The sequence below is a fragment of the Fopius arisanus genome, unplaced genomic scaffold (genome assembly GCF_000806365.1).
Source record: "Fopius arisanus strain USDA-PBARC FA_bdor unplaced genomic scaffold, ASM80636v1 scaffold00155, whole genome shotgun sequence".
In the NCBI taxonomy this organism is placed as follows: Eukaryota; Metazoa; Arthropoda; class Insecta; order Hymenoptera; family Braconidae; genus Fopius; species Fopius arisanus.
Window position 1 is genome coordinate 7,969 of NW_011887894.1, and position 61,148 is coordinate 69,116.

The 61,148-nt window shown below is 38.1% G+C and overlaps 2 long non-coding RNA genes across 2 annotated transcripts; one reads left to right on the plus strand and one right to left on the minus strand.

Annotated features, from left to right (window-relative positions):
* The first annotated feature begins 18,379 nt into the window (after positions 1-18,379).
* On the plus strand, positions 18,380-21,184 carry LOC105272279 (uncharacterized). The gene is made up of 5 exons (XR_892734.1): positions 18,380-18,527; positions 18,624-19,636; positions 19,719-20,517; positions 20,923-20,983; positions 21,050-21,184. It is a non-coding gene; the product is annotated as an uncharacterized lncRNA (long non-coding RNA).
* Positions 21,185-24,770: 3,586 nt separating this feature from the next.
* On the minus strand, positions 24,771-33,621 carry LOC105272278 (uncharacterized). Its single transcript, XR_892733.1, has 3 exons — positions 33,442-33,621; positions 32,666-32,954; positions 24,771-25,295 (listed from the first exon to the last, which is right to left on the minus strand). It is a non-coding gene; the product is annotated as an uncharacterized lncRNA (long non-coding RNA).
* Positions 33,622-61,148: the final 27,527 nt, after the last annotated feature.

Below are 61,148 nucleotides of genomic sequence, written 5' to 3' on the forward strand. Positions count from 1 at the left end.
AGGGGGATGGGGGGGGGATGGAGGCGCCTATCTAGCGTCTCCCCACACAGTAGAGAGATTAACGTAACTCGCGAAGTTGTTCAATGGGAATAATGCGTGGGGTTAATCCGTGGAGCCGACCGGAAGAGTTTGGTTCTGGGTGACGGAGCTTTGAACTTTTCATCCCACCGTTCTTCCATAGTTCGTCTGTTACTTCAGCCAACTCCACTGGTGCCATTTAGGTTCGCAACAGTCATGGCAATTACGGGCGTCTTTTTGCCGTTGCCGCTCTTTCACTTACACCCGGCGTTATACCAGTCGAGAATTTTGTATACGAATTGCATTCAGACGTCATAATTGCTGCGGTCTGCATCAGCGAAACAAATGGATGCACCGAGAGGATTTTCAAACTGAAAAGGAAATACGGGTTTTGGATATTGAATTAATGAGTGCGTCGGGAATGCGCCAGGGAAAATTGGTTTTAATGGAGAATTACTTTGAATCGAGTTATTGAATCACGGAAATATGGAGTTGTACATTTTCGGGTGACAGCTTTGAGTTCCCCGGGTTAAAAAAAAATTGTAATCGGAATATTTTTTCGAAATTTTTAAAACATTTGGGGAACTTTTCCGATAATTTTTCTTTTGAAACAAAAAAAAATCGGGAAACGAAACAATTTTATTTTTGGGAAATGCTTTGAAAAATTTTTCGAAAATTTTTGCCAATATAATTTTTTCTTTTAATTATAATGTTTTTTTGTGTTTTCGATTTTTCAATATTCTCAAAAAATACGTCATCTAAATTATAAAAAAAAGTTGCCTATTTAAATTTTAGAAAAAATTTTCAAAACCTTTCTCAAAAATAAAATTATTTTGATTCCCGTTTTTTTTTTTTCGTAAAAAAAATTTTTTGAAAAGTTTTCCCGAAATTTTTCGAAAATTTGGCAAACATATTCCGATTATTTTTTTTTACTCGGGTCTCAATGTGAATGAAGTCTACCTTTCGGTTTATTATACAATTATTTTATTATATTTTTATATTTCCATCTGATAATAATTTGAGATCTTGGGGCTGAAGTGGTAGATTTTTTTCTGAGAATTTTTTGAACGATTTTGTAGCCCGAAGAAATGTCAATTGTCGTTTAATTGACCCTTTGCTTCTCTCGGCCTTGACGAATGGTCTGTAATCGGTCAGACCCATCGAAAATTGGCCTCCACCCCCTGTAACTAGAGTTTGGAATGGCCTTGTTACGATTGTACCGCACGTTGGCTCGATGCGATTCAAATTAGATGTGCACACAGGGGCCTGTTTGATAGCGTCATGAACCATACACCGAAATGAGATACACCTTGCCGGCGAATACCTCAACTCTCATCTCCACAATCTGTGATTACTTGATTACGCAATTACCGATCGCCAGAATCGGTCCGAATTTCGCTGAGATTTGATCGATTAATTGCGCACGTAAGATGTACCCCAAACAATGACAGTCAAATCGATGATCATTTTGATAATCGGTCACGGAATTCAAACTGCAGATACGATTTAACGAGCTCTAAATCCAATACCATCAACTTGACCGATTAATACGTGGTCCCAAGTCTTGGATGTCTCGAAATAATAAAAAGGTCATGAAAAAAAAATTGCTCACCTGTAAGACAATAAGACAGTATATTTCTCAATTCAACTGAACAAAAAGGATCACGAAACACTCCATTATCAGTGGATCGACTCCCTACATTTTGGAAAATGTGGAAAATCGAGGTGAAATTGTATCAGTATGTGAACACGTTACGAAAGAGCCAGGTGTGGTAACATACGGTGGGCTGTATCGGAAACCTATCGCATCCGTATCACGATCCGTGAAGTCATGGAGACAGAAATGATTTTCCAATAAGCATATTTTCGTGAATATTCCGTACCAAGAATGAACAAAAACGGAAAGATCCTTCGACAAGACTGTTTCATTTAACTTGTGTTCCACTCGACTTCGGGGGAGGAATTCCGTCATAAATATCTCCGTGTAAATAGTTGACAGAGAATTGATAGTTATAACTTTGGAGCGTGGCCCAGTTGAGGGTCCAGCGAGGAAGACCCTCTTTACTCAAAACTTGAAAAAAAAAAAAACGAAAAGAAAAAAAAAACGGTAAGAGAGCCTTGGAACGGGGCTAAGTTAAATATTTATTGGAATTTAAAAGTTTTCCCCTGTCTCGGTGTATTTAAGAGTTTGTTCAAGTAATAAGGGGATGGAGTGAGAGGTGATTGCATAGTACTTATGCACCTTGGAAATATTATAAAAATTTCTCCCATGCATTATGCATTTTACCGGGATTCTCCAGTCCACGGGTTTGATTCCTCTTTGTAAATAAACATGAATAATTGGGAAAACTTGGAGTTTAACTGGTCAAATGTGTTTGGGTTAATTAAAACGACAGAGTCGAGGGGAAAATTTTAATTACTTCGTAGCTGGGGTATTAGGAAGTGTCAGTCGTGAACCAGGACACCTCGATGAAACGTCATGGGAGCTGGACAGTTCGGAAACTGAGACTAACTCCAAGTCGCTAATAGACGTCCAATTTTCAGTGGGAAAGTGGAGCCCTTGACGCGTGGATTAGATGCCAGCTAGTCTGGACAATTTTCAAGTTGTAAAAGTTTTCGATGCCATGGGACACGGTGGTTTATAAAACCTGTGAAAAGGGGTGAAGTTCCTGGTCACGAAGGAGTTGCATCTTGGCAGGGGTTTTCTTCCTGTGTTATTCGCCAAAGATTTTCGAAAAGAGATATTCATCCCCCGTCTCCATTTGGGGGATGACTATCGTTTGTTTCTGCGATTTGTTTCAATTGTCCGGGCACCGACATAAATCGATGAATTCGAGAATTTTAGGTACTCTGTGCATGGCGTGTTATCCATTGACAATTATTTCACTGAATCAACATTTGTGCGTTGCGAACAGGGCGTTGAAAATAACAGACATGCTTTTGCAATAGCTCTAATGAACTTCCGTTTGCTTTTCTGTGTCACGTTTCCCGTCATTGCCAGTGAATAACGACATCAAAGGGGGTCAAGCAGCTCTGCTTATTCTCGTTGAGTGAAAACCACCGGTTGTTAACGATTGCAATCGATGAGTACTACTCGTGACGCAGGTGGTTTTCATCGATGTTAAATAAAACTTTTGGCTGCAAGACGAGAATCACCCAAAGTTAGAAGACACCAATTAAATAGAAGTACGACTGATGGAAATCAGAGTAAAGTTTAAACATTACGATTCGTTTACTACGGTATTTTAAACTCAATCCTCAAATCAATTGCTGGAGTTGATCCTCGTGCAGCGAAATGGATCCGTTTTGTTTCGAGTTGAGGATTGAGGGAAAAAAAATGAGAAGATTGCGGCCTTCAGAGCGGAATTCGTGTCGTGCTCCAGTTTTCACGTTGACTTGATACTTTTAAATGTCGTTTGCAACCGGATTTTATGTGCCTACCTATTCCAAGTGGCTGCTTCCGGAAATTCAGTTTCATTCCTTCGGAATTCTCGAGAATTATTTGGAGTGTCATTCAGGCTCTGACGGTTTTTGCTGGATATTTTCAGAGGTCATGAAACAGGACTCAAGATTATGTAGAAACGAGAAGGATAGGCTCATACAGCACCTCCGTGACTTACTGCAATTAATGGTTTATTTTTGATTGTGAAAGTTTTTTTAATTGAGGGAATTCCGAGGATTTTCAGCTGAACTGGAATATTGTCTGATTTCTGAGGCGCTCATTTGATGATTTCAATTATCATTGATTGTCGAATCCTTCGAGGGGCTTTTATTGAAATAAATTCATCATTTTTTACGACTCGTACCGAACAATGAAGGGTTAATTGACTCCCTCACCGATCCTTGACATTCTGGCGATATCCCAGTGAAAACTTGGCTGGTAATAATTAACCGATAGTGTACACACTGTCAATTGATCTCGATCATTCTGTGTACTCTCGGAAGACTGGCAATTAAAGTTTCGCTTCAACTGTAATTCCGGACAACGCCTGCACTGGTGCACGGTGCATTGGCCCCGAGGGAAATAAGCGTCGATGCTGCACATCTGCAGCACCAGAAATTCCCCCTTTTCGTCTCTTTCACTCTTTCTCACATATTCCTCAGCCTCTCTCGATTGCCACCTTCTGATCCAGTTTTCCCTGCTTCTCGCACAAACACTCCATTTTTTTTTTTCACCTTCTCCCCTTCGTTCCTCTTTCACATCTTTTTTATTTATTTTTCATTCCTTTTTAGCGCCTGCTAAACGTCGGATACACCAAGACCTCGGTTCAATGGCTCATGTCTCTCCTGAGATACTTTCAAGGTCTTGCAGATGCCTGATATATTTTTCACGCACACGTGTCTGGTGTTGCAGACTCCAGAATATCCATTTTTTTAAAAATGAATTTAGCCACGTTTTTTTTTTTTTGATAAATCAATATTTTTCGGGGGGGGGGGGGGGGGAATTAACAACACACATCTGAAAGAAATGAATTTAATTAAATGGAAGTATTGAAAATAAATCGTAATTAATTGCTCAGGGGGTTAACAAAAAAATAAATAATCCATATTTCCAATGTATGTTTTGATTCAGTGGAATTATTCCACTTCTAATCAATAATCACGTAATTCCATTTTCCAAGCTATACACTGCGATGTGATAAATCAATTAATAATTTTACCAGACCAATGGATTTCTCCCGAAAATTGCATTACCCCATTATCCATTACGCGATGAAACATTAATGAAGTAAAATCGCAGTATTGGCACCGTGATAATGTGGTAGATCAATAGATTGAGACTACGTAACGAGATAAATATTTTCACCTCTATTCCATCATCGATTTTTCATTTACATATCTCAGCCAAGTATTTGTACATTTATGTAATGAACATCAGTGGTGATAGCTGTAATATGCACCGATGAATCGTTAGTTTACGGTTCGATGATACGAAAGGTGTCGTCTTTCGCGTCAACGGGTTCTCCAGTTATCATTCGCTAAAGGGATTTCACTGATTATTATAGTCCAATCGGAAATGCGCGTTTGATCCACATGTACCGAGTTGATTGAACTTATTTTCCGTTTCAATAATTTAATAAAAAAAACCGCTTTCTAACCGCTTTCGATTGATTTCGCGTGATTGTAGGATTAGGTGAAAAATCTCAAAGTCGAGGAGAACTCGTAAATTTAAAAAGTCACTTTATCTACCCAAATAATTTTTTCTGCATTTTCATGATATAATAAACATTGCATTCGACAGTAAATTTCCTCTTAGCTTTTCCGTTTCGGATAAAATGATGTCTAAACATGAAAAACTGAATGCCATTAAATTTTCAGTCCATCTGAAAGCTCTCACGAGAAGTAAAATCAAACGAGAAAATCCTTTCGTGGCAAAATCCTTTCGATTGAATTCCAAATATGAAGAAAATGAAATAGAAAAAGTTGAGAACGAATGAGTCATAATGCAAGAGATTTGCAGATGAATTTTTCTAGCCGTAAAATGCGGACGCTTTGAATCCCGATGGATTCTTCAAACGCGGAGGACCAGTAATGAGGCATTCCACTACATATCGATTCCGTGAAGACGTTTTTTGGTGTCCGGAAGTGAAAAGCTAAAGAGAGGGAGAGAGGAAGAGAGGGAAAAGGTTGATTTCGCGAGGATACCAATTACGTTTTGACGATATCCTCCACTTCTCGTTCGCTCTCGTGGAGTCATCAAATGGGGAAAAAAAAAAAAATACCGAGTACTGGAGACTCAAGTGCTTCTTTCGTGTACGATACGCCTGAGAGGAGGCAATTATCGTGCTATCACTGGCGAAAGGAGATAAAATCGAGTGAGATTCTCGTCTTCCCTCATTCATTTCTCCTCATGCATTTTCGATTACACTATCTCCGATTTTTCCCTGATATTTCCCCCCACTCGTTTTAACGATCAATTGTTTGTTCTTTGAATGTCCTGGTGTTTTAGGACGTCCCAATGGGCTGTTGTCACACGTCAACCGTAAACTCCTTCTCAATATCATCTTATTTTTTACGTTTCTGTCCCTCTTTATTTGAATTCTCATTTTTATCGCGTTATTTGCACCCCAAGCTTTCCTCCGAAGGGAATAAAATTCTCGTTTCGCAGAATACTTCGAGATTATCCACCATTCCTGCTTAATGGACGCATTCAACACACTATATTCCCTCTTTTAGCTTTCCTGTTTCGGATAAAATTGCTAATAGAATCTCCTCAGCATTGTGCTCTCTGGTGATAAAGATTATAAGCCTCGGAACAATTTGTCGATTCCAGTTACAACTGTGGATTATTGCGCTGTTAAATAATGTGGAGTGAATTTTTTGGTTAGCATCTGGCTATTTTCGGGTGAATGACGGATTCACTCGAGTTTTACAGCATTTTTTTTTACTCAGTTACACTTTTTTAAAATTTTCGCGAATTTTCGTTCCTGTGAAATAGAGAATGGTGGAATTCTGGTGAATATATTTTTGAACTCCTTCATTTTTTAATATTTAATCAGTCAATACAAAATTGTACTTGATGTTTAAAAATACGGAAATTTTATTGACGATTGTTATTTGAATTTGAAATTAATTAGTTTGTCTGGTCGTACCATCGATTCGTCTACTTGCCCTCCAATTTGGCGGCAGACGATTCAAGTGTACGAGCAATCGAAATAAAATGAATTCAAGAATCACTCGCGACACGGATATCTTGTGATTTATGACAACATACGTTTCAGTTTTATCGAGAAGCTAGTCTCGAATCATTACTCCTCTTTATTGTCTGTACGGGTCTGCACCAATCGATGAGACCTAAATATTGTACAGCTGGATAAGATTGGATTATTGTATTTTTAGATTGAGTTGACACAGTTTGAGGTTAAACTCTGAGATTAACTCTAGAGATGTAGATTCTCCGTTTTTTAAATGAAACGAAACATTCGGAAATCACGAATTTTTCAACAATAAAACAACACGAAGATAAATGATTAGTAACAATTACGGAATAATTCACACATTTTTATTCTATTCTTACACTCCCGGGTAAAAAAAAAATTGTAATCGGAATATTTTTTCCAAATTATTAAAAAATTTCTGGAAAACTTTTCAGAATTTTTTTGTGAAACAGAAAAAAAATCGGAAGACAAAACAGTTTTATTTTTGGAAAGCTTTTGAAAAATTTTTCAAAAATTTAAATAGGAAATTTTTTTTTCAAAACATCTCCCAAAAATACAATTGCTTTATTTCCCGATTTTTCTTGTTTCAAAAAAACAATTCTCAAAGTTTTCCAGAAATTTTTTGAAAATTTGAAAAAAATATTCCGATTACAATTTTTTTTACCCGAGCTATTATGACCAGAAATATTCAAAAGTTTTAACATTAAATTCCATTAAATAAAATGAAATCTGATGAAAATAGAATAAAAAATTTCCATGACTCCCTGAAGAGATGAATTCTCCATTTTTGTCTGATGATTTCTCCGAGGTTTTTCGCTCTCAACAGCTGAGAGTAAAATTTTTTATCATTCCCCCGATGTTTGAATTTCAATCTCACGGCTGGAAAGACTGCAGAATAATATCGGGCATTTTCCACTGAGTTGTTCAATTTATAAAAATTCAATAAAACAACGACGAGACAACGTATTTCTATTATCTTCAATTACAATGCACTCGTTTCCCATGTTTTGCATTTTTTCCATCCTATTTTATTTGATTTTTCAACACGAGAACAGTGGTTATTCATGCGGCGTATGTTATACGTGCATTCCCAAAACTTTCCACGTCAATTGACGATGTGAAAGAGCACTCAATCCCCGGGTGGCTGCCTCCAAACCACCATCCACGCGTATACGCACAATCCCACCACGGAAACGTATTTTCACCAGGTGCTAGTCACCAAACAACATATATTTATTGTATTCGCTGTCGATTCGCAAAGTATCTGGCTATTTTTTCAACCCAACCCCGCGGTTCATAGTTGCTCAACAGATTACCGATTTTCATTGAATATTTTCCGCGGAACATATTAAATTTTTTCCACTCGTTCATTAAAAAACGTACCTCTGGACTTCCGGAAGAAGATCTATTTCCGGTTTGATAAAAAAAAATCAGCGATTTTTTTTTCACGTCGCAACAATCGACGACAAATTTTATTATAACGCACGTGGTCGGTAATTCCTCGGATTTTCAGCAATTTAAATAGCAAAGATCCCACAATCAGTCGAGAATTCCAGGTTTCTTTCTGACAACCTCCATAATTACAAGAACGGTATTCAAGTGCTCGGAGTGAGAATGCGAATGCTGTGCGACAAATGAGACGGTGTGTACAGTCCTGGTAAATAACTCGGCTTGATTGTTTTCCTCGTTGACTCTCGGAAAATACTTATTAACAAACTTACACACTTCATTTTGCCCGCGAACGTAAAACAGGAAGGATTTTTTTTTTTATGTCGTCTCGCACGAGGAAATGGTGAATGAAATTCTGTCTCTCCCTCTTGGAACTGCCGGCGGAACTCTAATACGTTGAAACTTGAAAGGAAAAAGGATATCCCGCTTGAGTGTAAAAAGGAGGTATCTCATAAATGCAAAGAGATCAAGAAAAAAGAAAAAATTCAGAGGGAATAAGTCTCTTTGATATGCAGAGTACTACGTTTGATCGGGTCAATGGCGTTACGAGTGACGTTTTTCTTAACGGATCGATTTACCCCGGGGGGAATAACCCTTTCGGAATAACTGAGGGTGAATTTTCTAGTGTTTTCCAGGGGTTTGTATTGTCGATTTAATTGAGGCCAGACTGCTTTCACTTATCTCCACTTATCTTCATTTTCATATACTATTATATTTTAATTACAATAAACATTTCGCGTGCATCCAGTTTTCCGTGTGGATTTAACATTCTCATTTTATGAGAGGTAGAAAAATAAATAAGTAATGCAGCAGATCGAGGGATCATTTAATTCTGGAGTTTAATGTCATAAGGTGAATTTGCTCATCACCCTGCGGCGTGTATTGCACGTAGTGGAGGCATTTCATATGCATCAAGGTGACACCTAGGGAATACTGAGAGAAGAATGCCCTGTCAGGGAGGTTATGGGCCGTAAAAGAGGCATGCGAAGGTGGTGGTGCAGGATGTGGTGCCTCCAGGGTGTTGTAAAATAATAGACGCCAGCCATAAACAAGGAATAATTGATGAAAATGACCATGTGTGGGTGCGATGTAAGCCGTTGCTCAGGTACAATGCAAATGCACATGTCCGATATGATGACGATGGCTTCTGTTGTGCAATGGCTGGGGGGGGTCTGTCCGGTTGTGATTTTCTGGGGCCCCTGGTTACTTGTTGCTCTTTACCCTCGGTGGTACACCGCGGAGTCGGGATACCCTTGCCTCACTCATTTCGGCAATGTACCAAGTACACTGGCTCACCCGTTTATGACCTCCTTTATGTCATATGGAAATTTTAAGGCTACCACCATTGTTCCTGGGAATAATCTTATCTAGTATGAATCTCGAGTCCACGTGTCAAAATCTGAATGTACATTATCTTCAATATGACGAATTTTATGTCTTTGAAGACCTATTTTATGATTTATCATATCGCGTAAATTATCCGATAACATATCGTGAGTTACGATTATAGCAGGGTAAAAAAATGTAATCGGAATATTTTTTACAAATTTTTAAAAAATTTCTGGAAAATTTTTCAGATGATTTTTTTTATGAAACAAAAAAAATCGGGGAACGAAAGAATTTTATTTTTGGGAAAGGTGTTGAAAAATTTTTCACGACATTTCCCAAAAATACAATTATTCTGTTTCCCGATTTTTTTTTGTTTCAAAAAAAATTTTCTGAAAAATTTTCCAGAAATGCGATTACAATTTTTTTTTACCCGGGTATAAATGGCGATTATGTGCACGGGAATAATTTCATATCGTCAGTTATGATACTCTTTGTTGGAAATTATTTCCAGGTAATTGTCGGCTGATAACTTCCACTTTAACTTTGAAAAATTGATTAAAGAGAGAGAATGCGAAAGGCATTCTGCTGGAATTTGAGATGAAAGAGAATAAAAAAATATCTAAGATTGAGCCCTGACGCAGGAGACGAAAATTATGAACAGTGTAACGACGTAAATTTCTACTTGAACAATCTGTCGGGATTCCTAGACTGGAGGCGCAATTGCCTCCGATGCCGGGAATTCTGAGACCTTTTCAAAAGCAAGACGCACAAGTGATGTTGAAAGCGTCTCGCCAAGTGTCTCAAGTTCATTAAACTGAATTTTCAATTACCGAGAACTGTAGGTGCGTAAAATCTTCCAAAGAGAGAGGAAGAGAGACTGCGGGAGACATGAAAACACTCGAGTACATATCGCCATGGAAAATTTAGAATTTACCGAGAGATACATTTCGCGGGAGTGGATAAAATTTCAAAATTACAATTTCAGTTGACAGGCATTAGATGCAGTAAACCGGGGAAGTACCTTTAATTATCAAAAGCCGCAAGTTAATGTTCTTCAAGAGGAAGACAGGGTGGTGGGCGGTAAGAGGAGATGAGGGGGAATGAGGAGGGGAAAGAAAACTCTGAATGGAAGTGGAGCCTCCTTGGATTACAATGCAAAAGTTTTGAGTTCTCTCTGGTTTTCTGAAAAGTCGTTACGGTGTCCAATGGACGGTTCGTGTCGTAAAGAGTCCCCCGTCTCTTGGAAATGGTTCACTTTTTTTTTTTCTTATCTCTCTTCGTTTCAAGGGAAAAATCGAGTCTCAATTCAGACACTGTCTCACTCGCACTTGGGAGAAGTTCAGCTGCTGTCACTGTTCAATCCAATGGGATTTGGATTCATACAGCTTGGGGAGAACTTGGTCCCTGGGAATTGTGATTAAACGTCCCCGAGTGGAATTAATTCCTACAAGTGAACGAGTTGGACGACAGAATCGAAGAGTACCCGTCACTAATTAACGAGTCGGCCCATGAGAATTTTCAGTCGGAGTGAGATGTTGGTGGTTCTTTTTTCATCGGTTTATTAATCCGGGTGGGATCAATGAAAATTATGGAGAATTGTGTTTTTCATTTCGAACCATGAGAATTATAATTAACGGTGGAAATTCAGATTTTTAATTATCAAGCTCGACAAATTAATTTCGTCGAGGAATAAAGAAAAAACTGTCGGATAAGTGGTACTTTAATCAAATGAAATGTTTGTTTGAAAATTTCCAATTATTACTTTACAAAGATTTTATTTTTTTTATTGATTCAAGTACCTGATTAATATTTTTTTTTTTAATAATAGAACGATTATCGGTTAATATTTTTTTTTTTAATAATAGAACGATTATCGGTTTACCCATATTATAACGTATACATTTCAAGTTGTGAAGTGTTTTTTAATTAATTTCAAGTCTCAAATGAATTAACGTTGAAAAATTTGGAAAAGAACTCGATATTCAGTGAGAATCATAAAAAATTTAGCATAACCTGTCGCACGCATCGGATTTCTCTGAATTTTTTTGCGCTTCAAGTGGAGCTTTAAATAAATTCATCCATTCAATTCAAACAACCATTACTCGGTACGAAGAAATGATTGTTGAGAGTGTTGCATCGAATTGCAATGAATTTCCGGAGTTTTCTCTTACAACATTTCCCGCATTGAATTCCACCCCCAGGAGATAATGGAAGACGGATGACCCCCAGTTTTTGGTCATTAGCGATGACATTTTGTTACAACAACAGAGAAGATGGGTACCACAATGTCCATTACTGTCCACGTCCTCCGTAATTCTCATTGATAACCCCAACGACAGACCGACACACTCGCACAGGAATTCTACATCTTCCTCTCCCTCTTTTTTTTTTTTTTTGAGAAATGGCATTTTCTCGTGCCCGCCAGTCGTAAAATGCTTGTTCATTCGTTTCATTCCTCCGGCTCGTACTATCTCGATTCGTCCTCATTCCACATCGAGCTTTTCGTTTGGCCATCGGCCCTCCTCCTCATCTTATCGCTGTCTCGAGGAGGCCGTACCTCTTCTATTCTCAAGACCCCTCCGAGGCAAATACTTTTTCTTGACAAAAACCGATTATATGGTGACACGTAGACTCGTGGATTATTGTCTTATTCGATTATGGACCACACGGAGGGGAATAGTCAGTTGATATTACGAAATTCTCTTATTCCGGGATTATCTCCGCAATCGGCAATTTTTTTCCATAATTTTCTGACAGGAATCAAAAGAAAAAGTCAAACTAATAGAGCGGATTAACTCAGAATATCAACTAATTGTAAAACATAAATTAAATATTAATTGCAAGATTAAAAAATTTTCATGGAACGTATCGAATTCCTTGAGATGTTTTAATCATTAAAAAAAATTATTTTTCCAGGACAAATCGTAAAATTTCCTCAATGATTAATCCAATTACACTTCACCGGGACTTTTCATTGGATTTTTCTTCTCCCGCAAATTTCGTTGCGATCCCAAATTTTAACGCTCTCCTGGTAATTTTTATAGGATTTTTCTCGTTGGGCAATTTTTCAAATAATCAATCGACGCTCTCTGTTACAATTTCAAATGTTCAGGCGCTCACAAAGTGGCTCTTTATCTACGAGAGAAAAAAACCGAAGAGAGTTCAATCGACGTGGCACTCTCCAATCGAAGGTACGACTAAGGCTCTCGTTCAGAGATTATCGAATTACCCGGATTCCTTGGGGCCACGACTTGGTCCCGACAGAGTCATTTGCTTTGAATAGTCGGAATCCCCCGGATAACCGATTTTCCTATTCGCAAATCGTATTCCCTACGTGTGTGCAACGGCGAGAAATCGAAAAAAGAACAATGGGCCGATCCACTGGGGCTTTTATCGGTTGTATTCCACGTTAGTGGAACTGGATAGAGTGCCATTGTCGATTGGCGTGCAAATTTAACGAGCCGATTTTCCATGGAGCATAAGGATGTATACGTTGGGTATCGAGTGCAGCCAATTCGAGCGTCTCGTCACCCATCTTATTTCTGGGTGATGGAAAAGCTCATTGTTTTCCATTGCATATCGACGAGAAAAATACTGTCGTCAAAACGAATTTATGGGTTCATAAAAACGCTATTGTCGTGTCAGTCCAAATGAAATATTTTCCCTCGATAAATGCCTCAAAATACCGGAGTGATTATGTTCGCACCGATGTTGATCCAGGTCATGGGTTTATCCGGTGGATAACAGCCCCACAACTGCGGTAAAAAAAAAAAAAAAAACCCACTAAAACCCGGTTGCCAATGCAGCGGTAAATTCAATTAACCAGTCCGTGTCGGCTACCGTCGTATGAATTTTAAAATGTCCAGCTGAATATCAACTTTGGCCTGGGGCAACAACATGCCTCGAAAGGAGAAAAATGAAATGGAAAACCAGGGGGGTGGCAGGGGTGGAAGGGGTGGAAGGAGTGGAAGGAGTGGAAGGAGTGGAAGGAGTGGAAGGAGTGGAAGGAGTGGAAGAAGTAGAGGACTACGGGAGATCTGGAATTGAAATAAAAAAAAAAGGAAAGGTGAAAATGTGACAACGAAATATCGAATAAACGATGAATGCATAAATACGAGATTTTAACGATGGGTTAGGCTCTTAGTCCCGATGGAATATCGAGTCCCGAGTGAAGGTGGAAATAATGCAAATTAACAGGTAGCCAAGGAAATGAAAATGTCACTGTATATTTAACGTACATAAATCCGTGCACATAGACGTAAACCAACGTCATTTTCTGCCACTCTCTCTCTCACTATCCCTCTGCCTTCATCTCTCATATAGTTTTGTCCGGTACAGCTATAAATGCACATATATACGTGGAACAGTAGCTTCAGTGCATTCTCTGGTGGAGTAACGTATGCAAATTCTCTCCACGGATATATTCAGAACGACCACTGGTTGGCCACATGCGGGACGAGTAAAGTGGGATGGAGAAAGGGCTGGAGGGATGAGGGCTGGACGTTATAAAATTTAAATGAGCCGCGAATTACCGACGCGTTTCGCACCCGGCTCTATCTGTCCGTAAATCGACAACGGTGAAACGTATTCCCGAGCTCCAGAGACCTCAAAATCATTCAACTCCGACAGCCCTATTTTCCTCTTGATTTTTTCCCTTTTTTTTTCTTTTATTTCTTTCCAAGGGCTCGCTGCACCCACATCCCCGCATTTTCGAGGCATAATTTATTCAAATTTCACCTCTGCGTTTTCATTAATTATGGAGTTCTGTCCAGAAAGTTGGCGGTGAATTCCACGGGCAGAATGGAAACGGTGGGATTATTCTGGGGGATTTTTTATCGTTATTTTCAAAAGTACTTTTGAAATTTTACCGTGAAATGCGTTTTTTTATATTGGAATGATAATTGGAGGGAATTACTCGGGCGTTTACCTGTGGTTGGCGATCATTTTTCTGATGTCGTGGGTAATTTTATTAATGCTGTTTAATTTAACAATTTGGGGAATTATAATTAAGGAGGATGCACTCGCGCATGTTGCTTTCGGTGGAGATAATTTGAAAGTTGAATAATATTTGGGTAGATGAAATTTTTGTAAGTTTACTCTGTGGCATTTGATGGACGTTGGAATCCTCAATGTGAATTCTTTCCCAACTCGCGGGATATTCATTTCAATTAAAACCAATTAAGAGATTAAATTCAGATTTACTTTGAATGAACTCGATTGTTGTCTCTTCGGAGTTACAGCGGGAATTGAATTACATCGAGTGATTTAATTCGCCCACTCCGAGTTGGATTTAAGTCGTTGATATCAAAGGGATGGGAGGAAAAAAGAGAAGCTGGACGGAGTAAGTGGATCTCTTTCGAAAGGTTAGTGAAGTTGCGGACTGCTTTCGTCCGACTGTAACACTCGATCTACCAATCGTTAACCTTTCAACGTGAAATCCTCTTTTACTCGAGAACTGATCCCCTCAATCTGTCTTGACGACACCGGAAGTTGCTTCAAGTTGATCCACGCAAAATGAGTTCAACCGACAAATTGCACGGTTAGAAATTTTTTTTCTATTCCAACCGCAACGTCGCTTGAATGTTCAATTACAGGAGTTTCAATTCATTTTTTCAAGAAAATTTTCACAGCAGTCACTAGAATTTTCCATTGGAAAAAAATGTGGGCAATGGATGAATTTCGGTTCATTCCAAATAGCTCATCCACCCCTCGAATAGCAGAAGAGATTCAAGCAATTCAATTAATTGTAAATAATTGGGGAATAGCTGGAATTGTCGATTTACGTAAATGGTTCATTGACGGCAAAGGGCCTGATAATATTGCTTGGAAAGGTAGTACGATTCACTGATTGCGGAGAATATTCCAATGTTCCTCAAATGAGTTATGCATTATGCGTATCTCTATCTCTCTCTGGTGGGTGGTGGGTTGGAGTTGATGGGTGAGGGGTTGAACGAGGGGTTAGCGGAGGTAAAACGGATTGTACAAAGTGGACGTTGAAATTGGAATCGTGGTATAATCCGGAACTTGGTGCACCAGGGGGTGGCCGCGGGGAACTTTTTCCATTACGTCAGACGAAACTGATTAGATTCTCTGAATGGACAACTCCGAGGCTTCTGTGAAATCCTTGGGGAATAACTATAATATTATACGTTACCTGGGATAACTTCAGTCGTGATACTCAGCCACTGCTTCCCTGTTGCTCCTGTTTTCCCTGAGACGCTTTTGGCGAGTTGTTACTCTGAATGAAATGGTAATCTTGAAGAGTTCTTTGAAGAATTTCGAGGACAAACACTGCGGGATATTTTATTACGTTTATCAAACGAAACGAGAGAGTTATCCGCAACAGATCGATTTTCATCAGCGATAAGTCGATAACCGCTGAGTGAAATATCTCTCATTTTAGTTTATTTTGTAGATATTTTTAACAGCTTTCAAATGAGACGTGATTTGGAGAAATTGAATCGTCCAGTCTCGGGATATTCAGGCAGAAATAATACCGGGCTTATGGAGCTCTTGTAATAGGTTAATGGATAAGTTTCTTTTGCTCGTTCGGGCATTAAAAATTCAACGTAAATATATACCAAAATCTCCCTCTATTTATCCGTCAAAGACTATTTGCATTTGAAACGTGGGATTGCTCTGCCGGAAGGAGTAGGTTCCTCCTCAAGATGGGAGGGGTCTGGGAGTGGGACTGCTGGAAAAACAAACCCTTCGATGCGAATGGTTTAAAGTGATATCTTTTCGGAACTCCTTCCCCTGGATAAAGATGCTCTTCACCTTATATTAATAATATTATACAGATAAAAAAAAATTAGAATAAATTCCCCGCACACTAAATTTCTACGGACAATTATTATTCCTCAACCTTCGGGAAAATTCCTTAAATATCTAAATACTTAATCTCAATTTTTTTTCAAAAACGCGAAGAGTTCTTTTTTTTTTCTTTGGAGGTCTGGGTATTTTATTTAATATTTCGTTTTGCGAATTTCGTATTAATTCGGCTGTTCGATATATTCATCAAATAGTCAAGCAGTTCAATGCAATAAATTCCACGAAATTTCTCATCTTCTTTATTTTATCAGGCAACGAGAAACTATTCGCGAACGGTTAAAGTGGAGAACTGAAACCGAAGAAGAAAATCGTCCACTGGGCTTTATCGTTTCGTGGCATTGGGTACAAACCGTACGTGAGTTTGAAAAACCATGTGGGTTACACTGAAAGTGCACCAATTTGGATAAACTCTCGACCCTTTTTCCCCGCGTGTAAAACTCAACCTTCAAGATCGTACCTTACGATAACAATTTTCCACTCCCGTTTTTTCGCCCGTTTTATTTGTCCTGAGCAGCTTTTCCCATTCTAGTCGACAGAATTTTCTGCCTCTCCAACTGAATTCTATTTAATTTACATGTGTTACACGTTTCTGGAAAATTAAAAAAATTTCCAGCACTCATAATTGACTATTAGAAAAATTCATAATAAAATCTGAAATCAATGAATTCATTTCTTTGATTTAATTTATTCATTGAAAAACGTAAAAATTTTGAATTCCGTAAAATTATTATATGTGTAACTTCCCGGGTAAAAAAAATGTAATAGGAATATTTTTTCCAAATTTTCAAAAAAAAATCGGAACACAAAACAATTTTTTTTTTTGGAAAGGTTTTGAAAAATTTTTCAAAAATTTAAATGGGATTTTTTTTTAATAATTTTTTGAGAATATCGAAAAATAAAAAAAGTAAGAAAAGAGGAGTATAATTTAAAAAAAATTATATTCACAAAAATTTTTTGAAAATTTGGAAAAAATATTCCGATTGCAATTTTTTTCCCCGGATTTTTTTCCGCGGAAATCGAGGGAAATCCGAAAAATTTCCCCGATAAATTCACGGTAATGCAGTACCAAGAAAACCCTTGAATGATTACTCCGACTGTTGTCTCAGATGATAATGAATCGTATAATTTTGGAAATGCCGAGAAATCCACCCCATAATGAAAATGAACTGATTGCTTGTCACATTCAGGTATCATCATCCCATAAATCCAACGGGTTATCGATTTCACGTGAAATTGCGAGGTACAATTTACAACTCAAGTCGCCAACTCTTGGGTGACACTGTACCACCTCGGGTATTTACGTTCACCCACCATACGTACATGTTATTCACCCACTGGTACGAGAGTAATGCACCAACACAGAATACCGCACGTGCGAGTTTACGGCACCCCGTTCACCCCTTAGCCCCCCCTTACCCTTAGAGTATGTACCAACACCATCTCCGGACGCGATAATAATTTCTAGGCCTCTGCACTCCTCCGACTAGCCCAGACTATACCTTTCCATGAACAAAGAGCAAGTACTCGAGCGGTATAACGCATTACGCCATTTTGCGCGGGCATCTCAGGTGGAGTGGACCACAGCGAAAAAAAATTGCAAATTGAAAATTATTCTGAAATCAACGGAGAAAAATCTCCATCAAGAATACGATCTAAATATGATAGGAATATGTTTTTAATAATTTCAAGATGAATTATAAAAATTTGTCTTCGATGCATTTTGAATGTTTGAAGTTTATTTAAATAAACATTCAGGTGCAGGAATGAATAGAAATTTTGGGAATTCCAAACCGCGAAAGAAATTTATGAGGAAATTTCTGGTGGAGAGCGTCAGCGATTGGGGACGTTATTTTAAAAAATTCAGACGTTATTGGGAATTTTTGTTTTCTTGTCCTCGACCGGAGTAATTGAAACCAGAAAATAAACTCAATGAGGCGTTAATTCTTTGTTGATTCACAATAATAATTGGTGAATGGGGCAATCCTCTTGTTTGTTAAATACAATATGTGAAAACAATTGCGTGGAGAAAAATAAATTCCGATCGAATAGAATCTGCTGTCACGTGGTTGAGTTAATCCCATATAAAGACGATTATTTCGAGAATTAATCGTTCGTATCGATTCGACTCTGTACAGCAAGAGTAATTCAGTCATCATGAAGATTTTTTCAATCGTAACTTTCGTTGTAATGCTGATTGCAGTTGTTAGTGGACAGCCTGGTTGTGGAGGACGTGGACGTCGGGTTAGTTAATTATTGATTATTTAATTACAAGTATTTTTCCGAAACGATTGAGAAATTTTGACAATTTTTTAAAAAATAATTTCCCTTCGATTCCAGTGCCGATTACATCATGAGTGTTGTGGAAGCCTTCTTTGTCGTAGCAGAAGATGTCAATAAATTAAAATCTAATCAATTTTACCCAATGTCTACTTTGGAATGAGATGCAGACTGGAAAGTCCATTATCCAACGGCCCATGATTGTTTTATGTGCGAACTCCATTACTACAATTAATATTTAATTATTATAATTACTAGTTTGTTGAAATATTTCCATCCATTGGCCCATGGAAATATCCATGCAAATCCATAATTAATTAAAAATTAATTGATGTAATTCATCGTTTTAGTTGTCACTTGAAATTTTGAAAATGTAATTGAAATTAATTGTAATTGAAAAGTTCAACTTTGTATGCGTTAAAATACATTAAAAATACAAAAAACTGATAAGATATTGATTCTCTGTTGACACACCGCGATGAACTGCTTGGGGTATTTTAATCTGCTCGATGCAGCATGCGAAAATATTTACACTGAAAAAATAAACATTGCAGAAATGTTCGAGACTCTGTTCTCGTATAAAAGCAATAAAATTCACCTGCCGTTGCCTGCGGTGAAATTCAGGTCTGCGTCATGAAGTTCTTATCAATTTTCATGTTCTTCGTAATGCTGACTGCTGCTGTCACAGAACACCATTTTTTCAAGGGATAATTAATAAAAATTAATAATTGATAAAAAGATCCACAATATTCTGATAAAGAATTTTAAAATTGTGATAAAATGTTGATACACATTAATAAATTTAATGGTAAATATTTTTATCTGTTTGATGAAATATGAGAGAACATTTTGAAAAGGAAAGATAAATCTTGGTGGAATAAATATTGTCCACTTGTGGGAGACTTGGTCCTTATATAAAGACGATCACTCTGACCACTCAGCACTGATTTTAAAATTCGTTGAGAAGTCTAAGGAAAAGTTTTTATTGCATCATGAAAATTCTATCAATTGTGACTTTCATCGTAATGCTGATTGCAGCTGTCAGCGGACAATGTCGAAGACGCGGTCGTCGGGTTCGTTTACAAATTGTTTAAATAAATTCTCTGTGCAGAAATGATAATTATCATTTTTCAAATGTAATTTATTTAATTACAGTGTCAATTCCATCACCAGTGTTGTGCAAGGTTACTTTGCCGCGGAGGAGCTTGTATGTGAAAATTCGCATGTGCGTAATAATTCTCATTTTTCCGGAAATAATTGCCGAATCTGCACGGAGAAAAATTTACAGCCGAATTTCCTCTGGTGTTTTGATAAAAAAAAAATATGACGCCTTCAGCAAAAATTAACAAACGTCACTGCAAATTTTACAACAAATTTTTCGCGGTGTATTACGCGAATTAAAGTAATTGACTCCCAATTATTTTTCCGTCAACAACAGGAACATTTTGACGATTTGCATACACTGCAGTAAATCAATGTTTCAATAATTGTTTATATAAATATAATTACAATAATGTCTAATTATTTTCTACTCTTCACATGAATGCTTGCAAAAGAAATATATTTTATTCATCTAGTTTCTTTGGAACTGTCTCACCGCCAGAACCTCCAGATCTTTCCAATTTTTTTTAAACAAAAAACATGTATTTACGTTTTCTGTTATTAAAAATATACTGAACATGATGGAGTGGCTTCGACCCTTTATCAGTTAAGGCAACATGTCAAAACATTTGCATGAGGAAAAATAAACTTGAGATAAGACTTGCGAATACGTAGAGACGGTTGTCGTATAAAAACGATCTCTCCGAGCACTTGTCACTGGCATTAAAATTTATCCTCCGTGAATAACAAACAATTTATAAAATTAATCATGAAGTTTATCGCTATTCTAACTTTCGTGGCGATGCTGATTGCTGCTGCCAATGCTCAAGGCTGTGCTGCAACGGGACGTCCGGTTAGTTGACAGAATTATTTTAAAATAATTCCCTGAAATTTCCTGAAAAATCGGACAGCGATTCTCACGAGAGAAACGTTGAATCCCATTCAAGCCGAAAGAGTTATGCAAATTACGAAATTAAGGAAATTTATGGGTCTCTGGTACGAGCGGAGAGTGAGATGAAAATTTTATAGTTTAAATTGCATTTTCAATGAACAATGAATATTCAGGATTAAAACGAAATTGTTTTACAAATTATCCGGTATTTTCGGAATTTTCCATCATTTTCGCTTGATCATGGAATAACAAAATTCAATCGACGTCTCAGTGGTCGGGGAATCGTTATCATTTTATTCAATAAAATGATTGTTCACTATTTGAAGACTCTGAATTATATTTTCAATGAGAATTGGGTAATTACAGTGCATACGCCATTCAACTTGTTGCGGAATACTAGTTTGTCGTCAAGGAAAATGTGCTCGTTGTAAGTAAAGAAAAATCCGCTTGTCTGACGAAATGAAGAAATGATATTATTTTCTTTTTCCCCTAGAACTGAAAGATCCTAAGGAAATAGACAACTTACCTCGAACTGAAAATAGCGCAGAGTCCGTGGACGAATATTTGCAGATAAAAAATGTACAAAAATCGATAAAATAATTTGTATAATAAATTAAATATTATAAAATTATTAATATGCAATATTAATTCCCATCGAGTGACCGTTTGCAATTGAAATTCAAAATGACTGCGCGTGAAATTCCGCGAATTTTCGAATTTCTTCAATTCCCTGAAATTGAATGTCCCGCAAAGAAGGCAAATGCGTTAAAAAAAAATCCATGTAATCCCCGCATCAGCGAGAAAGCCACACTAATTTCCAATGTACTCACAATTCCCCGGGTATCTCAACTTTTTCCACGTCACATGGTAGACGTAGTGCACGTCCTGGTGATACACCAGTTTTACACGTTTCACGAAAGTGGATGAGCAAGAAGCTGACTGTGGAAAAGTTGAGGGGGAAACCCCGGAGTTCATCCACCAGAAGTTTTACGAGATGCTCTGGCCGATGAAATGATCAACCTACCGCCGAGGATATTTCAGGTACGGCTGGTAATATGTATAAAATCTCTCGTACACCCCTTCGACGGTACCATCTGCACTCAGTGGTGAGGTAAAAGGGCTCTCCTCCAGTAGTCAAGACGAGCATTTTGCAAATTACGAGTGAAACTGCAACCATCTCCACCTTCTGGATGGGTATCTCCACGTGCAGGTTGTAAATGTAAGACGATGGGTGGAGAGAAGCATGTCGAGGTACTGCACAACGTGTGACTGCACAAAGCACGTACTCAAGTCCTGTGACTTTGTATCCAGTACAAAGGAGTGAGGTGGATGCAAAGTTGCTGGATCTCCAGGAGTTTGTAGTGCATTTACATGACAGATACAGCGCCTTCTGGAGCTATAAAGGGCAACCGTCCAACGTCTTGTTCGCGCCCTCTTCAGACCCTCGTCAGACCACAGCTTCTTCAATCTGCAGCTGACAGTTGCACTGATGATGCCCTGGAGCTGGTCTCTACTCAGTGAGCTGACACACTAATTTCCGCAATCATATCTAACGTAATCCAACGTAATCCAGCGTAATCCAACCAATAATTCACTTAATTTTTATTTATTTGGCTCAATTGCACTGGAAAAAATTCTGGAAAAATTCTTCAGGGATTTCATAAGCCATGAGAAATCATTATTGGAAATGAAAAATCACTTGATTATCAGGAATTTCCAGGGATTTCCAGGGATTTCCAGGGATTTCCAGTGATTTAGTCGTGAATTTCCAGGCGATTGGCTCAGGGATTTCCTAAGTGACCGCCCCTTTGGGTTGTGCAATCGATAGGCCGCGGTATTCTGTTCATTTCCGTCAAAGAGATTCGCCTCGAGCAATATTTATGAATTATAGACGGGGGACAACATTGTTATAGTAATTACGGAGGTAATTCCACTCGATAAATTGGGGACAGGATTTGTTCTTTTACGAATTTAATTAAATACAGGGACTGCCTCTCATTAGCATAATTAACCAGAAAAACTTTGCGTGAATCCAGCTGGATTTCCCCGGTGCCGCAGGGGATGCTAAGCCGATGAGCCGATTTACCGCTCTAACTCGAGAGATCACAGACGTAACCGAGATATCATAATGAGCTCCGCAGAAAATAGCGAAAAAAAAAATATGAAGAACTCAGAGGGGGATATGTCAGAATTTCGGGGACGTCTGGTGATAATTTCTCCAGCAGAAATCCGATTTTATTCAGCGAAATCTGTGGCATTTGAATTTCCAGGAGAAAGAGGATTGTGTAATTCAATTTTAGATTGAAATAGACAGTCTGCATAAAAAAAAATCTAGGCTATTAATTTTTTCTGTCTTTTTTTTTTCATTGGAAGGAAAATTGGACATTTTTCTGTCACCAGGAAAATGGAAAATCGGTGTGATTTCTATTGGATATCGCTGATCGATACCGGAATGCATTGAATATTAAATTTACCTGATAAATGTATGACTCGTTCTTTTCGTTAATTAATTAAAAAAATTGTGATGAAGTTACTAGAATAGGAGAATTTTCAATGAAAAGGCGGTGAAAAATTTTCGTGGATGTTTTAAAAAAGTAAACAAAAGAGAAAATTCACGGGAAACGCAATAAACTTTCTGGTGGATTTTCTGGGCTCTGAATTTCATGGGGAAAAATATGAGCCTTAAAAAAAAATTGGTGAATGAAATTCGTTACACTACGGAAAATAGAACAATAGTTTTGGTCCTCCCTTTAGGGTGAAATCCGGGAGGAGTATAACCGCATTGTACGCCAAGTATTATAATCTCGAATATTATACTCCGCCAATCCTTTGGTTTGGTTTTCCCTGCAACAATTCAGGGGAGAAATCCGTTTGGAATTCTGACTACATCCAAATGCCAAATAGATACACGGAAAACCGCGAGACCCCCCACGATGGTCATTAAATTGGAAAATTATTGCAGACACAGTGGATGCCTCTGAATTGCGCCCACCACAGTTATTCATCAATTCATTAAATGGATTGATAACGCGATATCTCATTCCGGTCAATTTCCCTAATTGTCGCCATTGCATTACCTCTTGGGGAGATCACAACGCACTGTAGGGAAAAGTATTTAATTGCTGGAAACTCATTTTCAAAAATATTCGTGTTTCACTGGGGTTCATTCATCGGGAGGGAGAGGGTAATTGAACAGTTATTGTCACAATATCTCCCGGGTGAATTAATAAACATCAGCATCGCGTTCAATGGAATTGAATTTTTGATAATTTACACGTAAAAAAAAAACGTAAAATTTGAAATAACAAAAAATTGAAAATGAATGTAAAACAATTAAAGATAAAAAAATTGCAGTAATAATCGACGGGGATTTTTCGGATAAACTAATTAATTTATTAAAAATAATTGAAAGTTGTTGAGGTCTCGCATTTATTGTAGATTCAACAGTTGATTTCAGTTTCTTCTCTTTTTCTCAAGAAAAACGGATTCTTGAGCACTATCGTCTGATACATTCATTGGAAAAAGCCCAGGAGTATTACCCACTCCCGAATGAATCGAATCAATTACTCTATCGGATTTCTGTCTTCTCCGTGCACTCGAGAAATCCACGATAAGTCATGAATCACAGGGCAAAATACACTGGAGCATTTCCACCTGGGAGGCATGATACAAACAGCCTTCAAAGCAGCGTTAGAGAGTATCACAAGAAAACTCTCAACAGCTGTCTGAAGTGCTCCACGTCAAAACACTCCTGATTTCACACCCATCCCGTAAACCTACCTTTTCCGAGCGTCACCTATCCAACCCGGGGAATGAAAGAAGCCCTTTTCCAAGGACCAAGTGATTTTTCTCGTCTCTCGAGTTCAAAGTCTGGATTTGGACAGAGCACAGGGTTCGGATAACTGCATTTCGTTGACCCCAGAATTTATTTTTATGTGTAGAAGAAAATCTCAGACTTCTTTCATGTTTAAAAATATATTTTTGTCACTTTCCTTTCTATTTAATTGAAAAAAAAAATTTAATCGGAATATTTTTTTCCAAAACATTTCGCGAAACCTTTTCGGAAAATTTTTCTTTTAAAACGAAAAAAAAATCGGGAAACAAGACAATTTTATTTTTGGGAAACGTTTTCAAAAATTTTTCAAAACCTTTCCCAAAAATGGAATTGTTTAGTCTTCCGATTTGTTTTGTTTCATAAAAAAAATGATCTGAAAAGTTTTCCCGAAATTTTTTGAAAACAGAAAAATATTCCGCTAAAATTTTTTTTTACCCGGGTACCCGCGGGCTCTTCCGCGATTCATACCAGGCTCTGGAATTTATTTTCCAGTGTAAAGTACCACTCAGTCTTCCCCGCTGTTAAAATAAATTATTTACAAATTCCCTTTCTATTTAATTAACAATTGACTCTAACATTCACATCAGGACATTAAAAAAATTGCGCAGTCTTTTTTTCAACAGAGGATAATCCCTGTACACTTGCTTTTAATTTAATTGATAATTCCTCCTCGGGACTGAGACAAATGAGATGAATCGCCTAGAATCTGCCATGGTCTTAATTTTGAGAACATTATCGTTCCTCCAGGGATTTATCCTGGCGTTCTCCCTCAGTTTTTCGCTCGAATGCTTAATATCGACTCCCAATATATATCCCAACAGCAAAAACATAAACTCCCCTTCCCAAAGGATTGATTCATCAGCATTACCTGAAGGCATCAGTCCATGCGAGTGCTGAACACCTCCTGAAAAATTAAAACACGCATTCACAACACGTATACCAGTTTGAGTGCCGGTTTTCGTATTGGTGGGAATTGAAAGGAGATTTTCTAGTGGATAAGGTACGTCCTGGCAAGACCAGGACTGCCCTTTGTCCCCTCCACACCCATCTCGAAAGGCTGCACTTGTGCCAAATGAAATTTACATTATAGAGAGCGATGTCTCCGGTCTTCAGGGAATTCACTGAGGATTCACAGGGTTTGTGGGGCAAAGTGCAGCAGGACACAAGAACAAATAAGGAAATGGGGAAAATCTAATTTCCCTAATGTCCTCTTTTGTTTCGGAATTTGATGCTCAATGACAAATAAATTAGCCAGTACATACGTCCTTAGAACTGAAAGCAATTCGACTATTTCCTTTTGTTTCTCCATTTTTTTTTCAATATTTTTAATAAATAAATAAATATTCACCGCGAAATTGCACTCAATCTCCATTTAAACATTTAATTTTTTATAATTTTACATGAAAAAGTGGGGCTGATATTTACAATTGTCAGTAAACAATTTGACAAATTGAAAATTAATTGTTTGAACCAGAAATAATTGTTCTCAGGACATATTACAATCTAGTCTGCAAATATTGATTTATCTCTGGAATTATATGAGATAATTTCAGAAAAGTAAATAATGTTAACCGATAATGGTAGATAAAAATAATTAACAGATCTCGAAGCTAGTTAACCAAGTGGGGAATTAATTCCAGTTACAAGCGGTTCATTCCAGAAATCTCTCTAAAAAACGCTCAAACGCTTTTGAATGAATAACAAAGACCCCAATTCGCCGGAAATAAAATAGAAATGAATGAAAAGTAATTGAAGAAGGGAGGGATACCCTCGACACACGCAGCCTTAATTCCAGGAGGGCAGATGAGTTCGGGTGAGCGTTAAAAATATTTTAATATTATGCAAATGTGATTAAACGCATTTCGCCAGGCTCTGGCCACTGCTGAAAAGAGAAAGAGAAAAGACTTTCAACTCATCCCCCTCATTTCTTCTTTTTACTTTCTTTATTCAACTCATTTTTCCTTCTTTTTTTAACCACCCTGGAGTATCCCCAGTGGTGTACCTCAGTACTTGGATAATATTTTTCCAGGGGAAAATGTACCTATCGGGTACTGCGGACGTTGAGGGAATTTCTCCTCAACTTCAGTTATTTAATTAATACTTCTCCTGTTTATTCAATTGTTCAATTCCTTCACTGGCAATCTCCAGTTATCGATGAGTAAACAATTCCGTTTTCCCGCGGAAATTTATGAGTACTAAAAATCGATGATTGATTATTATTCATTCATCAATTGGCAATGATCCCAATTTTCCATATAATATGGGAATTGAAAATAATATAGACTTTTTTTTGTTTCATAAAAAAAAATTCGGAAAAGTTTTCCAGCAACTTTTTGAAAATTTAAATAGGACAATTTTTCTTCATAATTTAAATGGCGTATTTTCTAATAAATATTTCTATTTCTAATAAATATTCCGATAAAATTTTTTTTTACCCGTGTAAATAATTCCTAAATAATTGATTTATAAATTTTATTCGTTAGAACACAGAAAAATCCCATGTATTTAAATAGTAATTGTAATTATTGAATTCACCCAGCGACAATCTCGACTTATCGACAAATTAAAATCCTCCATTTTGCCCCACTCCACAGATATTTGAAAAACAATTTGAGAATGGATGAGGCGGGATTATTGCCTCTCATTTGCATGTGCATTGAACTCTTCACGCGCCATCAATATGTAAAAAAAGACAACTAAATCACAGCCACTGATCGAAATGTTACCGAGTCCATTAAAGCCTCGGTACATCCGAGTTTTCCGCAGCCAATGGAAAAATATGCAACAACTACTCTCATCGTTCACCGGTTCAACTTTTTTCATGCCAGTGACCCGCTGTCCCAATTCGATCGCCCACGAATTATCGGTTATTTATTTATCCCCATTGGTTGTTCAATTTTTTTTTATCGAAACGCTTTCCGACGATTCCAGGTCCCTCGTCCCATCGTAAAAAGGGAAGACCTTTTCCTTTTTCCGGTACGAGACGCTGTGAATATTCGACGCGCGGAATTTTTAATCCCGAAGTTATGCTTGGGTTATTTTTGCGGAAAATTATTTGTGTTATTCCGACGCGGCATTTATCCACTTGCCGGGAGATTAATATTATCATTGAGAATTTTTTAGTTGAGGTGGGGATGAATTCTTGAGCGGAAGTCTCACGGGAATTCCCTCGTTCCATTGAGTTCCTACAGAGAAATTATTTATTTTTGATTGAATTTTCCTCGAGAGAAGTACTCCAGGTATTTAACCCAATTCAACGATTAAATTGTCGCAAAAAAATTATTCAATCCATACAAACAATTTTTCCATGGATCACTCGTTTTTAATCCCACAATTCCGGAGTTCAAAATAATAATTCACATAAAACCGATTTCACGCAGCGATTCATGAGCTATTCCACCCCCGAAGTCCAGAGTACTCCGCAAATAAATTGAAGATAATCACTCGAATATTCATTGCACGACAAAACAATAAAATCCCCCAAAGCAATTTCATATAATAATTTTCCATTTTTCAATTTCAGGTGAGTACTAAAAAGCACTGCAAAACCGGAGCGTCAAAACATCTGGAGATCATGAGTGAGTAAATGCAAACACAAATCCCTAGTGCTGATTATGTAATAATCCATGCACAAACTCTCGGTACATTGGAATGGGTGAGAGGATTTTGTTGGGAGGATGAGGGGAGGATGCAGCGGTTGAATAAACGCGCAGTGATGATGAGTATTCCAGCCCAAGACCAGCAATTGGCACCGTCGAAATATCTGGGTATAAACGATGCAAGGTATAACCCACAGGGATGAGGTAGGGGTGTAATACTCGGTACACGCACATACCCCCTAATACCAGGGGGCAACGGGAATAGGGGTTGAGAACCCACAACCTAATATCGGTTGGTGGTTCATTAAAGCCATTCCACGGAATGCGCGTGCGTTCGTACACAGGATATTAGAATTGCCGACATTGTGCCGGGGGTTGTTGTGTGGACACTCAATCACGGATATTGTGCATGAGTGTCACATTACGATAGGAGGAGGTCTCATAAGTACCGAGGATTTTACGAATATTGCATCTGAAATCCACTGCATTACCGATCTACCACCCTCAACCCTCTCACCCCAACCCATTCTGATTTCCAATCGTTTTATGCATGAGTTCCACTGCATTTTGGGGGATGAGATAATGAGTAATCGGTATTCACCTCCGGGTTGACTTTGTAATCCCCGGTTTAGGTTGTTTAGGAAGTGTTGATTAATTCGGTGGTAGGGAGGGGGGTTGTTCGATTCCGTGGAAAGTTGGGGGAAATTTTAAATGCGTAAAATCCACTAGTTTCTCTGTATAGTTTTGGCTCATCATTTGATAAAGCTGAAATGTATTATTTCCCCTGAAGGAACGAGCTTCAACGATAACCCCGAAGACTCGAGAATTTCCCTGGCGATCTGAATACCCTCATCACTTACCATTTCCTTATCGTATCGCGAGTAATTCAATTTTTCTCGTTCTCCACCCTTCAACCCCCCCCAACATTCCACGCTATCTCCAGCCCCATTCTATTTTCATCACTAAAATTATTTTTCAATCTTTCACGGAATATTCCTTTAATACATTTTGCAATCTAATATCATCTCGGGTAAAGTGGGAGAAAAAAGGGGTGGCGAGGGAAATAACACCGGAAACATTCAGCATTTTCTGGGTTGAGGCAATAATAAATTTTACTCAACCCCTGGTGTTTCAGCTCCTCGGGAAATCAACTTTTCAGGGGAATCGAAACTATCGACGAACAATTCAAGAGAATTTTCGAGAATTTGGGGATGGGGTTTGAGTATATAAACGCTGTTTAGGTGGGGGGGTGGGTGGTAACCGCGGGGGTTGGGAAATTTCTCGGAGATGGCGATTCCCGTGGGAGTGCCGCAATTGCGTGCTCCATCGATCACGACTGGGGTACTATCAATAGCGGACGCGTGTCCCCTTTCGAACTTTTGTCCGTGATTCGGAAAATAAATTTTCGGGATATTATATTGGATTGTCGATTCCCGCGATGGGGTGCCACCGAATTTTCCGGGGTCTCGTGATTCGGTGGTTGTGCGGAGTTTTTAATGGATTGGGGCTTCGATGGGGCTTACTGATAAGAAAGATACTGCCTGGGGGTGTCGATGAAAGGGTGGGACAGACGAATTCCAAGTGTTCAGGGGTTTTCACTCCGGTGGTAATTTTTTAATGGACATCCCCGTCACACCCCGCGGATTCACTGGAAAATTTACTCCTGCGTTGTAATGGAAATACTAATAAAACTTTAATTAAAATATTAATGTTCTATTGTATTTTTACGGGAAATATTGTAGACGTAAAAAATTTAATAGATTGAAAATAACAATAAATATAGTGTGAAAATGGGTAGTAAACATTCCGGAAAATTGGACAAATGGAAAATGCGTGGAATACGAATTTCCGGTGGAAAATGGCGATTATTTTCCCGATTTAAGTGATGAATATTCATATTTCGAATATTGACAATCCATACTAAATTTTTCAATTCTCATAATTCCTCATTACGTAATTATTCGCCAATGACTCAAAGAAAAATCAATCTCATTCCAAAAATCGATGATTTCACTCAATTAAATTCAATTTCTCGTCAGCTGAAATTCCGTCTGCTCCCCAAAAAATAAAAACCAATATTTATCTCATCTGATGAAGGGAAAAATCGAAAAATATTCGTACCCAGAATCAGTAAAATCGTCTCACTTAGGAATACTCATTACCACATGGATTTACGATGGTGTCAAAATGCATTATGCGGTGCACAAGCCGCATAATGCATTCGCCTCATAACAGGCATGCACAAGTGCATTCGAAGAGTGAGAAAATATACCCCGAGATTTTTCACCGGTAATTTTTCTCGGTGCACTGAATTCATTTTCCGATAATTTTGATAAATATTGTTTCAATCGAAAAAATTCTGGTGAAACAGGGGATTGAGGTGTCCCAGGTGGATGAAATAACCGATGGACTCTGATACGGTTTTGGTGCCTAGTCAAATAATAATAAGCAATCAAGCACGCACGAACGAATCGATATTCCGCTTTTGATCGGCTCACGTGGGGACTGGTTTATTGCCACCCGGGAGAATTGCAGTTTATATGTCGTATAAATTTTTATCCACCACCCACTCACTCAGCCTTCGCATTTTTCTGTTATAACATATCGTTGAGTGTTCTTTCCACGCGTTTCTACATTTTTAATATCACATTTCCACACGTTTCACCTCTTCTTTATTATTATTCACATATACATCACAATACCGCTGACTTTTTTATGGATGTTCTGTCCAACTAATGAAAACGAAATATTCATTCCAGGAATGAACGCGAAAATTGCACATTGATACGTTCAACATTTTATTAGATTCATAAAAATAATTGATTTTTGTTAATTGAATTTTTAGGTGGATAGAAATTTTTACTACTCACCTTTTTTTTTAATTAAGTATTCTCGGGTTTATGATGCACTTTTCGCTGGTTTTATTAATTCTATAAAAATTGACCGAATACATATATTCACAATATTTTATTAAGAATATGTTTTCAAAATTCTTCACGTCCGCGTAAATTTTTTCACGCAGAAAAATCATCGTGCCGAAACCTCCCGATAAGATAAGACTTATACAACACGTGTATACCTAGCTATCACGAAGAGAGAGAAGGAAAATTGAAAAAAATTCACGTCATACTAAAAACCGCATAGTAAATGCAAAACCATGCACTCACGTGCATTACTGTTCTCGCTGTCAACATTCACCATATCTCAGTAGCTCTCCCTCACTGAAATTACTACAGAGATTTTCCTTTTATGTCTCCCACAACAGCCAAATCGTTGCGGATACTAGGAAAAATACAGCAGCAGAAACATTCAATTAAATTGCCCTTTTTTTTATTCAGCGAGGGGGAATGAAAAATCGCGGAGGAGAGAGGGGTGTATGCATAATTGGCTCGTGCGAATCTCGGGCAATAAATCCAGGGCTTTCGGAGTGGGTGATAGAGTGGGTGGTAGAGTGGGTAGTAGAGTGGGCGATAAAGTGGGTGGAAAGGGGGTGAGAGAAGAAAGGGAGAGGAATGGATGAGGGGGGGTAGGGGGCGATGAAGGGGTGACCGTCGCGGAGATAGCCATCATTCGGACCTCGGCCACACTCTGCCGTAGGGAAATCAAATACGCAACGATAACGCCTAGCTCCCGGACGAATTAAACTCGTATATTCACTGGATATGCCTCGGTGTAGCCACCTTCGTTCGTCAACCCCATCGGTCGTCCGCGTAATTGCCTCGACCACCAATGCAGAGGATATCACTCACCAGCTCTTCGGTTTTACACTTTAACACTGGGCTTTTAAATTACCGAGACTGATAGAGGTGATGAAAGGGTACTCCGGCCTTTTCAGATTAGTCGACGATCGGAGGAGAATCTAATTCAACCAGGAAAAGGTTAAACCACGCAAGTTCCTTCGTGGTTTGGTTTTGGTTTGGATTTTAATACTGGACCAATTGCCTATTCTCAATGTTGTCATCAGTTTGGATCCATCGATCGAACCAACTTTTGAATATCGCCGATAATGATTTAATAATACGCGATGAATTTGAATGATTATGAGAATAATTAATAATTAATCAGTAATGAAAATGAAGATTTAATGTGGAGTATATTCAGTGGTGGTTCTTCAGTGGATTTGGGATAGCCCGGGTGAAAGAAATTGTAAGCGAAATAATTTTTCCAAATTTTCAAAAAATTTCTGGAACACTTTTCTTTTTATTTATTTATTTTTTTTTAACAAAAAAATCGGAAAACAAAACAATTTTATTTTTGGGAGAGGTTTTGAAAATTTTTTTAGAAATTCGAATAGGAACATTTTTTTTATCATTTAGATGGCGTATTTTTAAAAAATATTGAAAAATTAAAAAAGTAAAAAAACAAAAAAATTTTCCGAAACATATTATGAATACATTTTTCTAAGCATTCTCCAAAAATACAATTGTTTCATTTCCCAATTTTTTTTTTGTTTAAAAAAAATCTTTCTCAAAAGTTTTCCAAACATTTTTTGAAAATTCGGAAAAACCATTCCAATGACAATTTTTTTACCCGGGAAGACCTGAGTATAAAAAATATGATATAGAATTTAGATATAGTATTATTTTGAAATTGATAAAATGAAAAGTCTCTCCGAGGAACCACAGGAAAAGCTCTAATAGAATAGCTCTCATGTTTACATAAGAAAAGCCCCCACCTCAAACACTGAGTGGATGATGCGGACTCTCCTCTTTTCACGTTGAAACATATTTTTCTGTTGGGTCTTTGTGCAAGTCCTTTGATACGTATGTTACCACTCGAAGGACTCGTCGAGTGGCCGACGAGAGTGGAGTACATCGTTGAAGGATTCCCATAAGTCGCACTAGGAGTCTGCGTTGCTCGAGGTTTACATTTTCCAAAGAGAAAACTCATACCCCCATGGCGGTTCTTACACTCTTTATCCTATAATATTTCATGCATATACTGCACAAACAACTCGAGTGGCCCTGAAATGAGATAAAACCAGTGGGAGGTGGATTGTCTTTTTTTTTTCTTCATCAAAATACGTGAAGTGTCTATTAACACCGGAAGAGCTCATTTCCATGGATTATTTTCGATCCTATTAAAATATTTAATTACATAATAATAATTCAATAAATACATTTTTTATAAATAAATTAGAAATCACGTCATATCACTTCTTCGAATAGAATTAAAATCACAACAGGAATAGAAGAATTAAAAGAAAAAAAATGATATAAAAATATTATTTAATCGTATTTAATGACATAAAAATATTTAACATAAAACATTTCGTTTCTCTCGTCCACGGAGTACCGTAAAGTAATAATGAAAGTGTAATTTTTAGATAATTTCTCTTTACGCCTGAACTTTAATGGAATGTACGGTTAAACTCATGAACTTTAGTTGTATTATTGCACATGGAAACATTAACCCATTTATCATAAATATTATTATAGCAGTGGAACTCACTGCGACTGGAAGACGATCCTCTGGCTTTTCTGACAATATTATGACTCTCTTGATGACTAGTCGAGGTAGATGAGGCCCTCACACCTCGATATTCCCTGGCAAACGGCAAAGTGGCGGCTGTGGAATTGAAATTGATAGCTCACGGCGACATCGATGGGTCGGAGGCATTTGATTTGTGGCGTGACTTTTCGATACCTACTCGATCTTTACACTGATGGGTAACCCCCACCTTCCCCTCTCCTATTCTATAAATGTCTTATCTAATCTTCCGGTGTCGATCGTAAAACCACCAGCCAATGGTCATTTTTCATGTCGCAGATGGAAAAACGGGAAAAATAATCGTCTTATCGCAGTATCGGTAGAGAGAACGCATTTTTCACGATTTTCTCGATTTTTCTCGAACGACCATTTTAAAAATTGATGTTCAATAATTTGTAGAATTTCAAATTGGCTCAGTCGAGTAGTTGAATTGTTGAATTTTTTTACAGCGATTTTCTGGTATCAATTTCAGGTTGAGTAATTTTTTTATTCAGCTATTTTTTCAATTTAATTTGAATGATTCATGGACCACTAGACGTTGCGATTCACCGGACGATTGTGCGTTCCCCAAGAGCGGAGTAAATACTCAGAAATAAAAGAAAAACTCGTGAAAATTCGAGCAATTTTACCTCGGGGATGAGTTTATCCTCGAATTGAGCATAAACGATGCTTTAAGAAGAGATTGATCGTGTGTAGTGAGGCGAAATACTATTCACGAAGGCTCGTACTCCATCGGGGGTTAGACAAAGACTTATGCGCTTTTTCAGTGTAGCATCCCAAGTTCTTGAGAATCCTGAGGACCCCTCAAAGGCTGAGTCTCTTCCAAGGAAATTGAATTCTCGTTTAATTAAGAATGGATTTGCTGTGGTACGTGGTATGAGACAAAACCGAGCCGCGATTGAGGGATTCTGGTGAAATTTTTCCATAGGTTCGCAAATGGGGTGAGGCCTAAGAAAATTTTCCCGGTTGACTGCCTCCCCTGCCAGGGCCAATCTCCGGTCAAATTCAATTTTTCCCTTGGAGAGATCAAAGGTCTCATTCCTCCGTTCTCCCAGACATGTACTGTCGCCACAGCAGAGAAAATGTGCATATGAAAAAAAAATATACCAGAGTATTCCGAGAATTACAATCGCCCATTTCAAATTGAAGTTGAATGAACATCGATAATAATAATTACAGTTATAATATATTATTGTTATTTTATATTGATAGAAATTTTTCTTCTTTTTGCGATAATAATCCATCGATAATAATAATTACAGTGATAATATATTATTGTTATTTCATATTGATAGAAATTTTTCTTCTTTTTGCGATAAATTTAATGGAGAGGTAATGACAGTTGTATTTTTGATATCTCTTCACCCTGGATGAGTCGAGCATACAATTCACCAATATTAAAAAATCTTTAATAATTCAGCGGTAGACATTTGTTGTCGAGAAAACATGCAATGGACTGGAAAGAGCATATTGACTTTTCTTTCATCTCCAAAAGGAGACGATAAAGATTTCATTGGTAAACTTCAGACATTGACTGTTCTCTCTTCCTCCTTCACCGGAAAAAGGGACACAGGAGGAAAAACAAGACAACAAAATGGACGCTGAAGGAGCAGACGTCTAGACTTGGCTCGTAGCCCCAACAAAGTCACACACACGAAGTCACGAGAAAATTTTAATATCGCTCTTTTGAGAATCGGGTCGATTCGTCACCTGCCCTCATCCAGCCCTCATCCAGCCCTCATCCAGCCCTCCCTGCGCGCAACTCCTGCGAGGAAAAACGATGGAGTACATTATAAAGATGAAAGTATCCTGAGATAAAGGAAAATGTAAAATGAGGGGGAGAAAAAAGTTTGAAAAAAAAAGGAGAAAAAAGCCGAAGGAGTAAACGAGATAAAGGCAAGAAAAGAAATTCGCAGTGACCCAGGAGACAAAGGAGAAAGGAGCGGCGAATGGAGAGAGGTGGAGGAATAAAAAATGGGTTGAGAAAAAAAAAACATTCTCTAACGAAAGACTGAACTCGATTGCGCTATCGCATGGAGTTGAAGCGAGGGCCGCTCATTGGTGGCTTTGAAATATTTATTTATATATATATTTTTTTCTTTCATTTTCATCTCTCAATGCCAAAATGAAGAGACGAGAAATCGCTGAGAGTTGGCGAGCGCAATAAACCAGAGCACAAATCGCTTCTCATCCCTCCATATAGTCATCCCTTTTGAATTCACTCACTGGGTCCCTCCTCCTATTCTTGGCCCTCCTTCATCCATCAAGCGCGAAACACGGACGTATTTCACCAACTTAAAACCGCAAGGGCCATCTTTTCTCTCCCACGTACCTCTTTTCAGAGTTCTCGCAAAACGACCACCAGTTTTTCGTGGTTATTTCTCCTTTTTGGTCTGTGGAGGGGAGTCTTCTTTTCATATTCGTCGCGTCCACCCGCGCACATCCGGTCTTACTTTGGATAGCACGTAGCACACCGGTGAATACCGTCTGGTGAATTGCATTGTCGTCACACCTGCGTGTGTCTACCCAACCGGGGACAAAGACGTCAATGCTTCACTGGGGCAAGGTGGAATAGACTCAGGCGTGAGACGCGTCAAACGATTCATTTTGGCCCACTGTCAAAGCATCCACCACCTCGCACACTCAAAGGGTTTTTTTTTTTTTCAAAATGCAAAATCCTTGGATTTCACGTGGAAAAATAATGGCCGGCATGGCGAGAATTCTTCGAGGAATATTATCGGCAGAGCAATGCGCGAAAAGAATTACGCAACTTACGTTTACTCAATGATTTTAGGGAATTCATCAGGGAAATTCTGATCGTTCGCTTCGAAATTGTTATTACGTTGTGGTAAAAACGAAATTTCATGAAAAAATGGTGGTACGATAATTTAATTCAATCCTCGCACTATAACGGTTCTTCAAACCGCCAATAGTAAAAAACTATGGCCCCGCCAATGCCACTCACCCCTTGAAAATAAAATTCGCCATTTTTTCACGTCGTCCATAGGTACACGATCGTAAAAAACGAGGCCCCAAAATCCCCGAAAAACCAATAAATGTTTTTTACGAACTTGAGAGCAATTTTAGGTTCACAGCTGCAGTATTTTTGGTGATTTTTATGATCCGCCATTTTTCACACCTGTAGTGGCTCCCTCCCACCACCCCCTGAAACAATGTAAAGACAAATATCACTGGGGCAAAAAAAAAAAATAAAACCACTGCCAAGTTTTATTATTTACTCGACTCAATGATACGCCTGTTTGGAAATTGTTTCAGTTATGTGGAGCAGACGTTTGAAAATTTAATGAAATTACGTACGTGAAGTATGGATCGATTGTAGGAAGCCCCGGGTCATTGTGGAGAACGAGGTAGTGCGGTAAATATGAACGTGAACGACTTTTCCGAGCTTTTTATATTTTCAAGACCTTCGAGGGGGTGGCGGAAATTTATCAAGAAAATCCAGCCAAAGACACCTCGACGGAGGGCTTTTCGCGTAAAAAATAATGTCAACGAGTGCTCTCGATATCTTCTTCTTTTTTTTCTTTCATTTTTTTTTTTGAGCGATGGGGAAAACAAACAAGCCCCGGCAATCCGGTGGTGAATATGCAAACGCAGGTGGGCGGTGAAATGAAACCCAAATGGTTTTGGAAACGGTGAGGGGTAATATAATGTAGGAAACCTGTTTTCATATCGTTTAATTGTGCAGAAGCTCTGCACACCGGTGGAGCTGGGGCCGCCCACCCCTTTTCGATTAAAATTTTTGATTAAAATAACACAGGGGGGGCTTATGATCAGCTGACGTGGCAATTAAATCAGATATTTCGGGGCTCAGGGCAGAAATATTAGTGATGGATCATTGCAGACTGGTGTTGCGGATTTTTGTGACAGCTGTGGATGATGTGGATGGAAATTTTTGGAAATATTTCCTTTTCTCTGTAGAAATTAAAAATCATCGGCTTGTGACAGAAATTAGGGCATCATGAGACGAAACTGGTAAATAAAATTGCATCGAGAATGGAATAATCGCTTCGATAAACCGCGAATTTTTCTGAAGGAGAAAAGTTCTTAATGTTCTTACCTTGGATATTCGCTTTGTATAAATAGATAATTGAATTAGTTTAAACTCTGGGAAACGTTTTTTCACGTGACCTGCAGTGGACTTCTGGGAAAGCCCTGACTTACACACCAATTTATCGCCCTAAAATCAGACATTTAGCAGGAAAAAAAGATTATTAATTCATCTACAAGTGAATTACGTTCAATAAATGGTGTAATTTACGCGCTTCAATTTTTGACTCAAACTTTTCCTGAGAATTGAAAATTTAAATAGAAATTAAAAAGGAAAAAATGGCGAAATGATTTTTCGGTTGACAGGAGTATTCGCCGAGGTCAGTATCCGGTTGTTAATTATTAGGATAAAATGCGGATGGAAAAAGCAGAGGTCTAGCGACTTGATAACTGCGCACTTCCTACGGGCGCCATTAAAAGGCTGTGTTCTCACGGGCCGTTAATATGGCGCGAATGTTTATACCGTTCTTGTGCTATTTAAAACGCTCTGGCGGAAGGAAGGAAAACGGGCGGGAGGTTGTGGCAACATTAATAGAGAAAAAGAAAATCGTTTGAGCAGAACCAGGGGCGGGTATATCCGCGGCTCTCTAACCCGGAATTCCTTCGGCGAAATCTGAAACTGTACGCGACGCACTAAATCCTACCCTCCTCTGGCCACGAAGGGGAATCTGTAAATGGAATGGAATTCAATAGTTTAATGGACTCCGATGAATACGTTTACCCGAATTGTTCGTAATAATTGACTGCACCCTCGACGAGAGGAAATTGTGTCAATTGAGGGTAACGAGTGATGCTCTCGATGGAAATTTAAATTTCAATTCATTTCTATCCCCAGAAAATTTATTGAAAAATTTATAACAATTTTATAGTAGGATTTATAGGTTTTATTTGAATTTGGATGGACGATTTTGAAGAATAGAAATTAATTTATTCTTTCGTGTTTTATTTTTGTTTAAAAATTAAATGTAACGAAACGACACTTTTAATTTTCACTCGCCACTCTTTGCAAACACCCGGGGCGAGACATTGCCAGTCTGGTTTATTCCCCATTCCGACATTTGCAAATACAGCTGGGTAATATTAACCCGAGACGCTCGTTTCGCACGAGAAAACGGATGCAGTCCAAAAAGACTGTGATGTTTCGGAGGAAATGAATAGTTACATCTCCCTGTCTCGCGGATTTCAGCCAACAAAACAGATAACTCGGACTGATTTATTGCCCCCGGAAAGAAAAACAAATAAACACGTGTCATGGATTACTGAGAAGGGGGCATGAGGGATCGGTCAATGTTCTTTATAGAGAACATGAAAGAAATATCGACGGTTCAGAAGTTAAACGTTCCGACGATTCCGGCTGACTAAGTACAGTCTTGGAGATAATTGAAGATGAAAGAGTGTATTTTAAACCAGAGATCATTCATGGAATTATCGCGAGCGATAAATCCAGGATGAATGAGCACTACTCCCGCCCCTTTCATTCTTCCGTTATCTAGAGTTGTTTAAAATATTTAGATTATTGACACAAACCAGAAACTCATGCCTCCCGAAAACTTCCGATACAATCCAGACTGCCCGGGAAAAAAAATTGCAATCGGAATATTTTTTTCAAAATTTGAAATAAATTTCTGGAGAACTTTTCAACAAATTTTTCTGAAACAAACAAAAATCCGGGAACAAAACAATTGTATTTTTGGGAAATGTTTTGAAAATTTTTTCAAAAATTTGTTTCGGTTATTTTTTTTTATTATTCTCTAAAAATTTTTGCGAATACAATTTTTTTTACTTTTTTAATTTTTCAATATTCTCAAAAAATACGCCATCCAAATTATAAAAAAAATTTGCCTTTTCAAATTCTTGAAAAATTTTTCAAAATCTTTTCCAGAAATAAAATTCTTTTATTCCCCGAATTTTTTTATTTCATAAAAAAAATTTCTGGAAAGTTTTCCAGAAATGTTTTGAAAATCTGGAAAAAAATATTCCGATTACAATTGTTTTTACCGGGGCGTCGAATCAATATAATTATAAACTATTCAGATATTTTTCTCTTACATCCAATTATATAATCGTACATATAAAATATAAATAAACTACAAAAGATTCAAGTGCCCGTATTTTTCCACGTGTTAAAATGTCTCTGGGGGAAGAATTCCTCCTAATGAAGAGACAATCGTGTTATAAAATTCTAGCATCGATGAGCCCTCCGGTGGGGCGGGTACATGGGGCACCACGTTTTCAATTAAAAGCATAATTACGAATTCGACGGTATGGGCTGCAGGGAATAACGCGTGCAGCACGTGCGTGCGTGCTTATCCGGCCAATTAGAGTGCCGATATTTATGCACGGACATTAACCGCCCTGTCGCGCTTCATACGCTCTCCACTAGCCAACCCCTTCCCTGCACCTAGCCAGTACTCACCCTCGACATCCAATATGCCTGATGATGCCTGTACAAATGTGTGCTCCATGACCATTGCCAATAGAATTCCAACACTCTTTATCTATTTTTTATCCTCAATCCGACCCACTCATTTATCCCACCCTCTACCACCCCCTCAAACACCGGCGTTATCATAATTGTAAAATTTCATTTAGCTCGGCAAAATTAATCTCAATAAACCGTCGTATTAATGAATTTTCCCTTCGATTTCAATTTCCCGGGAATTTCTCATTGCGGGATTGAATTCTGGATTGAATTGTTTGGGTCATGGATACCTGTTTCATATATATCCGATTTATTATTTTTATCGCCCAAGAAAATTTTATATTTTATAGAAACAATTGACTAAAAAAAATTGAAGGAAAAATAATGAAGGAAAGAGAGAAAGAAAGAGGGATTGAAAGAGGAATTGAAAGAGAGAAATTCAAAATCGAAACTAAAATGAAAATTAGAATCGTAACTGGAATGAATTTTAAAATAAAAGTTAAACTCAAAATGAAATTGAAATGAAAAATAAAAATGAAAAACAATTGTAGTTACGATTTTTTAATTGGAGAAAAATGTCAGGGGGTATTATGACAGACGGTAATGCGGTGACTCGATAAACAAACCGTTTTAATGCACATTTCTATAGAATGGAGTTAACCGCGAGTTAATCGAGAGTTTTCATTGCGTGCTGCAACATTACGGATGAGCAGACAGGTCTGAGCGACGTGGAAAAATAATCCACCCGCCATTACAACGGCTCGTACACTACAAATGCTCTTCTAATGCGTCTCAATCTTCTCGGTGAAGATTATTCTATCCTCTTTCTCATCGTCATGAAATGCGGTGATGGATCCATGCGATAATAAACGACTACGCAATGTTTATTTACTCTACGCCTTTGAACATTCACGACGAAGTGCACGAGTTTAAAATTTCCATTGGTAATTTACTTTCAATTCATCTGCATTTTGTTTCTAAAAGATTAATCATCGCCTGGAATATTGAGATGTAGAAGAAGAGCTCAAAAATTATTAAAAAATATTTTCTGAAGAATTTTTTTTTAATTTCTGCATCAATTCAAAAGTCTTGATTCTTTTTTTATGTTCTCAAAATACATAATATATACTGGAGTTCAGGGTTTTCCCCGGGTACAAAATTCACTCTCTCCCGAGTTTTTATGTCCCCGGGTTTAGGAAACACTCACTGCTTTAGTGCCAGAGGATCTTCCTGATATTGCAGAAATGGGAACAATCCCGGAGGACTTTCACTGTCTGGATTTTCCAAATGTGATTTTTTTTTTCAAAAATGCATCTGCTCCCGGGAAATACCCAGAAGTGAATCGAAATGACAGAAATGATTCCGCGGGCAGAATCATTTCTATTTGACCAGAAAAAAATATTGCGCACATCCCAAACGTGTTAAAACCCCAAAAGTAAGGCCCTAGAAAAATATTCAATCTATTTCTTCAGGGACTCAACGATTTCAATAAAAAAATCGATAATTCCCTTACAATATATATATTTAATTTTCCCGGATCTTTCGGTTGCACAATTCTGCGATGACATTCATCAATAATCATTGATAAATAAATGTTGATCCTGTGGCCAATAAATACCTGACAAAGCCTGTCATTGGGACGGTTTATGGGTCTGGCGTCACACGACATTGATCCTAAAATACCCCCAACGAGACAGTAATGTTCCTTTCCGCTCCTTCTATTGCAATCCTTTTTTTTTTTTCACCTCCCATTTTGCCTTCACCTCGACGCACTCTACCATCGATATTTCATGATAATTATGTGACTACCGGTTGTGTGGGAGTGGGCGCGGTTCTCCAGACAATTTCCAATACTATCTTGCGTTGTAAAACCTCGTGACGGAGTGGCGTGTCGAACATACATGGTTGAATTATACAGCGTACGTGAGACAAAGCGAGAAGTTGGAATAAACAAAAGGCGATATGGTGAGTTTTACAAATGCGGAGAGAGGCAGAAAGCAACTGGAAATCTATGCACGCACGCGAGAACATTACGAAAAACCACGAGAGGAGCATACATTGTTTCACGGTAGAAATACGTTGAAACTGAAAATTATGAGGTTTTCATTTTAAATAATAATTTTCACCAATTCACGGTGAACGTACCATTCCCAAGGAATTTCAAATCATTTCAATGAGTCATTGCATAAAATACAGGATTTATTTTCGGATATTTAACTTGACTTCACACTTTTCGATCTTGATGATGATTCGTTGAAATCTTGGATTCATTTTTGGAGGGCAGTCCTGGAATTTTAATTCGAATCATAAACGTTTCGACCTGGAACATTCGAAATTTTTTTTTAATAAATTCTCGAGGTCTTAAGCTGAGACTTTTAGAAAAAATTCTGGAGTGTCAGTTTGAAATTGAAAGATCAGAACTTGACAGCATAAATCTCAGAATAATATATTTGATTTTTGGGCTGTATTCACATATTCTATCGCCCCTCGATTATTGAAAAGAAAACAGAACTATTGCCCCATCACTCCTCGATTAAACACTGGAATCTCCCGTTAGAATTTGAGTTCCCCCTCGAGATTTTTTTTTTTTTCTGAAACGAGGACGTGGACCGGTGCAAGCAACTGCCTCAGCTGGCACATATCGAACATCCGAATACGATACGCGATACGATGAAAAGCAGATACGGTATAAAAAAAGGTCGACAGTTCAATGCACGCGTAACCGGGGGTTTAGCTTCAACATCTGCGGACCGCGTGCCCAAGACGCAAATGCGCACCGGAAGTTGACGCGGTGTCGCCAAAAGGACAAGGGATGTCGAGTTCTTTGTGCACGAACTCTGCGTGCCATACGATGCCTTTCTAAGATTACAAAATATTCTGGCTTCTCGACATGATCATTGAGGGCCGCACGTTCTCAAGAAGCCATTAATTTCGAGCTCATAATTTCAACGATCACTTCCTCGGGGATCAATCGTCAGAGCAAAAGACCGGTGACTACATAAATTTGTTGCAAAATCAATTCAGCCTTCAGCTCTCCGTAGAACTCGAAACTTGAGAATTATATCGGGATATTAAAGGAAAGCTTTCGAAACATTTCACTCAACTTATGAATCTCAATTTGAGTTCCTGAAGTCCCAACTTTCGGGCTGGGACTTCAGAACGACGTGGGTAAAGAAAATTGTTGAAAGAAATTTTTTTTTTTTTAACTTTTCAAAAATTCGTTTCGGAAATTTTTTTTTTAATTTTCCGGAAATTTTTATTAATATCATTTTTTCTTTTAATTACACTCTTGTTTTCTAATTTTTCAATATTCTCAAAAAATACGCCATCCAAATTATAAAAAAATTTTTCCTATTCAAATTTTTGAAAAATTTTTTAAAACCTGTCCCAAAAATAAAAAAATTTTGTTTTCCGACTTTGGTTCATTAAAAAAAACTTATGAAAAGTTTTCTAGAAATTTTCTAGGAAATTTGGAAAAAATATTCCGAGAGCAATTTTTTTTTCACCCGGGGACTCTCGACGTCGACTTAAAATTTTCAAAAGTCTCAAATAAAATATCAAGACGGAATCATTGTGCACCAGGAGGCCTTGGAGTACAGGAGAAGGGAATCCTGAGTGTAATCGCAAATAGTACATTGCCCCCCCCTCCGTACACTTTCACGTGCATGAAGGGGTCTCGTTGGTGTACTATCGTGTGTAAACGTAATGCGATATTCGACGGCACCGATCAACGGTTGTACTCCAAACCGGTTCTCCGAGGCTCTTTGCAAATAATCGCAGACCGTTTACAGCAGCGCAATTCTCTGCGGGGCAATACGGGCGACAACACCGAACACGTGCGCGAGGAAAAACAATTCGCCTACAAAAAAATTATCTATCCAACATTTTCCATCGCATCTATTCCGCCAATTGCTATAAAAAATAATACATCCAAATTTTTAATAACAATATCTAACAATCGATTCCTTTTTTTTACGTAGTTGGAATTCATCTATTGACATGTCCATAAAATTATTTTATTCTAATAAAAAAAGGCGAGAGAAATCGTGAAAAAATTTTGAGAATGAGAATCATGACAAAAATTTTAAAAAATCGTGAAAATTTGGAAATTATTACGGAAATTTTGGCCAGTGACGGTGGAAGCGGGAAAATGAAGAAAATTCAAAAAAATTCCGGGAATTAAAGACCCGCGAAAATTTGACAGTGATTTAACATATGAGATGCAATCGAGAGATGGGGCAAACGAATAAATTTTGGTATTTACATCAGCAATGGGATCGGGGAGAACCATCTAGGGCTCTCAAGACCATTTTTGCCCGTTCCTCGACATCTCAAGCGTTACCTTGAGCTCACCAAGACACGCAGAAGGGCCTGAAGGTGGGAGAGAAGGTAGAGAAACCCGTGGGGTCATTGCTCCCAGATTACACTCAGAGTCAACGTAATCCCATTGGCCAAGAGAGGAAACCTATAGCTTAGGCCGTTGTATACGCGTCCCGTCGTCCTATCGAGGCCTTCCATCCAAGACCAAATTTATCTCCTTCGTCCTCATCTGTATTAGAAATCTATCCCACTACCTTAGCAATTACTTTTTTCCATTCCCCATCCCAAAAACGGATATTCGATCTATTTTCTGCAATTAATTGACACATTGTGACTATTATAACTCTTCGTTAATATATTTTTACAAACATTTCAAGATATCCCTCTCAGGGTGTCTGAATGTCCTGAATGTCCTGAATGTCCTGAAGATCGAAAAACCTTTGAACATGGAAAATTCTCTCCGCATCCCACGAACAGATAATAAATTTGGGTTATAATGAAGGCTGGGTTAATTAATCCTGGCTCTATAAGCCTTTCTTTCGGGAATGTATTCCCTCCGATCCTCACAAACGAAAAGCCCTCTCACCCCTTTTTACCTCCGTCGAACGAGGAGAATTGGTATAGAGCGACCTGGTGCAGAGCTATTATAACAAAGCTATTAGATGCACCTCGGGTGCCCCTGGCAATTTCTAAAAACCTATTAACAAGCTCCGCACCCATCAAGCGCACACGTCCCGTTGTGGAATAACCATGTGCCTCTATACACAACTCTCTTCTTATTTTTTGCACCTTTTTTTTTGGGTTGAGATACCCCACGGTACCTGCCAACACTTTCGGAGGTAGTGTGAACACACATACGAACCTTTCACACCATTATTATCCATAAATTCGGTCTAACTCCCTATCGAAGATTTAATATACCGCACCCTGGAGAGAAACTAATTACTCCGAGCTTTTAAATCCCCAAGCTCAGTGCACTCTATAATTCAATACCCTCTATCCACCCCTCTGTGACTGTCAACGACATGTTTTTTCGCATGAAAATTGCCAAAAGTGAAAGTAGGACATTTATTGTGGGAAAATCCACTCGTTACTTCGTTAGTTCTCCATTGAAATAATTGGAGTGAATTTTTTTTTTACACCCTTTTTCCGCGTTTTTTTTTTTTTTCATTGTTGTCGGTGACATTGAAGAGGGAATGGAGTGGATGAAATAGACGGAAGTGGAATTGTAAAAGACGGCGAATGAAAATGAAGTTTTTTCAGTTTTCCCACTTTTTTTTCTGTGCGAGTTCTCATTTGGGGAAACACGTCTCTTTCTAATTGAGAGGAATTTCTCGCTCTTCCGAAGATTATTATTGAAGTTTTTTGTCGATGAGAGAAATCCGATTGATTGCAGATATTCACGTGTGGATTCTTTGTAGGAGGTACTTCGTTAGTTTTTACTTTCAGTAATTGGTGGGAGTCTGTTCTTCGTTCGTTTTCTGTTAAGGGTATTGGAGAGGGGAAGAATTCATTTTTATATCGAAGTTTTCTAATTTTTGTAATGAGGAATATTCAGTTCAGTGAATTAATTTGAGGGAAATTGAAATGCGAAATCGAGAGAATGGAAAAATGGCTTGGGCTCCCTGGAGTAAAACTCTTCTCGCGATTTTTCATGGTTCAAAAATAGAAGTGGATTTGAAAAATCGGAGAAGCGGGCGGAATCAACTGGATTGAAAATAATTTTTTATTCTTCTCATACCGATTTTACTGATGGTAACAGTGAAGATAAAAGAATGAAAAATACCGAGTTTTCCAATTATTTTATCAGAAGAGATTTTCCACCCAGCGAATTTTTTTCTTCAAATTACTAGAAGCCCATGATTCGCGAAACAAATATCTTCTTTTTTTTCGGAATAAACAAATGGGAATGCTCATGAAAAATAAAACATCAACAAACCACCCGATTCGGGCCATCGGGCTGGATGTAATTTTTATTTTTTCCCTTTCGTTACTGACATTGAAGAGGGAAAAGAATTGTTCCGGCGGGGAGAAGTAAAATAAACGGAAGTAAAATCGTAAAAGATGGGAAATCTGAAGTTTTCGAATTTCATCCAAAGAGAATTTCCACTCGAACGACCACATTTCTACTCAAACTAAAACATTACTTCCTCACATTGAAGAAATAGAAATATCCGAGAAAGAATTTATAGTAAAACTTACCCCGACTTTTGGTAAACTAAGAGTATTGGTTTTAAAATAATTTTCCCTACCTCGAAATTCTGCTAAAAATAAAAAGTTGTTATTAAATTTATCAAAAAAATAAAAAAATTACGCAACGCAATGATAGCGAATTCCCCATATGGTTAAGTTAAATTCCTTATTAAATAAATAATTAAAATAATTTTCCCCATCCCCTAAAAATGCCTGAACTGCCATAACTCAATTAACCCCAACAAAACGCAAAGTTTACTCCCCAATTTCCACGTTCTCCGGGCCATCTAAAAACCTCCCATAAATCGTGATTATTATAAAGACGTAAAACTTGAATGAACACACATACCCCGGGTCAATTTTACTCCACGTAAAACCATAGAGCGGTGGAATAAAACAGGGAACAGCTAAAGAAGAAAATTAAAGAGCGAGCATAACAGGGAGCGTAAAAAGTCAGTAGAATTTTCCTCCCTTATGAAATATCCCGAGAGCTCAGCCCTGTCCAGCAATCCCACCCCCATAAAACCCCTATACCGGGGTTTTCTTATCCCCTAAGAGACAATAAGACGACAATATAAAGATGATGCGAGTACGAGTGATGGATGCAAATAGTCGGAGAATATTGAAGTTATAATTTTCGTATTACCCGCTCAAGTCCTCCGGAAACAGGTACCACCTGGTTTGTCATAAAATAATGATTTCCGGTGGATAAACGAAGAGGTGGAAAGGGGGAGGGAATTTAATTTCTCCATTATCCAGGATTGCCACGTTTAGAAAAGAAAAGAGGGGGGCAATTGGCCAGGTACTGCTCAGAGTTGAAACTAAAGACTATCATCCCCCATCCTCCCATCTCTCACCCTTCCCAGTCCACCTTCACGACCCCTCAATTTCACGTCTCGTTTTCAGGATAAAACCCCGACAATACCACACAACATTGCACATTGCGTTGTTTGCCATTCATGACTTTCACTCCAACACTCGGCAATTGCATAGAGATGGTAATTGCTGCATGGCATCGTTGGAGACAATTTTTTCTAGGGGAATTACACCCTGGTGGGGTGGGGACAAAGGGGTTATTGGAAATTCTTAATGGAATCGCTTGACTTCAAACGGGTCTATAACACTTCGGGGCTCTGATTGAATTGGTCGGATTTATTTCTGAATTAATTTCACATGATTCTCGAAATTGAAATTTCAATTCGAGGTCTAAATGATTGCAAATGTTATGGCTCAGGATATTGAATTAGAAAATGATGTTGGCCTCGTTGTTTCGTATTTTTCATGGGTCTCTTCTTCATTTATCTCGGTTTATTTCTCTTTTTTGTCAGTACACTGTTACGCATTCATTCAAATTCAATGCTCTACACATACGGTGGAACTGAAAATATAACGAGACTGTCTGGGCTGCGGGGTCTGGCAAACATCTGGGGTTTTCAAGAGCCGTCCTGCATAACTCTGTCTAGGGAGATATTGAGATCATAAAAAAGGGGAGGGAGATCGGGGGGATTTTTTTTAGTGGTAGAGTCTTTTGGTGCTGTGGGAGTATTGCTTTTGCTGTTTTCAGTGGTGAAGTCTTTTGTGATGGGGTGAAGGGTCGCACTGGTGCTGCCAAAAAATTATTTATCTCAATCCAATGGAGACTTTAGCTGGAATTTAAATTTTTTTATTGAATCCACATCTAAACCAAGCTCCTAGTCCTATTCTGACATTTTTATTTATTTTTTAGAATTGCATTATTATCAATTTTTTAATGAAAAAATCTATAATTCATCTTTTATTCCAGAAATATTTTATTCATTTTATTCTTTCCGTGGAATTTTTAGAATTTCGGGCTCTAACTGTTTCTGAAGATCGAGGAGATATTTCGAACATTCGAAATTCTTTTATATTCTCTTATAATATTAAAAGAATATAAAAATATTTATTTCCTAACAAATTGTTTTCCTTTTTCGATTAAACCGTGGGAAACTCAAAACATCAGTGTATATTTAAAAAAATGAAAAAAAAGGTTCACGTGCTCCATCAGCTCTTCTCGACGGTATCTTTAATTTTTCAAATATTAAAAGCGCTTATGAGAATAATTTTACATGACGATTCAGCAAAAACGAGAAGAAATTCCCGGCTTTCACGTGTTTAATTATTTCCATTTTTTTAATTCTCATCCGTCGACTATTTTTTAATATAAATATTTGATGCCTCTCGAATTGGTTGACAGTGTGTGTACGGTTCCACTTTTATGATGCCCTCAGTCTCCCATGTCCCGCATTGGAATTCGATACCTGGAGTGAGGTCGTATACACCTAGAGGACCAGGAGGAATAACACGAGGGTAAAATAAACAAGGAGGTATGCACTCTATGTATGAATGGTATAGGGCTGTCGCGTCTGGTCTGCATCACTTATTGCAGTGGACGTATTGATGTCATTCTCACGGTTTACGATGATGCAAGAAAATTCAATTTGATATCTGAAAATTTAAGGGATGAAACATTCAAAAACCTTAAATGAGAAATAAATTTAATTAAAGCGTGAATAAAAATGTGAATGCGAAAGAATGAAACTATAAACAATTTCTAACGATTAAAAAAAAAATGGGGAAAAATCATTTGAGAGCTGTAAGACATCCCCCAGGGGTTGCTCAAGGGTGAAAAATTGTGTAATGAGAGGAACAAACATCGGTGTGTACGAAAAGTTTAGTGACATAACGAGAGTTGATAAAAAGTAGAAATATTGTTGACAATGGCGGACAGAGGGTAGGTCTTCGTTGTGGTATGGTAGGGTCTCATTGTTGCTGGAGGGTTGGCCAAGGGTTAGAGGCTTAACCTCATGCCAATGTATTTCTCCTCGTGTTGCAATCAGACTGGTGGGTTCTGTGGAAAATGAGAGAGAAAATGTCGTTTCATTTTGGCATCATGTACCAAACCCTATTTTCTCCTCAGGGTTTGTGTATACTTTAATATCATCCCTCTCTATTCCACAGCCGTTGATTCTGGAAAATGTAGGCAGTGGTGGAGGAATCTCTCCCGGTATTGTGTGGCTTCGTATAATCCGCTAATACGTCGACGACAATGTCGACATTTTCCGGAAGCTGGGGAACCCCCTCTTTCTCGGGTACACACTGCCAAGAGGGTACCAGTTACCGAGTGGGATTTGGCCCAGTGGCTGGTGGAGAAATTACTACGAAATAGTCAACCTTAGTGCCCCTCGTGACCTCAACCCTTTCCTCCCTTTCCACCCTTTTCTTCCTTTTCTCCCTCTTCACCATTTTACTCCCCCTCGATTTACCTCTCTTTGTTCTAGATTTTCAGAGTTAAATCCGTAAATCTGCTGACTCTGGACGGGCTAAATGGAAAAACAAAAATTCTTATGGCAAAGACTTGTCGTCTCTTTTATGCCATTTGATGTGGATTATGATGTGGTTTATAAACTCCACTAGACTGTTAAATATTTCTTGAAATTTCATTGAAAATTTCACATGAATTATTAATTGCATGAGTTGAATACATTTTTCCATCTTAAATCAATATAATAATACATAATAATAATTATCATTATTGTTACTATTCATCGAGTATTTTAAACCGCAGATTAAATTTTATAAATGATCATTCCTCCTGCAGTACTGATGAAACAAAAGTTTCACCGGGAGAAAAAATCTTTTGAAATCACTCACAATGTTTTAATTAGACGAAAAAAAAATCAGTTACTATTTCCAATTAGTGAATAATTTTGTTCCTCCGGTTTGGTCAGTGGACGAATGAAAAAATTACATAACCAGATTAAACCCCGATGCGTGAGGAGTTGCTGAAGGCCCAGTTACATTCTGCGATTGAATTAGTATTGAAACTGCTGAGTATCCTGCGGGGCTTGCCGTTGCGATTTGATTATCGGCAATCAATTCTGCAGATATCGCCAGCGATGTGCGTTCAAACGGATCAAAAACTTTTCCATCGCGCAAAAAATCATGGAAAACTCGTGGAGTTGTAAAAACGGATAAAATCCGTTGGAAAAATATTGAGAGAAGAGTTCTCACAGGGATTAACGAAAATTGCATTAAGTACAAGGTCCATGTACCGAACAATTAACCCGTGTGAGTATTGAAAAAATGAATTGGGGGACAGAATCAATAATGTCCGCGTATTTTTGGATTTTATTTCACTTTTATTTTTATCCCTCGAGGGATGTATTTCGGCTGTCTGCACTACCATTTTTTTTTTTTTCGAGTACAGTTTTATCTGAATTCTCAATGTGACGGGCTTCATCCTATTTTAAATCAAGAGGTCATGAAGGTTTTTATTTATTTTCAGAGATTAATATGAAGAGAATTTTTTTTGGAATTAATCTGGAATTAATGACAATTTTTTGAATGTTTTTGTTTAATTTTCATTTTTTCTGGTTTCATGTTGAGTGTGGAAAAGTGATTTTATGTGGATATCCCTTGTTTTTCTTTTCGGTGTCAAAAGACGATGGGCTTTTGGGCTGAGTCATAATACGGATCATTGAACCATTTCGTCGAGCCCAAGAGCTAATAAATCTGACGGGTTTCGAAGAAAAAAATAACTTCTCCATCGACGCCCCCTTTTTTCCCCCGGCGTTCGAATAACTATCCCCTTATAATACGCGTCGAGAATGCGGGAGTTAAGTATCAGATAAAGCCATCGTAAACACGTGAAATATGAGTGAAGAGGGACACATTATTGGACTGATGGCGGTGAATTCGTGAAAGAGTACATTCGGGGATCAACGGAAATACCAGTTGACTCCGTAAATTTGGAGACCCGCGGTGAGAGGATTAGCGGAACTCTCATGGGATTTGCCACAGAAGCACTAAAAAAAATTGTGTCAAAAATCCATCTTCGAATTTATCCCAAAATATATTCCAAAAAATTCAATTTAAATCCTTCAATATATTCGCACTGATAAAAAAATCGAAATTGGGAATAAAACCTGAAAAAAAAATTATTGGAAAATTTTCCTCAACTTATTTATTTATTTGATATTATTTTTATGACTTGTCATTAATTAATGCGTCTCTCACAATGAGAGGGATTATTCTGGAATTATTTAATTGACAATGTTAAATTTTTTTAACTGTTAATTGTAATTGTTATTAAATATTTGTCGCCGGGTGGAAAATGCCATGATGAGGAAAATCTATTGGTCCATGCCTGACTGGATTTAACAAAAAAAAATAAAGTGGGGGGGGGTACTGCCGTGTGCTTGCAAGCGTCGGCTGGTACTTGAATTTCATGAATTCTCAGGCACCCGTTGGCGTTACTTCTGTGTCGAGTACACGAAAAATGGAATTGAAAAAATTGGGTGGAGTGAAAGGGAAAAAAAAAGTGGCGATGAGAGTTTCGCGGGGGATTCACTCGGGATGAGAAATAATTCACTGATTTTCTCGGTAAAAGGTGAGGGAGAGAAAGCAAAAAATAACACCGAGACGGAAATCTTCGTTTTTTCGATAAATAAAATATGAGAAAACGAAGAAAACATTATTCCTTTCGATTGTATAATAAATTAGAAGTGAGAATACACTGCAGTGCTTTGGGGAGAGGGAGAAATTTTTTTTTAATCCTTCCACAATAAAAATGGCGACATAATTCCGCTTTAGTGATAAAAAAAAATATTTATAGACATTTTTTTTTCCATTTTCAATTCGCAACTTCATAAGGATTTGTTTCAGTCCTGAGTTGTACTCGGAATAAATTGCTGCCAAAATGTAATATTTGTTTAGAAATAACGAACGAATCGTGTCAATGCAGTTTACTTTGTTTATGGACTTTTTTTACGAGTCACTGCATTTGAAACTTTATACATTTCAGGAGGTGAAACAGCAAAGAGTTTGGAGTGAGGTCGAATGTTTCTCGGTTCGAATTGTTGGATTTGTTTCGTCGGTGGAGAGAAATTTTGTTGGCATTATAGGTTGTTTGTGATAGGTTTATAGCTTCGAGGAAGAATTCGCGGGTGGTAAATGACGATAAAAAATTATTCTACTTACTGTGAAATTGGTCGTTGAAAGAGGATAGGGTGTTGGGAGACTGAGAAAATAAGGAATGAGTGAATGGCAAAAAAAAATTTACGGGGGAACTGAATATTTGCGAGACAGAAGAGTTTACCTTTCATTAGTACCAAGTGCTGTAAATTGTGCATGCGCGTCATTTTCCACTGCCGTCTTTTATCAGTTACATTCATGCCGCTACATTTTAATATCAAAATGCCACAGAAGTCGATTTTCAATTGTGGGTCTGTTTTTTATTTCATCGCTGTCCTGCCTAGCTAAAAAATCTGATGGCATTCGTCGGACAATGAGATATATATACCCCTCACGTGAAATTTTAATCGTCAATGGGGAAAACTCGAGCTCAAACTTTTCCACTGTCGGAATATTTGAATAGTTGTTTCAATGCGCTTTTTTTTTTGCTCCAGATTCCCGCGGAATCTCGTTAATATTATCTCAGCGATGGAGAAAATGTGGGAATTATACCGGCATTGTTGGAAAAATTCTCTGCAAATTAGGAATTTCAAATAAAAAAAAGATGGGGGTGTATTTAATAAAGAATGATGTCAACGGAATTTTAATATTTACGATCATGCAATACGAATTCCAAATTTTGTGTCACACTGAAAGAAAAAAAAGCAAAAATAGATTGTTGATAAAAAAAAATCGCGAACATATTAATTTTAAAACCATGAATTGCCAATTTTTAAGTGCAACTCGATAATATCATTTGAATCAGCTTATTAAGTTTTAATTCCCCAAAAATTCCCTAGATTCACTAGACTAAATGCATACCAGCAATCGATGTAAAACCGTAGCCCCCAAAAAGTGAAAACGCCGGCAGATGATCAAACGCAAGCTTTTCCCAATTACCCAGACATTTAATGAGAGGAATATACGCAATTAATGGTTTCAACAAAGAGCCCTTCATTGCCAGTAGGGATAAAAGCCCAGAGGCTGCCTCAAAACCGAAAATGAATGAAAAATATTGTCCTCCGCGAAGAGCCAAGCCCTTAAAGGGCTAAAACCCCCTGAAAGAGAGGGTAAATATCACTGGCAGCACTTATCATACCCCCAAAGTGCGACACCCTCGAGCAATCAAGAGAGAGAGGAAAACCCTCGGCGAGTTATAGGAAGGATTACGAGATTGCTGCGAGGGGATTACCAAGATGGCTCCTCGGAACGTCCAATCTCAAGGATAAACACTTTCCAACGGTTCTTACCATCATATCCAACGGGGGAGAATGACTATTCGCGATTTTTTCCCGAAAAAACAGCCTCGAGAAAAAAAAATAAATGGAATAACCCTCTTGAAGCGCTTGGACCAACCCCAAAATACGTCAAAGTATCAGCGAAAAACTCATTTCCCTCTCCTGACATCCCAAGGGTTGAAAATATGCTTCATATCCCAGGAATAAATAAAAATTCGAGTAATAACCCTCACCGAGGCTCAAACGCCAGACATTGGATTGTACACGAGCGGGAAAAAAATTCAACAAAAATTACGAGTGAATAACGAAAAAATCGAATTTTCAAATTCAATCCGAGAGTCGAGTGGAATTCAATGGAAAAATGACCGTTCTTCATGGTACTATTTATTATCAAACATTTTTCTCCGTTTGATCGAGAGATTTTACGGAATGAAAAATAAAAATAATTCATCAACTCCATAAAATGGTGGAGCTTTGAATTTAGCATTTTGGGAGCAATAAATTCTGCAAAAAAAAAAAACAAGAATTAATTTCTTATTTTGTTCGTTGATGAAACGAAAACCGTAGATAAATATTAACAAATAGCTTGTGAAATATTCCAACATTTTATGATGCTCGGAAAGCGTACGCTTCATATCCCCGAGAAATAAATAAAAATAGCGGCAATAACCTTCGCCTCTCGTGAAACGTCAGACATTCGACGAAATAAAATTTTTACCAGATTTATTTCCCCCGGTTTCTCCCTTTTTCATCTCGCCGGAGGCGGAAAATCGGTTGCCGGACTATTCCAAGGGAATAGCCGATGGGTGGGAGGTCAAATCGTCCAGTCGAGTCGTCAGGATTAAATCTTCGAGGCTATCCAATGGAAATCTGAAAAACCCGAGACCCTCGCTCCTTCATCGTTTGTCCATCCACTTTTTTTTCTCGGGGTCTCATCCCTTTTTTCCCCTCCCCCATTTTTTTTTTTATTGGACTCGTGTCTTCGAATACCCGGGACTCCTTCGTTCCTCGAAGTGTCCTCCGGAGGCACATTTACCCGGTGGAAACCTCAAGCCACGAGATAAGACGGAAACCGGTTTGCCGGTGCAATCGCGTCACTTTGCCTTCACCGTAAGGCAATGGTACTATCTAAAAAGCCGGTCTCTCAAGACAACTTCTAACCGGGCTATTTTCTCGGCTTTAGACTCGTCAATGCCTCGGTGTTGAACTACTTCCACTCGATCTCGTACCGTCGTCGTTTATCCGTTAATAGGACACACAGCGACGTCCCGCCAACGTCAAGTACACGTTAATCCGTTTATGAGATAGTTTAACGATGGCGTCAGGGTGATGGCCCAGGTAGGAATATAAAAGGCTGACGACGAAGACAGGGGTGCTGAGCTTAGCCTGACACACTCAGGATCGCTTCAGATTTGATTTCATCGTTGACTGATTTCGAGATCCTCCGGAAAGTTATTGCTGAGCAATTCAGGCCATACTTACCAGATGACTATTTTTTTTTTTTCACTTCATTTTGATTTCAGCCACGATCAATCAAATGACATTGATAACGCGAATGATTGACGATTTTTAAATTACTTTGTTGGTATTTCAAGTCGTAGTTTTGGATTGAGTCGAATTTTTTCTCGAATTTTTCTGTCTCCATTTAATTTTTGTGCGAATAAAAAATATCATTTCCACTGAATAAATAAATTATAATAAATAATCGCTTGCGAACCGCGAAATTCTTCAGTTTTTCAGCCCCAAAAGCGCAAACAAAGTTGCGGCACAGTGTAATGCCAGTGCGGAGACTTAAACCATCACCATATTTTTTACCATCTTCTCAATTCTCGTTTTTCCTTCGATATAATAATTCCTCGGCAACGGGAATCTCTTTGCTGGCTTTATACCCGGTCGAATTCATTACAAAGTTTTTCTCTCGGTTATACCAAGGGATCGAGGGAGGGGGAGATTTTCTAGAACGCTTCCACGCTTGGAACAAAGGAAATATTGTGAATAGAGATGGTGTAGAGGGTCTAGAGGAGGAAATATAGAGGAAGGGAAAAGCCATGATGCACACGCATATCCGTAAACTCACCGCGTGGAAATTTAAATTCAATGTTTAAATTGCAATCTCTCGGGGGAAGAGATGGATAAAAGAGAGAAGTTTATGCCTGAGGTTCTTCTTTCTTTTAATTTTTTTTTTACAACTTTGAAGAAATCGTTGGAGGAGTCTAAAAAAATAAATAGATAAGTCTCTTCAGTGTGAATGCCCACCAGTGGGTTGAAATTTGCAAAGTGGGGTAACTGGTGCCGCTGGATTTTAATGTTTTCATAAATAAGGAAGAGACTAATAATACAAACTGGACTCTCGGTTACTCAATAGTTTACTGCCAATTCGTTTGCCCTCCCGTGGCGTATTTTCTGGGTTTATAAAACTTGTTTATGGAGCCCGAGCTACTGGAAATATTATCTACATTCATGTTTTTTATTTTTAGGTGGCAAAATGATAAACTGAGAGGATCCGTTATTTTTTCGGGAGATGCTGGGATAATAAATTATTTTTACGAGCATGCACGATCGTTGAAACCTACTAATCCCTAAAATTCTTTTGTATATTTTTATAACAATCAGGGAATAATTGGAACTGAAAATAGTTTCGATTTAAAAACGATTATTCATTTTTCGGTGAAAACGAAATTGACTGGGAGTATTCCCGATGCTTTCGCAGACATTCAACATAACTTGATATTTGCAGACCAAAACATTCAAAGACATAACTTTCCACTCACTGAATTGCCAAGTGTGTCTTCCGAATGAAATTAAACTCATCCTAGTTGCAATCCACTGAGAATATTTCCTCCACCCCATTCATACCCCAATCTCATGAAACTTGATTACACTGAATGTCTGAAATCACAGCTCAATCAGAGTCTACCACGCTGGATGAAACTTTCCACTCAAAGAAAAGCCAAAAGCATCAACGTTAGGATAACCAGAAACAGTTATACCCACCACACCCACTGGAAAAAGCGACGAAAGGGACGTGATCCAGAGTCTCAACACAATACCACACACTGTCTTCCTTGTCTCCCCAGTTTCTTGGAACTATTCACTGGACAACAAGACTCGTTGAAGAAATACGTGTGTGTGAAAACGTGCCCAACTGTGTGATGCATACGAAGAAGACGTGTACGCAAAAGGCAGTCCACGAGGAGTTATGGTACCCAGAAAGCCCCTGGTGTCCCTCACAATGACCCTATTCTTCCCTTTTCCTTTTTTTTTTTCCTTTCGTTTTTTTTTTCACTCAGACCCATCGACAAACTTGAGTTTTGTCCAGGGGAAGTTATTTCTCACTTCTGTTTTGTTCACTGCCTCGAAAACTACCTCGACGTTTCATTTCTCCAGAATCTCAGGGTTCAATGGGGCGATGTACCTGTTGTGATATGAGGGAAAATACTGGATTTGAGAGAAGTTTTCCGGTTTTAAAATCTCAAGTATACGATTAGGTTTGGATTTGGGGTAATGACTCGGGGCGGAGTTCTAGGTTTTCGTGTGGATTTGGGGTGAAGTTCAACATCAGGATGTGGGATATTTTGGGGATGGAATTTACGATTTTTTGGGAGCTGCACTTCAATGGCAATCATTTCAAGTTGAATTTAATTCCAGGTCTAGCAGTCGTGAGAATACATTTCTTTCGTACTCGAGTTTGATACGAAATAATTCAATGCAAATTCCAGTAATAATTCCTTTGAATTTCCAATCTATTTTTCATTTATTTCCTCTCATTAAAAACTCCTCTCGTAATAGCGCATTGTGTATTCAACGCGTCTTACGCCAAGTGTAATTGATTAGTTCAAGGTTTGCCTCTCGGAAGAATGACGGAAAATGTGGAAACATTACCATTTTCTCCCTCATTCATTTCCTCTGGCAGGATGATGCAGCACCGGGTGCTCACTTCCACATGATAAAATTGCATGACTCCTTTTTGCTAAACTTTTCGTTCTCATTACTTTGATTTCAATCCCAGGGGTGTATTTTTTCGTTATTATCAAGGTGCTCCATGTCAAGTGTATTTGCAATCTGGCTGTTCTCGAATCGCCAGAGAATAATCGGAGACTATTAATCCTAGAGTAAAATCATTCAGCGAATGCTAGTGGTGTTCCGCTATTTTCCTATTTATCTGTGACAGGTTGAAGCATCAATCTCACCATTCTGCGCTGCCAGAACTTGAGAAAATATTTCAAATAGAAAGTGGAGGAAAATTCTCTGGGATGCTTTGAAGTGTCCCGACCTCGTTATACCGAAAATATCGCCGGGGTTGGTAGTCGTACCTGCGGACTCCTTTTCAGTATTTCTGGTGAATGATTCCTGAGGAGGAGCTTTGGGTCCCACACTGGATCACTCCCACGCTCGTCGATCCAAAAATCCTTCCCACAGAACGAAAAATTTTACTGTTAGAAAATGACAGAAAATACGGTACTCTTCCAATTCCAGTTTTCATTTTAAAAAACACGAGATTTTCCATGAAAAAAAAAATTAATCAGGTAATTTTTTTAATCGTTAAAATTTCCCTGAAATGTGACAGGAGAAAATGACGGCAAGTGAAAAATCAAAATCAATTTTAATGGAGAATGTCATTACATTACTGAAAAAAAAATTGTTTCTATTAAAAATTGATTACCAATTTTCTGGTGAAATCGAATTCCTGGAATTGAGTAATTTTTTTCTGGGATTAATTAATCATTTTTCTCTGTGCGTGCTTCCGAGTGTATGGCCTCCCCGAAATCTGAAAAAAAAATCCCATTTTCGCGTACGTGATGGTGAATACGAGAGGAAATTTCTAGAGATCTTGTGTTTGACCTTCGATGCGGGAACGCACAGGTGAATCCGAAGGTCATTAATGCGCGTTCACTCGACGCATGGATCGGTAATTTAGTTAATCATTGCGGCAACACGTAAAAATGTTGATTCAACGGCTCTGAGTCAGCTGGGGCATTTATCCTTGTAACAGTTGATGATTCTAATGACGGCGTTAGTCATTTTGCGGCGTACAATTCTACAGTAGTTGTCACGACTGATGAGAAAATTGGCATTCTTCATATAATTACCAGAGTGATTTCACCGCATGCCATCGATGAGTCCATTGATAGGGATTTTAAATATAGGAAACACTAATTACTCCCTTGAATCTCAAAAAATTACACAACCGATAATTGTTCAGGAAATATCTCTCAAAATAAGGGAGATACCGAAATTTTTGTAACTACCTTTTTTGTAGCTGTCATTTCGTTCTAAAAAACATGTCCTCACCAAAATTTCGCTATCTTCTTCAGATCCTGTAGTATATTCGTTTAAAACTCGTTATCGTCCGCTCGTTATCGTTGACCTCTCCGTTGATGACTGGAGACTTAATGTGAATAAACCGAGAAAAATAAAAACAATAACAGAATTAATTCGATAAATGACCAACAGATAACAGGTGGACGTGACATCGAAAGCATTCCTGAAGTACCCAGCAACGTCATCGCTATCTCCAACTCCCATACACATTTTAACATATCTACTCTGAATTCTCAGTGCTCGAAATCTTCCAGTAGCACTAGTGTGACTACTTGACAGTGCAATCTTCGATAAGTAAATCCCATTCTGGATGCTAGACGAATAAAGAAGCTGTGACGATGAGAGAAGAGTGCGAGGAAAAATCCGACATTTTCCACGTCAACGGTGAAGACGTCAAGGTAACGGCCGAGTCAGCCAGTGCTCCAACCAGTGTGTCTGACAAAAAAAAAAAAAAAAAAAAAAAAAGGAAAAAATTGCTCGGATGCTCATCGATGGAAAGTGGAACGTCGTTGGTACGTGACTGGAGGATCGACTTGGGAATGTCATATGGGCATGCAGTTTATGGGTGGGGCTGATACTTGCGACGTAATCACAACACTCGTGTGCTTATCGTTCAATTGTATTTGTGAGTACTGGGGATTAGCATAAATACCTTCACCCAGAAAACGGGGAATTATGGTAATTAAGGCAAGTCATTCATCGGTTTACTGCCAGCCTTGGAAATATCGAGAATTGTTGCTTAGTGGCAGCGACAAGGAGAGGCTTCTCCTGGGGAAAGGACTTGATTGAAATTTCATGGGCTATTAACTGGATATTGTATGGAAAATTTGGGGGGTAGTGGAAAAATGCGGGACACCGGAAAATCGGATGAAAAATCATTGTGATCTGAACTTATGACTCGTGACAAATAAATTCCATAATTAATTTCTCTCATTGATATCTTTTTCTTCAATTATAATAAAAATGTCACGTGAATTCATTTTTATGAATTTTTAAAATATCATTGAGTATTATTGATATAGAATCAATGGAATCGAATGGAATTTGATGATTGGAGAGAAAAATAGACTGCGTGAATTTTTTGGAAAAACTATTCTGAAAACTAGTGAATCGTCGTGGAGTGAATTGATGGATCGGACATTCCCCAGGACGAAAAAGATGGAGGAAGAGGCAAGGATGGGACCGTTGTCACTTCCCCGAGACACTCGATAAATTGAACCTCACAACGAAGCAATAAAACCTACCGTCTGACCATTCCCGGAACCATTACATCCACCAGTCTCTTTTCCGTACTCCCCAAAGAAAACCTCTCGCTAATGGTTCGAACCCGACCTCAAGCCCACCATGTACAAGCTGAAGAAGGGGTTTGAGCACTCCTAGGAAAACAGAGGAAAAAATTCAAGGGAGGGGAAAAAATATCCGACAATTGCTCTCGATATTGTGCTGGCTTGAAGAAGCCACAAAGTGCCCGTCCATTTCCTTTTTTTTTTGAATTCCTTTCTACATGATCAATTCGAGGGGTTTCCACCGGAACACTGCACCAAGAATTGAAATCACTCCTAAAATCGTCAGTCCAGGATAAACCCAATCAGAAATCACCTGAAATCATATGAACTCACTGCAAAATTATTTGAAATCAATACTACTCCATAATTAATTACCCCTCGCAATTTTGAGCTTAGTTCGATATCGGGAAATGATTTCTGGATGAAAATCCGGGCGGTGATGAATAATTTTGGGGATTTTCCGCGGAATTTTCCGATTCGATGGCGGAATTCTCGATTGAGAAAAAGGTAATTTTCACTGGAGCATTTGGCTGATGAAATGAAGAAATACCGATTGAGTCAAACGAAAGGGCACATCTCCCCCTGAACAAAGGCCTTTATCATAGTTTATCGATGTTTTTTGTCTCGTTGCCCACTCACTCGTCCGTAACTATTGAATTATCGATGGGAGTTGTCAGTAGTCATCTGCATTCTCGAATTGACTCGGATAGCACGAGATGAGATACATCGACCTTTTGCTGGAACACCCAGTCATTGTGCGCTGAAAACTCGTATAAGAAAGAGAATATATTAAAATTCTACCTTCGAAGATAAAAATGTCATTTATTCTTCTGAGCATAGCCGGGA